The 72089-nt window shown below is 34.1% G+C and overlaps 1 long non-coding RNA gene across 1 annotated transcript; it reads right to left on the bottom strand.

Moving 5' to 3' along the window:
• Positions 1 to 44801: 44801 nt before the first annotated feature.
• On the bottom strand, positions 44802 to 47006 carry LOC128133009 (uncharacterized). The gene is made up of 3 exons (XR_008231203.1): positions 46692 to 47006; positions 45403 to 45473; positions 44802 to 44984 (listed from the first exon to the last, which is right to left on the bottom strand). It is a non-coding gene; the product is annotated as an uncharacterized LOC128133009 (long non-coding RNA).
• Between the last annotated feature and the right edge of the window lie 25083 nt (positions 47007 to 72089).

Genomic DNA, 72089 nt, shown 5'->3' with positions numbered 1-72089 from the left:
GTAGACTCGACGAGTAGGGTTGACCTGGAAGGTTGACCTTGACCAGGACTTTGACTTTGACCAGAGTTGACTTGGTTGACTGTCGGGGGTCAGTTAGACTTAGTGTTGCATTGATTTTGGTAGCTCGGGGAGCTAGTGGAGCAGGAGTTCAGAGAGTTGCCAGTCAGCAGCTAGTGGGATCATCAGCGAGTTCAGCCAGTGGAAGTGACTTTCCCTTTGTGTGAATGGGTCTACGGCCACAATGCCGGCCCATGTAGTTATGAGTAGAAGACCCGGGGGTTAGCCCTGGGCACAGTATGCTAGTATGATATTCGGGACAAGGTCCAATGATAGCGGGTGGGTGCTCAAGGAATGGTTTATGTGATAGTTTATACTTGTTGTCTGTGTGATACTTGTATGTGCCTGGTAGGGAGGTGAGTGTGGGCGAGGACCCGTATCTCACCAATAACAGAGTGTGGATGGTGTTCCACATCTCATTAGCAGCAGGTCAGGGGCGAGGCCCGAGTAAGGAAAAGAGTGAGTGTGGGCTGGGCCCATATCTCACTAACAGTAGGAGCATGGACGGGGTTCCATGACTCATCAGTAGCAGGATAAGGGCGAGGCCCAAGATAGGCGAGGCCTTTGAACATGATCCGTTAGTATGTGTTTAGCTTATGTGTTGTGATATGTTTATGTGTTATTATATGTTAGTGGGTGAGGCCATGTGATAGGCGAGGCCTAGGTGAAACAGATATGTATCCGAGCGGGGCTCGAAGCCAGGTGGGCCCTAGAACAGCGGGGCCGTTGTAGCGGGCGAGGCCCGAGGTAGGGTCGTGGCCCAGTATGTGCAGTGTGTGGTTATGCATGGTATGTGGTAGGGTGGGGAACTCACTAAGCTTCGTGATTACGGTTTTCAGTTTTGGTTTCAGGTGCTTCCGGTAGCAGAGGGAAGAGCTCGGGGTGATCGCATGGCACACACCATAGATTAGACAGCCTGGGAATGTTTACTCTGATAACGAACATGTATTTTGGAAATTAATACTCTGTTTATGTTTTGAAATGATGAATTTGCTTAAAGTAATGTTTTATTAAAAGAAATTTTTAGTCTTGAATTTTGGGATGTTACACCCGTGTAGAGGCGAAAGTGGCCGAGTAGATGCGAAACTTCCCGGCTAGAAACGAACATTGGCTAAGAAGCGAACATGGCTTAAGTAGTTGCGAGGGTTCGCAAATGAATAGTAACCTGCGAACCTTTAGGACTATTTTTGAATTCCTTTTTCCATTTTAAGTTTTTTTCAACCAAGGAAAGGTTTGGGATGGTATGGATGTTCATATAAACATTGGAAAATGTGATTTTATTACCAAGCGGTTTGAGAGAGATTGGGAAAGATTTTGAGAGAGATTTGGGAGAGATAGAGATAAAGTGGGAAAGATTGAGAGAGACTTTGTGTGTAGCCTTTGTTAGTTTTTGGCTCCGTAATGCAAAGCTGGTAAACCTCACTATACCTCGTTATGAGAGTTTTACACCCCCGAGGGGTACATAATAGTGTTTTATAGATTCGTTACATCACTCACCCTGGTTAGGATTTGGAATTTTTGAACATATGAAACTTCCAATTGGTACCTTGTATTAAGATAGAGAGTCGTACATTAGTAAACATAGAGTAAGCCCTACCATACAAGCACTAGTTGAGTTTACCGGTTTGACTCGTTGACTTTGTTTGACTTGGACTTGACCAGAAATTGACGGTTGTCACATTCTGCCTCCTAACTGTCTGACCTGGTTGATCCTTATTTGATAGAACTCTCAATATTCATTGGGATTAATAATAGGTCTAGCCTACGTTACCAGATCCCCTTAGGATCTAATAAGTTATAGTATTATAGGTTAATACTCGTTAGACTCGTTTCTCGTTAGCGGGATCGTTCAGATAGTTATTAGTCTTTGGAGTAAGTGTCCAGGTGAGTTCATATCACTATGTTGTATATTCTAGTAGATATCCATGTATGATAAGATATAGGAACCAGTAGAGTAAAGCCCATAGAGTAGGTTCCATGTGCCTGTATTGGTAGAGCTTAAAGGAGTAGCCACTATATGTTTAATATGTTTATGTATGTTGGGGTAGGGCTCATCATGTAAATTGGGTGGGCCCATTAGGTAGTTTGGACAAGGCCCTTTATGTAGTTCGGGTAGGGTCCATTATGTTTATCGAGCGGAGCCTGTTTGTATGCATGTTTATTTATTGTGGTATATGGTATATTGGGGGAAATCACCAAGCCTAGCATTTACCCGGTTGTTGATAAATATTTTTCAAGCACTTCATTGGTTTATGAGAATGACGAGGTTCGACTATACACACGTGCATTCGCAATCACGTTTCCACATAATGTAAATTATACTCTGATGTAATTGAATGTTTTTAATAAATAAAAAATGAAATTTTTTTGGTTGAAGACGGCATCTTCAAGAAACCCCCTTGACGATAAAAAGAATTAGTAAATGAAGGCGGCACCTTAAAAAAAAATATTAACTAAAAAAGATATTACAATAAGAGGGTGGAGACTCTCCACCTACATAATGGAAAAATCCTCATAGATAGACATGGCCGTCGAGGAATCAATGAGAAAAAAAAAAAGTAAATGAAACAAAAAGACATAGCTGCGAACTTGTGATGTCGAATCGTTTTCCATCAACAAGGATAAAGATTTATGAATCATTTTCCTGGCTCCAATAACAATGAGTTAAAAACTTGTGATGTCGAGCTTTATCTATAAAAGATTAGAAAGAAAGCACATAAATGAACTTTTTATTAAAGAAATAACATCAAATAAGTGATAAATAATAGCGTGTTCCTAAAATTTACACGAATCATATTAACACGAATCAAAAATCAGATTAACACAAATCATAAATCATAATCGGTAAGGCTGCCTGAAATCATATTAACACGAATACAATATCAAGTTTCTTGATGGTTGCGTGAAAAAAAAATCGAAAAAGAGAATTTGAAAATGGAAATTAAAAGGCTACGTGGAAAAATTCGAATCAATTTATTATAATGGATTTTTTTACTACCTTGGAAAAATTATAATTGATTCATACAGTTCTTCGATCGATGGTGGAGAGGCCCAATGCCACGATTATTAAAAAAAATGTTATGTTCCTTAGTTTTCTCCACTAATTTTGTTTTGGCTGAATTTCTTTTCCTTTTTTCCACTCATTTGTTGCAAATCATATATTTGTTTTTTTTTTTTATAATAACTTAAAAGGGAAATGACTTATTAGAGTAATTAACTATTGCCTTTGTACTTAATTGGTTACTATCCTTTTTTTGTATCTCATTTACCATTGAACTTGTTGTAGGTGTTCACAGAAACCATTAAAACCGGCTATTTAAGGTTTCCGGCAATTTCTTATTTCCGGCGACTCTCCGGTCGTCTTCTCCGGGGAGCCTCCGACAAAAACGAGTTTTTCCGGCGGACATTTCTAGACTGCCGTCCAAGCAACATCCACCGCCGGTGTTGCTGCTTAGCTTTCTCCACCCTCCCCTCTTTCCCTCCTGTCGATTTGCTGCCAGAAAAAGGAAGAAGGGACCCAGGCAGCAAGCCACCTGCCACCTCCCTTTTGCAGCTGGTAAACCACCATTACCACCTCCTGTTGCTTGCTGCTGCTATAAGTCATCAAACCGAGACCCAAGCATTCGTCGAAAATCTCATTTTTGCCGGAGGCTCGCCGGAGAAGACGACCGGAGAGTCGCCGGAGATAAGAAATTGCCGGAAACCTTCAATAGTCGGTTTCAATAGTTTCTATGAACACCCACAACAAGTTAAATGGTAAATGAGATAAAAAAAAATAAAAAAAATAAAAAAATAAAAGAAAAGTGACCAATTGAGTACAAGAGCAATAGTTAATTACCCTAATAAATCATTTTCCTGACTGTAAATAAAAATTGGGCCTTGGAAATTTAAAGACCATAGTTCATCATCCAAGTTGTCTCACCTATTAGCATGGCCTGCTTAGCTATTAGTTGTCTCAACTAGTAGCATGGTCTGCTTAGCTATTACGTAGTAAATTATTAAGGATATATCAATATTCGAATACCATTTTCTAGTGTGATGATAGGAAAATTTTTAAGGATATACCAACGTACTTTAAAAATTTTCATTTTTTTGCTACAAAAATGAGAAGCTATAATTAACCAGCTAAATCCTAAATACAATATTTGTACAGTTTAAATTTTGATTGTTTATTTTACGAAGCATTAATCTTAAACTAGCAACAATGACTTAATATATTTTATAATAAAGTGTTCTGACGGTACCAAAAGTGTTGGACCAAATAAGTTATAATGAGTTAACATTAACTTGGGACTAATTTACATCAATTTGATCAAACAAATACTTGTCTTTTGGCCAGCAGAACTGGTGGAACCGGAACAACTAGAACCAAGTACCGAATAACCCTAGAAGCTAGAACCGGAAAACACCCCATGTAGTGAAATCCTGGTCCGGTTCGGAGCCCGTCCAGTCCGAATGTTCATTCCTACTTGTCATCATCTTCATCATCTTTGGAGTTTTGGTGTTCATAGGATGCCATTAGTATGAATTCGTCTTTATGCGTTTGTTGCATGTTGTTATTGTTCTGGGTACTGCGATTATGCTGGAGGCAACTTCTTGAGTTTATGTTTGATTTTATAGGTTTAAGTTTGATTTTGTTGTAGGCGTTCATCATTGAATGTCAGCGGAAGAACTTCATTAACATCGTGCATGTTTTGAAATTGTGGTTGAAGTTGAGATGAAGATGAAAAAACGTATATTAATTGTTTGTGATGGTTTGTGTTAGTGTTCTTCTTTTTTCTCGAAAATTTGTGGTAGTGTTCTTCAATAGTTGTGTTGTTTTTCTACGTTTCTTGAAAGGTGGTATTCTTCAACCTCATTTATAATTGTTGAACAATTTCAGGATTAAAAAAATTGAGTAATTATAAATTTATAAATAATAAAATATTTAAATTTGAAGAAACTAATATTTAAATTTGAAAAATGAAACTTAACAAAAATAGTCACATGGATGTAATATCGACCCCATATAGACAATTAGACAATGGAACAAATTGGTTAAGATGAATATCGTCATCGATCTATGTCATGTAGGCTACCATTAAAAGTACTGGTGTCATATGCTATAGCAGATCAGAAAAATCAACCCCACCAACCAGTGCAATTCTAGAAAACCTTGACTACGTAAAATTCTACAACGTCACGAGGAAAAAATGTAATTGATATAATATTTTAATCTTTCGAGACGCCACACATAATTATTAATATATCTCTTAAACCGTGAATATCAATTGTATCAATAAATAGATATTATATTAATATATAAAATAAATAAAAATTTATAAATTTTTATCCTTTATAAATAAATATTTATATCCATATATAATAAAGATATATTTTTTAGTTTGTACTCGTTCATTTTCAAATTGTAAAACTGAACTATTAGTTTTTTTAATTTTCGGCTCGTTTTAATTCGCATGGTAATCTAAATTATATCTATTTTATGAAGAAAAAAAATAAGTTTATGCTAATGGTTATGGATAACACCTCCACACCATTTTGTTTTTTTATCACACCATTTTGTTTAAGCTAATGGTTGGTGGGTTGATTTTTGCATTAAAAATTATACATCCATCATCACATTACTCATCCACTAGGTGTTGCTTTATGTAGCCATCTACACATAATGTCACATTATGTGGCACAGGGGTGGTGTTCCAGCAGCAACGAAGGTGGCCATCTCAACCTCCTCCATGTCATTATGTATCCATACTCATTAGCTTAGCTCTATGTGATTCCCAACGTAAATGTATATGAAAATAAACATTGTATCCATTTATTCAACAACTTCTGATAATTTACATGTGAATTTGATCGGTGACGTAGTCAGGATTTTTTTTTAGGGTAGGCCAAATAAATTATAAAATATACACAAGTAGTAAAATACTTCAAATGATAACAAAATGTAACAATATATGCATTTTAAAAGAAATTTTTTTGCAATTTTCGTCTCCTAGTAAAACATTACCAGTGAAAAATGAACCTAATCTTTTTTGGTTTGTTCCCATTGGTAACGAAATTCACTAATCACAGAAAAATTCAATTACAAACATAATTTGATATTTTTATACAAAACAAACTTATATGTAATACAATAAAAAAAACATAATACAATCATTCAAATACTTAATTCATAGCAACAATTAACCACATAATTTATAAAATACATACGAATATATGATAAAAAAAATGTAAAATCAACATAAATCTCAATTTGATAAGAACTATGTCAATTAAAAACTATATAAAAAACACATAAAATAGATAACTCTTTAATTAACTAACAAAAAAAAAAATACGAACCTGAAGAAATTAAAGTGCCAAAGGAACGATGTTGGTATCTTCTCCAAAATAAAATTATAGTATCAATCGATGATATTACCGGCAAAAGAATTCGTGCTTTGAGTATTTTTGAGGAGGTGGGCATGCACTAAATTTTGCTTCTATTTCACTGAAATATATATATTATATTCATCTTTAATATTTATATATATAATATGTATACATGTAATCTTTATAGGGTGGGCCACGGCCCACTCATGCCTCTACATGCCTACGCCCCTGAATTTAACTCAATTTAATTGTGAATCTTAATAATTTCATTTGTGTAAGATCACAAGGTTCAAAATAGCAAAAAAGACTCAAGTGAATTTACATGTATTTACTTGTGATTTTACTCAGCTTCGCATGTGAATTTTAGTATTTATTTAAACTAGATTATGACCTGAGTAAAACGTGGGGAACGCATAAATAAAATATAAATGTATATAAATATTGCAGAATAATTATAAAAAAATCAAAGTTATTAATATTATTGAAATGTGTATAAAATACACCAAGACTGGTAAATATATATATATTCGTTGAAGGGCCTCTTTATAGACAATATTTTTTCTTTTATTAGTTGAACGACCTTCATCGCCACAAAATACATTCAAACCTTTTTTACTTGTGACACCAGAAACAGCTGCATATAGTTAATCATGCGCAAAAACGGATCTACGCAAGTATAGTCAAACGTTTGACAATGTACTTTCAAAATGCATTGTTATTTCATGATTATATTGCAAAATAGAATTGTTTATTTTAAAAAATAACAACTTATTTATGTTTATTTGAAATGAACCACATAACCCCCCATCCCCCCCCCCCCCCCCCAATTAAATATAAAAAAAACTCTAACAAAGAAATATAAAAATATTTATGTTTGCTCGATTTAGATATTGCGCATGACTTATTGAAAATGTCAAAATACATAATAGGCACACAACTTACTTGTTATTATGAGACGAATTAAACAATTTAAACACATGATGATTTTTTATTTTTATTTTATGACAATGATAAAATAATGGAAAAATGAATGCTTACTTCAAGACATATGCGGATGTTTGAGTAAGGTCTATGGTCTTAATTGCCGAGTATTCATATCTTTCACATATACATATTAAATGGTTATTCAAGATGAATTAAAAGTTCATTGCTATTTCTTGTTAATTTAGAAGTATGTTTCGACCATTTTTGCATCAGATAAAAAACATATAGGTTCTTTTAGTATTACTGCAATCCTACTTTCATATAAAATTACTTTTTTCGCATTAGATAAAACTCGGTGTTTTTAAGCATTATTATCATCCTATATTATATATTCTTGATAGTTTTTAAAAGTTCGTTGCAATATCTTATTTCTTTTTGAAAGTTCGTTGTTATTTCTTGTTGCTTTTATAAATATGTTTTAGACTATTTTTTTGTATGAAACCAAATTTGAAGGTTATTTTTGCATTATTACCATCGTATATGTTACATTTCATTTTTATTATTTGAATATAGCTTTTGTAGTTCAAAACCGATACGAATATAAAAATAATGACCACATATTAACCGACTCTCTATAATATATAATTAAAAATCAAGACACTATAATCATAATTTATTGATGTTAGTTAATATGTAATTTATTTGGGGATGAGGTTAGTTTTTGGTAATTTATTTGGAAAATATAATATGTATTCTGCATTACAAGTGTTTATGTTTTAAATTGTTAGTCATAGAAAACAATCTTTGAAATTTGTATTTACTGTACATAAACATATACAAATTAGAATAATTATAGTTTAACCATTTCTAGGTTAAACTGTTTATAAAATCCATCTCCTTAATAGTGAATAAAAAAATAAATTAAAAGGCATTTACAACACAAAAAAATCACGACAAGTTACTATTAAAAATGTTATCGTAATGTACTTTACACGTACATTCCTAAAAATGGTATAATGTGAAGTTATTATATTCGACAATAAGGTCAGAAACAGTAACTAAATTGAGATAATCAAACAAACATAAATAGTAGCAACAACCGATTCGATCCATTTTAAAATTAAATTACCAATTTACCCTTCTGATGAACATAGTCCATACTAAATTAATGATTTAGCCTTCAGATAAAAAATGGAAATATCATGCTAAAAGAATCATTTTAGTATACGTGTCATCTCAGTATCTAGTGTTGAATTTCTTTTCCAACCCAATGCTTTTCTAGTTCCCTAAGTTGAATTACCCTTTTGCCCTTATGTTTCCTTACTTATAGGTTTTCTGCATCTAATTTGCAATTAAATTAAAATAAATCACATAATTTTAGGAGTTTATTGATACCTTCAAAAATGTAAATTCGAATATTCCTTCTATATTCTATCACAAATAAAAATACCTTTCTACCCCCAAACCTTAAAATCATACTTAACATTTTAAAAAAATTCATCCAACAATATCAATAACCTTTAGTTATGATTTCTATTTAAAGTTAGAAATGTTGTAATTCAACCATCATATTAGGATATTAATTTACATTCAAACACTAAATAATATCTCTTTATTCCTATTATACCCTTATCCTCCATTTTCCATTCGGTATTACCATATATTTATCTTAATAGATTATATTAGTTCTATATCAAGATTGCAATCCTTGTAATTCAGCCAACAATTTAAGATATTATATACAATAAAAAACAGTAACCAGATTGAGATTATTAAACAAACAGAAATAGTAGCAGCTCACAATTTGATCAATGTTTAAATTAAATTACTGATTTACCCTTCTGATGAACATTATACATACTAAATTAATGATTTACCCTTCGGATAAAAAATGGAAGTATCATGCTAAACAAATACACAAGAAAATTGATTACCATGAACAGGAAAATGGGTAGGGTGCATTTGCCATTCTATCAAAGTACTTTGCTATATTGTGTTTTAACTGGTTTCCATCAAAGTACATTATTATTTTTTTATAGATTAAAGGTACGTAATATATTTTCCTATTTCTTTGAAAAGTTTCAGAAAAGTAGTTAATCGATTTCATGTAAGTTGTGACAAAGAATATCAAAATATATATGAATACATATATTTGATACATGAACAAAAAATAATCGAAAAAAATATAAAAAAGCGAAAGAAGGTACTGACCTTCTAGTGCACAACAATAAAGGTTTGAAGTAGAGAATGATAATGGAAGTGATAAACAATAAGAATGATGTTGTAGGAGAAGGTTTGAAGAAAAGCAACGATCAAAATAACTGTGAGCCGCAAATTCAGTGATGAATCGTATATGTATGTGATAATTTGAATTTGATTTTTTGGTATTAATGGTTTCCTAATAAAATGGATTTTATATTAATGGTTTGCTAATATAAACGGATTTATATTAATGGTTGATATTTAATGCCTTAATTGAAATGGTTTTCAGTAATATGTTTTTAAAGTTGACTATTTTAAAACCTTTATAACCGGAAATTCAAGATTTAAAATATGGAAAAATTTAATTAATATTAAATACATTCTATTTCAATGGATTTAAGTTAATTTTGTTTGATAATTGGAAAGCTTTTATTGGAATTAAATACATTCCATTTGGGGAAAATGATGTCACCAATTTGATCTAAGGGTGGAAAACATAAGATTGAAATACAATCAATGACCCAAATTGTTTCAGATGATATCATAAGATTTTTGTTTTAATATATATTAAAGATAACATAATTATTGATATGCTTATTTAATGAGTTATTTTTTTAAAAAAAAAAAAGAAAAACCTAATCATGTTTGAATTTTGAAGCCAAAAACTATAAATAATGAAATTAAATTATGAACAATATTAATTAGGGTTAATGATGGCATAGATCGTAAAAAGATGTCTTAAATGAGATGCTTGCTTCAGTTTGTAGGGATTTGTGTGAAGCCAAAACAGAGGTGTGATAATTGGAGATGCAAGGAAGAGGCAATACGCAAATTCTAAGAATACATGAGCAAAAAGGAACCATCATATGGTGCTACATTCTGTTATAAATACACAAAGCATCAATTGAAGCACAACCATTTGTTGAGAGAAAAACTTGGAGACACACTTGAACAAACGTTAGAACAAGTAAGTTGTGGAATAGTTAATCTCTAAGGATCTAAAAGCTCAACAATAATAAAGTTAGATAGTTAGATAGTTAGATGCGGAAAGTAAAGAAAGATAAATGATAAAAGTTATATCAAGAATACACTTAAACTGATTCATAACAAGGAATGCAATCACTCCAAGTTAGTAAGCGAGATCAAGTTTAGTGATTAAGTCTAGAAGACTTGCTCCGAAGAGAGGTTATGTTCCAGTAGCAGTTTGAGTGTGATGAAGATAAGAAAGATAACCGATGAAGATAAGAAAGATGATTGAATGAGAAACCTTGTGTATTGAGAAGTTAAGAGTTTTCACACTCAGATATATCACCAGTACATAATACATAAGAAAGAGTCTCTATTTATAGAGTTTAGAAAAGAACAACTCTATGAGCAGCCGTGCAAGGCATGCTGGACAATAGAGTGAATTACATAGTAAAAGAAATAACTAAGACTACGGATAGGAAAGACTTGAATACTCCGAATGCTGATATGGTTGCTGATGGAGAATGGTTGCGGTCACAGTTGTAGAGATTGACTCCGGTGCTGAATTGGCTGCAGGTACTGAACCATTGCGGTAGATAAGTTCAAAAGGGTAACTTTTATGTTTCAACAATTTCCCCCTAAGTGACATCTTTAACTTTGGTTCAGTTATCAAGTTTGGGAAACTTGATCAAAATCCACCAAAATTTTCTAACATTTTCCAGCCACATGATTCTTCTGGAGATCTCAAACTTAACTTCAGCAGTAGTGTGCTTTGATCTTTCTACTGCGGTCTTGCATATGTCAAGTTGCTTCTTGGGCAGGCGATGCATGGCATTCATCGGAATAAATATTTGACATTGTCTGTCTTCCGTTTGAATATGATGCTAAGTTCTGGGAAGTTGGTTGCACCTAGAGATCTTTCTTCAAAACCTTCTGTAAGCATTAACACTGGTTCAAGTGGTGGAAGGTCAAATTTCTTGAGGATGGTGGGGTGGATGTCCGCATCAATCTTCGCAAAGTCACATACAGTTTCCTTGAGGAAGGATTTGGCTTTGTCGAGAGCTATCTGCATCTTAGGATGTTTCTCTGCCTTTTTCTGAAAAACTCTGGCAATGAGAAATATTTCTTCAGGGTTCATGCAGGGGAAGTCTGCTTGGGTGTGGATGTAATCATTCTCTCTTCTGGTCAGAGTGAATTGAGCAAAGTCTGCTTTCATAAACTTCCGCATCTTGTAGTTCTTCATTGCGGATGGTCTATCGTTAGACCAAATATTTTCAACTGAAGAGCCATGCTTCGCATAGAAGCGATTCAGTCTTTCGAATTCCATTGGCAGACGCTTGTGATCAGGAAGACTACGGTCGAAGGAGTCAAAGACAGCAAAGTACTTGGCATTGGGAGAAATTGGAATATCCCAATAACCATCTGATGGTGGTTCAGCATATGTGAGGTGGGGAGTGTAGTCTTCATCAAGTAGCCTGCGGAGAGGATTGACCCATGAGTTGATCAGTGAGTCATCAATCATAGTGTCAAAACCGCATTCTCTCCATATAATTTCGGCTAACTTGGCTGCTTTCCAGTCATGTTTCCTTTGGGCAGTCGCAGGAGAATCTGTAGAGCTTTCTAAGGACATATGTTCCTCAAGATTCTTTAGGTGAGGAGGCGTCAGAGGATGGTTTAGGTTTTTTTTTGGGTGATGAGTGGGGAGATGAAATATTTTGAGATGGTGGAGGAGAAGGCTGCGGAGTGGGAATTTTATTTGTGGTGATTGGAGGGCTCTGACGGATGGATGTATTTGATTGATCACCTTCTTTATCACTTCCCCCTCTTGAGGAATGCAACCCTGGTGCTTCCTCAAGCCATTGTTTCAGTCCATCAACTTTGGCACAAACCTCAGCAAAGTGTGCTTTCATTGATTCGGCCAGTTGGGAGTTGTTTGGAACGACAGAGTTGAAGAGCAGCTTGTGAATATCCTTTGTGAGCTGATGTATCTCTGGGCCATGAAAGTTTGATGTGAGGGATTTCTGCATGCGGGCGATTGTTGCATGAAGGACAGAAATCGTGGACTCATAGGCAGTATGAGTTTCCTCTATTGCCTTTTGGGACTGGGTAGCTTGATCCGCAATGGTTGTTTGTAAGCCTTGTTTGATTGTGGTTACCTCAGTGATGAGGCGTTCCCCAAAATCTCGGCCAGAAAAGATCGATTTTTCATTTATGCTTTTAAAATAGTTTCAGAGTAAATCCTTTTGATTTGAAAGAGTTACGGAATTTGTTCCCAAAAACAAAACGTGATACAACAATGTTTACCAAAGCATTTCATAAAAGAAATGTATTTTCATTATATAATCAAAACTCGGGATGTCATGTTCCGATACAGACCATAAAGCATAAACGATAACATTACAAGTCATTCAACAAATATAAACATATACAGACTTGTAAACAAAACAACTTGATTGTTCATCCATCCTATGCCCTTGCGCCACTTCCTGTAATACAAATAAAACTGAGTGGGTCAGGCTTGGGAGCCTAGTGAGCATATAGGGTTTTCAACCCACAATAAATAATCATATTTAATTCCACCAACCAACTATAACCCAATTACCCATTCCCGTTATTCTCACTTTACATCCCTAAGACAACTGACATAAGGGACCTAGTCTAAGAATATTTCATCGGGGCGACAACACATGCTTCGGGGGTTCCTCAGCAATATAAGTCAAATAAGGCAACCATGAGGGGGATGGAGTACATTGAATGAACACCCAAGTTCATTAACACCTACAGGTGGCGAACCTGCTATTGTTCCACATGATTGTCTAGAATAGTTTGTGGTCGTCATCTAAACTCCGCTAGATGACTAAATCAAAACAACAACGAGGCCTCTCATCTGTTTATTACACACCAACTATCTACCCATGTTCTACCCAACATATTAGTAGATAAAAATATACATTTTTATACATAGTTTAAAACTTGTATAGCATGCTTTAATCAATACATATTCCACATAACAGATGAGGCACACACACATAACATGTATTTCATAGAGAATTAATCATATCTATGAGAAAGAAGAAAGTGAATACACATTCACACATAACCACAATATTATACACATAACACGTATTTCGTATAAAATACTTCATAATTATGCGTTATAAGAAAGTAACTACACACTCACGCATATAAACAACAATATACTTAATACACTCAAACCATACTTGTATTATTATCGTGTTTATGAAAGGTAGTATACACTCACTTGATCAGAAGATGATCGGACAGCACTACGGCTTGCAAAAGTAGTAATCCTCAGCAGATCTGGAAGATCTCTACAAAAATCGAACTTCTCGCGGGCAGAGCTTCGGCTCGGGAATCGCACTTCTCGGGATCCCGGGAGCGTGAAACTTCCTTCTTAATTTGGATACAAGATCCGGGGTGTCGGGATGGCTTCGGGGGTTTACGCGCAGAGCTTTGGCACAAAAAGGAGAAGAAATGAGCAAAAATACCCGGAACCCTCGCATCCTATTTATAGGAGGCTGAGGCCACGCAATACGTTGGGCGTACTGCCTTACGCAGGGCGTAGGCCTTCGAATGCGTCACTGCATGCGTCATCCGAAGAACTCGAGTGCGAGGTGCGTCATGCTTCGCGGTACGTTGGGCGTAATTCGGATCAGATCAGTGACTCCTTCGGATATACATCCGAATTAAAGATTAAATTTAAATACAAATTATTTAATAAACTTCGAAAATTCATATCTTCTTCATACGAACTCCGTTTTCGACGTTCTTTATATCCATGCGTAGGTGAGACTACGCTCTACAACTTTCGTTTAGACTCTGTCGGCTAATTTTGACCTTATTTTTATTAATTATTTTTAGTAGGCCGGGACAGAAAAACTTCGTTATGAATTCATAACTTCTTCGTTTGACATCCGTTCTCGCCTAACTTTTCATCGTTTCAATACCAACAATGAGATCTTCGATTCTCATTTAGATCAATTCGACAAAAAACCGCTCGATCTCAAATCGAGTATTTCGGGCTGCATACCGCTAAGTCGAAACTTCAGAAAATCATAACTTCCTCATACGAAGTCAGATTTGGGCGTTCTTTATATATTCGGAAACCTCGTTTCAACTACTACAACATTATCCAAAGATATCAAGTTTATTTTACACTTAAATTTTGGACGCTTATTTTTATTCTTAATTAATCAAACCACATAATTAAGCAATTAAGCACAAAACACATAATACTCAAATAATATACTTCTATTATTTCAAAACGGGTTACAAAGGTTAACCTAGACTATTACATCAATGAAAATTTCTAGCTTGCAAACGTGGGCGTTACAGTCGGCCCTACGGTTGGTGTCGAGAGATCGAATCCTCATCTCAACTTTGAGAGAGATGCGTTCAGCGGCCATACGCTCTCTCGTTTCGAGTCGTTCGATGCGATCAATTAGGGATTGCGGAACTGGGATATCTTCTGGTGGAGGTTGGGTAGGCTTAACCGCAGCCAAAATTTGATCAACTTTGGCTTGAAGGTTGAGGAATTCTTTACGAGTGACCGCATCTTTCTTCTTTTTCTTCTTCTTTTCTTTGGGCTTTGAAATGGAGTGCTGAGAACCGCTGGATTCTTCTTCTTCCTCGAACATCATGAGGTCGTCATCTGAGGGATTTGGTTTATTGACCTCTTGGATGTCTTCATCGTCAAAACCGACGGTTGGGGCCGAGCTGAGTTCAATAGCTGATCTTCGTCTTAAGATGGGTTGACTGCAGTAGGTTGAACAGGAGTTGAAGTGGGAGGAACATTAGATGTACCTACGGCTGCGATTGAGGCTTGACATTTCAGCACAGTTTCAGCCATTTGGTCCATCCAGGTCTGAACCTTTAGGATTGTGGCAGCAGTGTGGGCGTTGCTGATGGCATTTGCCCAGTACCTGGCCACTGACAGAATTTCTTGTTCCTCATGCTGTTGTTGTTTGACCTGCTGCTCCTTGCGGGCTTGGAATGCCCTTTTGAAAGCATCATACTTCTTGATTTCTGCATCAGTGGTTGGTTGATACCGACTCCAAGAGTCATTTGAGTTTTCATCGTCAATTCCTTGTTGTCGCACCAAGGTGTCCCTTGGGTTCACGGATCCTTGCACATTAGTGCTCGTCGTGCCTAAACCACCTAATACAGATGTAAGCAGAGTAGGATTTCCTGGGCTTCCTTGGTCTCCTTGACCCGTGGTCAAGTTTGGCCTCGGCCCAGTTCTGGCATGGGCGAAAAAGATGCCTTGCAGATGGAGTGGTGTTTGTAGTGTTTGGGATACTTGCAAGAGGATGGAGTCTAACTCATCAGAAGAAAAGATGTGCATCCGGGAAGCCCTGGAGACCTTAGGGCGATTACCAATTCTATCATCTTGGGATACGACTAGGGGGCTGTCTCCACGTTCAGAAGAAGATGATGATGAAACAATCTCACAAGATGAGGTTGAGTGGTATTCGATAGTGGCATTGAATGGAGGTGCGGCCATCCCAAGGACTACCGGAGCCTGTTGAGAGGCTTCAGTATCAATCCGGTAATGCATATGGCTAGTGGTTTCGGTTGTCTTTCTTTTCTTGAGGATAGATATGGGTAGTCTATCTTCCTCAGAGTCACTGCTCGATACAATGGTGGTTTTGGTTTTGCGTTTCTTGGAGGGTGCGGTTTGTTTTGGGGCTTTCTTTTTGGGTGTTGTATCTTTCTTTTTAGAAGCTACGGTTCTTTCTCCGTTGAGAAAGGTTAGAAAGTGTAGTGGCAGAGGGGGCTGCGGTACCCTCAGGAAGAATAGTTGAAGAAGGAAGAGGTGGGGTAGAAGGGTATGGGATAATACCCTCCGTGGCCTCAATATGATCTGGGACATCCGCAGTCTCAAGACCAAGCAGTGAAAGAATGTGTGTTGGGAGCCTACGGATAGGTCCAAAAATAGTTTGATCAGAGGACGGAGTATACCTTTTGATATCCATAGTGATAAAGAAATTGATGTCACTTCCCATGTCGAGACCAGCATCCGCATGCAGATCAGAAATACACAGAGACCAAAAGCGAGCAAAAGTGAGCTCAGTTGGGTTTTCCTTTAGTTGTTCTTTGGGAATGTACTGGAGGAAATCATCCCAAAGAATTTGACCGTAGTTGACATCACAGCCGGTGAAGATGCTCCATACAAGTTCAAGGAGCTTGAGTCCCATGTTGTCGATGCCTCTGGTTCTGCCAGACAGACAGCGGATGACAAAGTGGCATACAAACTGCCAAACCGCAGGCAGCTGATTCTTCTTAAACTCACCAATACCTCGGATTGGTTTCTGGTAACCCATTTGGTAGAGTGCGGTAGTGATATCGGATAAGGATGGAGTGAAGATTTTGATGGAGGGATGGATTAACAGGTTAATGGAGGTTAAGAATTTTTCTTTGGTCAAGATGACCAGGGAATTGTTGATGAGGTTCAAATGCACTTCTTGGGGGTTTTCCAGTGGTCTGTATGCAGACAGAGCACACTTAAAAAGTGTAGAAACGGGAACAACATTGGTGAATGCGTCAAACGGGCCAAATAAGATGTGGTTCTTGAGATGCTTGATCATCAGTTTTGTTGGAGCATTGTAAGAAGGATGATCGTCAAACACAGCTTTGAAGTTGCTTGAAGCGATTGTTGGTGATATGGAGTCGGTTTGATTCATCGAGCTTGAAGCCTTGGATTGCTTCTTGGATGCACCAGATTTCGCCATTGAGAGTTGTGAGATTGAAGTTCTTGAGAGCTTTTGTGAGTTCCTTGAGAGTTGAGAGAGTAATCGATTAACAAAGAGCGTAAACGATTATAGAGAAGAAGGTGGGTTTATAAAGGGGGTAAAAGGATTTCAACCCTAGGTAAAAGATAAAAGGGGTAAGAAGTTGAATGGGGTTTTGGGGGGAATCAACGATTCTGGGATTGAATCTCAACCACACGAATATGAAACGGATTTTGAAGAGATTTTGAAGAGGTTTTGCATTTAATGGTGGAGTGGATGCATGGTAATACGTCAGGTAATCGTGGGTTGATGAGAGAGAATGTTGGAACTGATTGGACGTGTTTGGGAGAGGAAAGGACAAGTTGAAAAAGGATTGATTTGGGAATCATTCTTTTTGGCATCATCCCTAAAATAGGTCTGATACGGGGTTTATTAAGAAAGGTAAAGTGACAGTTTCTAAAGGGAATGTTTGTATTTTATTTAACGAAGGATCATTAAATAGCACACAAGGATTCAAGAGTTAATGAATCGGTTGGAATTTATTTGAGGTGGCTGCGGATAAATTCATCAATGCCGTTGAGAAACTCCGTCGAGGATGAGAAAGAAAAATTTCAAAGAATCTGTGAGACAAACACTTGTACGAAAATTAGAAATAAAAGAACATTAAGACCCATGAGAGGTACGTATGACATATGGTTGCGGTACCTAGATTGCGGTATCAAAACCATCTATCATATGTAATTCTCAGTTAGAACCGCAATGGAGACCAAGGAAGGTCTGCAGTAGCTAACACTTCAAAAAGAACTGCGGGTCCGGATTCATCAGTCCCAACATTTGTAAGAATGTATTGAGTTTTGAAGAGTCAAGAGCTTTTGTAAAAACATCAGCAATCTCTTCATGAGTAGGAACAAATATGAGTTCAATATTACCTTTCAGAATATGATCTTTGATGAAATGGTACCGTAACTCAATGTGTTTCGTCTTGGAGTGCTAAATAGGATTATGAGAGATAGCTATAGCACTTTCCGAGTCACTAGTAAATTGGTATCCGTAGCATTCTGTACACGTAGTCTAGTAATTGTTTCTTCATCCAGAGAACTTGGGAACAGCAACTGGCTACAGCCACATATTCTACTTCTGCGGTAGATAGAGATACACACGTTTGTTTTCTTGAAGACCAACTTACAAGTATTCTTCCTAGAAATTGACATCCACCTGAAGTACTTTTTCTATCGAGCTTACAACCTGCATGATCCGCATCGGTGAAGGCTTGAAGACTGAAGTCGTTGCCTACAGGATACCATAAGCCCATAGATTTGCTTCCTTTATGATACCGAAGAATTTGTTTGGCTGCGGTCATGTGAGACACTTTTGGATCAGCCTGGTATCTTGCACATAGACCAGTTGCAAAGACAATGTTAGGTCTGCTTGCGGTGAGGTACATTAGTGAACCAATGATGCCTCTATAAGTCTTGTGATCCACAGGTTCACCAGAGGGATCAACAGAGATCTTATAATCGAAGGCCATAGGGACTTTGGCAGAAGAGCAGTTATCCATTGAGTATTTCTTCAGAAGTTCTGTGGTGTATTTCTCTTGGTGAATGAAAATTCCTTGCTGAATTTGTTTGACTTGAAGACCTAGAAAGAAGTTGATCTCTCTATTCATGCTCATTTTGAATTTGTTGTTCATGAGCTTTGCAAATTCATCTACCTTATCTTGATTAGTAGACCCAAAAATGATATCATCCATATATATTTGTACCATCATAAGGTGGTCACCATTTGCTTTTCTGAATAATGTGGGATCAATCACTCCTCTTTTGTAACCGGATGAGACAAGAAATTCAGAGAGTGTCTCATACCAAGCTCTTGGAGCTTGTTTCAGGCCATAGACTGCTTTTTCGAGCTTATAGTAGTAGTCTGGAAATTCATCATTTTCAAATCCTGGAGGTTGTTGAAGGTAAACTTCTTATTTTAGTTCACCATTGAGGAAGGCACTCTTAACATCCATTTGGTGTACCCTGACATTTTTGTGGGCTACGTATGCTATAAAGATTCGGATGGCTTCCATTCGTGCTACCTGAGCATACGTTTCATCGTAGTCAATTCCTTCTAGTTGACTATAGCCCCTGGCAACAAGTCTTGCCATGTTTCGGATGACTGAGCGGGATTCGTCTAGCTTGTTCTTGAAAACCCATCTTGTACCAACAATAGTATGACCTTGCGGAAGAGGAAAAAGTTGCCATACTTTGTTTCTTTCAAATTCTTCTAATTCTTCTTGCATTGCAGTTATCTAGTCTGGTTCAAGCAAAGCTTCTTTGATCGTTCGAGGTTCAACCGAAGAAATAAATGCTGCATAATGGCAGTGGTCAGATAAATATTTGGAAGATCGAGTCTGGATACCTGCTGATGGATTGCCGATAATTTGACATGGTGGATGGTCTTTTGTCCATACATGAAGTCGTGGCATTAGATGATCAGCAGCTGCGGTAGAAGGAATGTCTTGGATATCAGAGGAATCTGTGATTGGGGAAGGCAGTTCCCCCTGGACTTGAGAACATCATGCTGAATCATCTTGATCTATTAAAGAAGGGTTTACTTGAGGAGTTGGCAGAGATTGAGGTTCCCCCTGGATTGCGGATGGGAGTTCCTCTAGAACTTGAGAAGGTTCCCCATGGAATGCAGATGAAAGAGTGACAATTCTAGGATCGGATCTAGTGTCAATATTCTCTATGAGTTCGTCATCTAAGTCGTCTGAAGGTTTGTTTGATAGTGAGACTTCACTTCGGGCAGGAATGTAAGCAGCATCAGGTACTGGAACCTCAACGGTTGTAGCAATATCCGGAGTAGAGCTTTCCCCCTCAACCGGAGAGGTGGAAGTATTGAGTGATACTACTTCAGATAGAGAAGGTCCAGATACGTCGGCATGTTGTTGTTGAGCTTCGGATGACATTAGGACTTCGGATAGTTTCGCCATTTCAATGGGATCAAACAGATCATCATAGTTGATTTCAACTAGATTTAGAGGTCTAGAATTGGCTGGAATGTCACTTTCCATGATTGTAGTTGTTTCGGTGGACGGAGGTGCGCTGCGGATGTGAGAGTCATCAAATTTCACATCAAATCTTTCAATGATCAACCTTATTCTTTTGATGAGCACTCGATATGCAACCTTGTTAGTGGAATAACCAAGGAAGATACCTTTGTCAGACTTTGGTGCAAACTTATTGAGTTGATCTCTATTGTTCATCACGAAGCATCTACATCCAAAGATATGAAAGAAACGAACATTGGGTTTACGATTGTTGAGCCCTTTATATGGCGTTTTATTGAGATGCTTGCACACAATACTTCGGTTTTGAACAAAGCATGCGGTTGCGACTGCTTCGGCCCAGAAATAGAGAGGAAGTTGGGCGAAGTTAAGCATGGATCTGGCTGCTTCAACGAGTGTGCGATTTCTTCTCTCTACTACACCATTTTGTTGCGGTGTATAGGGTGCTGAAAAATTATGAGAGATGCCTTTGGAAACTAGGAAACTGGTCAGAAGATGATTAGTGAACTTAGTTCCATTATCACTGCGGATGCGTCTGACTGGAAGCTTGATTTGAAGTTCGATTTCTTTGATGAATTAATGAAGACTTGTAATGTCTCTGATTTGAGTCTGAGAAAGAATACCCATGTGAAGCGTGTATAGTCATCAACAATAACCAGTAAATACTTTTTGTGGTGAAGACTGGCTACGGTTGAGGGACCGCAGAGATCGATGTGTAGTAGCTCTAGTAGTTCAGAGATAGAAGAATCCATTATTAGAGGGTGACTTGCTTTGGATTGCTTACCGCATTCGCACGCGGGGCAAAGAGTTTCGTTGCTGAATTTGAGAATGGGGAGACCACGGACTAGTTCTCCTGTGACGAGGTTGTTGATGTAGCGAAAATTGAGATGAGCAAGCTTGCGGTGCCATAGCCAGCAGACTTCAGATATAGCTTTGGACAGAAAACACAGCTGCGGTTTGCTAATGATGAGAGAAACATCAAGAGGGTACATCGTGCCTTCGCAGCGTGACTTGATTAAGCAGGTGCTGCGATCACTCGTCATTATGTAACAGAATTGATTCTTAAATTCAATTCGATGTCCTGCTTTACATAGTTGGCCAACACTGATAAGATTGTGTTTAAGACCTTCTACATAAGCAACTTTCTGAATAGAAAAGTTCCCCGTAGTGAGAACACCGTAACCTTGGATGACACCATTTGCATTGTTGCCAAACGTGACATTTCCACCATTGCATATAGGCCTGAAATCCCGAAGGTACTCTAACCTTCCGGTCATGTGCAAGGAGCAAGCACTGTCAATTAACCATTCTTCTTCTTGTTCCTCCTTGCACAAAGCCTGAGATTTAAACGGTTAGTTTAGGCATCCAAACAAGTTTGGAGCCAGGGACGATTGATGTATTATTAAATGATGCATGGTCCGAGGTTGCATAGACAGGTCTTTTTTCATCTTTCAGACCGAGTCCTAGGTGTTTGTTCAGATTTGGATTGTTACGAGTTTTCTGAAAAGTATGAGATTTCTGACTTTGATTTGACTTGACATGAGATAAAAACCTTTGACAGCTGTACTTACATTTGCAAAAAGAGGGTTTGTCATTGAATCTGACATTGTGCTTGGTTAGCGGTTTATGGGGTGTGTTGGACTTGAAATTAGTCCGAGGTGGGTAACTTTTGAAAGATTTGACGTTTGAGTTCTGAAAAGTTTGTTTTGAACGAGGTTTTCGCACGTGTAGATCTTTGATTTGCTCTAGGTGGATTTGATAAAATTCCTTTCCATTTGTTTTGATTTGATCTTAAAAGTGTTGGAGTGGGTAAAACTCCTTTCCATTTCGGGTCAGTTGAAGAGTAGATCTGAAAAACATAGTTTCTAACAAGTTTGACACCTTTTTGGGTTGTGTCAGAAGTAGCAGGAGTGACTTTTGAAACTGAACTTTTCTTTTTGTTTGTTTTCATGAAAGAAGAATTTTTTTAAAATGTAATTTGTGAGAAAAAAAATTTCTGGACTCCTGGATTTAGGAATTCTTACATGTTTTCTATTTTTTGAAAAACTTTGTCTTCTTTTGTTTTGAAATCCGATTTCCTCTTTGAAAGCTCTTTTTGCCAAAAAATTTGGTGAACCGTAGTCATTGTTATTCAACTACGGTTTCTTGGAACCTTTTGGATTATTTTGAAAATGTGGGCTAGGATCATCAGAACTTGAAGATTCTGGAATTTGAGAGCATTGGCCTACCTCAAAATTTTCTATAGGCAATTCGTGAAAAATCGGTTGAAGAGTTGTAGTTTCTTAAACTAAAGAGTTGCAGTCAATGTTTTTTAACTGCGGTGAAGATGACTTGACTATTGCAGAGTAGGTTTTAGATGAGACTGCAGTGGGACATATCTGGGACAGTTGATTATAGTCTGAGGACAAGGATGGAAAGTCCTCTGAGACTTCGGGGCCTTCAACAACAATTTCTTCATCAACTTCGGATGAAGTTTGAGAATTTGAGTGAGTTGTGCCACTGATGGGAATTTGATCACGTATGTGACTAGAATCCTCAGGAACAATTTCCTCAATGACATAATTATTGCTCAAATTGTGTAATCTACCGAAGTGAGTTTTGATATCTTCGGGAAAAGTCTTGTCATTGACAGGGAAATGAAATTCTCTATCAGGAGGGACATATACTCTGTCTTTGTTGAACCGGGGTGAGGAATCCATCGCGGTAGGATATCCATTTGACCAACCCCAATTATATGTATTGTCTACGGTTCCATTGTTTACCAAATTTTTAATAGCCTTACTTTCATTAAATAGTTTTTCAATTAAAAGATTCAAGCGTACAATTTCTTTCTGAGCTAAATGTTTTTGATTCAAGGCTATTTCTAATTGAGTTTCACTTAACATTCTAGCATCTTTCTCTAACTCTAGATCTCTTTCTAGCATTGCCATATAAAGTCTCTTATTATCCAGTCTTCCTCTCACGTGGAACATCTCTTGGGACGCTATGTTCTTCTCATCTAAGGCTTTGTTATAGTCTGAAAGGACGGCAGCACAAGTGTCATTAATATCATCTATGTAGGGTTGACAATCATGCATGCTATAATTTAAAGTTTGGATCATGAGTTTTACCTGTTCAATGATGCTTAGAGTCCCATCTTTCGCCATGTAGCAGTAGTTTTTGTTCAACATTGCTGACCCATCATCATCCGCAGTGGCCAGCATGCAAATTTTCCCTTTTCTTGTAACACTGCTGATGGTATCTTCTTCATCTCCTGATGACTAAACTTGATGGTCTCGTTTAACTTGAGCTACATATGCCCTTTCCTTTTCTTTTTCTTCTAACTCTTGAGCCATTCTGAGATAGAATGCTTTGTCCTTGACTACGTTGGCCTTACAGTCTTTTGCAAAGTGATTTTCTTTGTTACACTTGTGACAAATTACAATATCAGTCTTGTCTTCTGATTGAGTACCAGAGTCTTTGTTCTGAGGAGACTGCGGTACCTCCTTGGGTTGATTGTTCTGAGAGACTTTAGGATACCGAGAGTTGTTGTTCTGAGGACCGAAGTTACGGTTGAATGGTGGTTTGTTGAATTGTTGATTCTTCCGAAAAGAGGAAGGTGGTATGTGGTTGAACTGTTGGCTAACTAGAGCAATAGCCTTCTAAAAATCTTCTTCATCATCATACTCAGAATCTGCTTCGTATGACTGCGGTGGGGTGTCATACGATGAATAGTAAGGTGACTGCGGTGGAGCTTGTGCTATGAGAGCAAGCGGTCCTCCGAATTCAGCACAATCTTTTAGTACAGTGGATTCTTGTGCTTGAAGTTCTCCATAGAGTTTGTAGAGTGATAAAGAGTGAATCTTTCTGTCACCTTGGACTATCATTTTGGCCGTAGTCCAATGTCTTCCTAGACCATTAAGGAACTGGAGATTGGTTTCATGGTTGCTGCGGATGGTACCAGCATTTGATAACTTTGTGACTATTAGGTTGAATCTTTTGAAGGAGTCTTCCAAACTTTCACCAGCATGAGCTTTGAAGTTGTTGAAGTCGTTGAGTGCGGTTGTGAGCTTCTTATCTTATGCTTGTTCTGAGCCTTCGTACAAGTTTTTGAGTACATCCCAGATCGCTTTTGCTGACTTGCAGTTTATGATCATATCAAAGTTGTCAGGAGCAACACCACATGAAATTTCATAAAAAGCAACAACATCATTTTCCATTTTATCGAGATCATCTTTGGTAGGACGGCTCATAGTTGGTTGACCTCCTCCTAGTCTGGTTGCAGCACCGTTAGTTTGGATTGGTGTGAGGATTGGAACATGTGGTCCTTCTTCCACGGATCTCCATATATCTCTACCTAATCTTCTTAAGTACCTCTCCATTCTTTGTAACCAGTGATGATATTCATTTGCTACTAGTATTGGGGCTCGGTTAGAACCACCAACACTATTGGAGACATTCAGAGATAACGATCGTGCCATTTTTGTTTGTTTTTTTTTTTGAGAAATGAGCTTTAGTGGTGTAGAAAGCTTAATGAGAAAATCAGAGTTCCGATATCCAAAAAGCAACCAGTTTGGCTCTGATACCAATTGTTGAGAGAAAAAGTTGGAGACACACTAGAACAAACGTTAGAACATGTAAGTTGCGAAATAGTTAATCTCTAAGGATCTAAAAGCTCAACAATAATAAAGTTAGATAGTTAGATAGTTAGTTACGGAAAGTAAAGAAAGATAAATGATAAAAGTTATATCAAGAATACACTTAAACTGATTCATAACAAGGAATGCAATCACTCCAAGTTAGTAAGCGAGATCAAGTTTAGTGATTAAGTCTAGAAGACTTGCTCTGAAGAGAGGTTAAGTTCCAGTAGCAGTTTGAGTGTGATGAAGATAAGAAAGATAACTGATGAAGATAAGAAAGATGATTGAATGAGAAACCTTGTGTATTGAGAAGTTAAGAGTTTTCACAATCAGATATATCACCAGTACATAATACATAAGAAAGAGTCTCTATTTATAGAGTTTAGAAAAGAACAAGTCTATGAGCAGCCGTGCAAGGCATGCTGGACAATAGAGTGAATCACATAGTAAAAGAAATAACTAAGACTGCGGATAGGAAAGTCTTGAATACTTCGGATGCTGATATGGTTGCTGATGGAGAATGGTTGCGGTCATAGTTGTAGAGATTGACTCTGGTGCTGAATTGGTTGCAGGTACTGAACCGTTGCGGTAGATAAGTTCAAAAGGGCCACTTTTATGTTTCAACACCATTGACATGAGGAAGAATAGGATTAGGGAATTCTGGTTAAAGAAAAAAAATAGAGGAGAAAGATGGGGGCGGCTATTCATGTTTTTGGCTAGATTTATGGAGAAACTGATGCCTCATATATAAATAGAATTACGCATGTCAAAAAAACCCGAAACCCGTTCTACCCACCCGACCCATTCCGAATTCGGGTAGAATGGGTAACGGGTATGAACATTCGGGTAATAGGTTAACCGGATAATAATATAGGTCGGGTTTTAGGTATGAATATTTATTTTCGGGTATACCCGAATTCGTTTTTTAAATAATACCAAATATACAATGTAGTCACATATGCACACTTCAAATAAAACAAAACCCTTCGTTTCCTTCTTACGAACGACAGCCCGACAGTCGACGCAAACTTTCAAAAGGAATATGAAGCTGAAGCTGAAGTCCTGAACCGTCATCAAAATTTTCAGTTTCTCACTATCGCACGGAATGGAATTAAAAAAGATACATAACATATTATAATGATTTGTATTGTTATTATATATATACTTGTTAATTGTATGGAGTATTTTCCTACCCGATTCTTTATTAAACCAACCAACATGTAAAAATAAAAAAATAAAGAAAAAAAACTATCAATAAGTGTCATTTAAGAAATTTTCGGGTATACCCGATAATTACCCGAATCGACCACAAACCCGAATACCCGAAACCTGAAAACCCGAATTACAATATAGGTCGGGTATCGGATATTATTTTCTTAAGTAAATACCCGTTCTACCCGACCCGTTCTACCCAAAACCCTAAAATTTTACCCGTTCGACACCCCTAAATAGAATGATATGCTTCAATTGATAATATAATTACTAATTTTAAAGATTCTATAACTAAATGTAATTGTGATCGAATTGTGAAATATATTTTAGAAAGTATGAATAGATTCTATAATTAAATATGAATAGATTCTATAATTTAATGGAATTGTGTTTGAAATGTACTTGGTAAATTTATATATTCTATAATTAAACGTTTGAATTCTATTTTGAGAAGATGATGTCATCAATTTGATCTAAAGGTGGAAATCATATGATTGAAATACAATCAAGGGCCTTGATTGCTTCATTGGTGAATTAAGGGTTCTCTTTTAATAATATTTAGAGATTTACACATAAATTTGATATATCTAGATTAGTGATCATTATATAGATATTTATCATTAACACATGAATAACAATCATGGTGACAAACAAATCGATAGATATTGTAACATCCCAAAAATCATGACAAAATTTTTATTTTTAAACCATTCCAAAATCTATAAATTACACAAAAACATAGTTTCCAAAAACCCCAATCGTGAATCATAGCATCCCAAAAATCATAAGCCAAATAAACATTTAGGATGATGTGCACAATCACGTATTCACCTTGCCCCTGTCCTCTGATGTACTTTAAACCATAAGTCAAACTGTTAAGCCAAAGCTTAGTGAGTTCCCTCAAAGTAACACACACACATTAACATAATACAATGCACGCAACCAAGCCTGCCATAGTAGGTTAGACCGCCATCGAGCCTCCAGCTACTAGCTGGACCGCTCTCGAGCCTACAACATAAGTTAGACCGTTCCCTTGGGCTTACAGTAACAACTGGACTGCCCAAGTATCTTGGTCATCAACACAAAGCAGGACTGCCTCAACCTTACAATAAAATAACGTGTCAACATATATAATTATAACCAAAAGCCAGCAAGTACAGGTAATCATATAGATCTACCAGTCTAACATATAACCAACATAGCATCATCCTAAATCTCTGGACATAACCTTGTGGGCCGACATTGGTGCCTTCGACCCATAAGTACAAAGAGAAAAACTCACCTCACAATCTAAACAATAGCTGAACTGATCACTACTCTAAACATCGGCTCTACGGGTTAACTATACAACACACATGGACCAAGTCTCAACCTACTACTCAAAATACCACAAATGACCTAAATTCAAACTGGGTCAAAGCTAACGGTCAACCTCCTGGTCGCCACATCGTGGCCATCCATGGCTACGTCATGGCTGCTAAATGACAAAATAGATGGGCTTGTACCCAGTCGTCACGTCGTGGCAACCTAAGTCCATATCGTGGGGAGTGGTCTAGACAACTTAATCCATTAAGCCATTTTCCTAAACTCCAAGAGTTTCAAAGCTCGGATTTGGTCCTTCCCGCGGTCTTGATGGATAAAGTTTCCAACTTTATCCATTAAGTCACCTCAATAAGCCAAGATCATAAACCCTAATTCCTTAAAGGTGACTAAATGTATAAAGACACTCATTAAGAACCCAATCTTTAGAGTTTCTCACCTAAAGTTTCCAAAATGGTGTCTTACATCTAATAAGCCATAAAAATCGAAGGTTTATGGCCATGCATGTCTAATGCATGTCCCTTCCATTTTAGGTAAAAAACATGGCAATATGGAACTCACGCTTGAGCATGGGACCAAAAACTCCATAGATCCTCAGATCTGGAACATATGACACTAAAATGACCACATAGATTCATCAAGTTGCTAACTTTATGAGACCCAACCTTTCAATATCTCACACCATGAAGTTTAAGGGGTGAAAGGGCTAGATCTAAAGACAAGTAACATAAAGAGTAGATCTTGAGAACTTAAAAAAGTCTAGAAACGTACACAAGAGGGATAGGGAGAGTTGTTTGTTGAAACAAATCCCAAGGATGCATTCTCCTTCTTTAAAACACCATCAAACACACAAAAACTCAAAGGTTAGCAATGAAGGCTAGGGTTTCCTCTTGGAGGCTAAAGGAGAGTGATTGAGGTTGAAGACGGGCAACCCTAGCCATCACATTCCCTTAAACATGGATTAAAACCCTGCATTAGTGTTTACCATCAAACAATGACCATGTCGTGGCTAATAAATGCCACGTCATGGCGCTAGCTTAGTGCCCACGAAACTTTTAGCCTCGGCCATGCCATGGGACTCCATGACCACGCTGTGTCCATCAGAAACCAACATCCAAAATATTAAATTACATAAAAGAAGCATACCCGAAACTTGGCATTACAGATATTATATAAATTTGATACACAATGATCTCACATTAAATATTAATCATCAAAAAACTTTCTATGTAAACAAGTAATTGATGAATGATCAATAAATGTTAAATAGAAAAATACAATGACCATGAACACATTAATTATCTTATGTATAAATTCACAAGAGTTTAGAAACAATAAAATTTCATGTGAATTTGACCTAGAAAACAAAGTTTATCTTTTATATGAAGTATATTTTTATAATCTAATACATATGTCCACCGTAAATACGATAAATATGCCGATAAGATTGGTTATTTGGTTTATTGTTTTTTTCGGCTAATCTCTTTCTCTCTCTCTCTCTATGAATGTGTGTGTGTGTGTGTGTATATATATATATATATATATATATATATGTATAATGATATTTTGTGAGACACAGCGACAAAATCTCAACCATTCATCTACTATGATCTATGGATGGGATTAAATCAAATTAAAGCATATAGAGGTGGGGGCATTTTTGAAATTCTATCAAACAAATTCATTCATTCCTCACGCACCAGAAAACTCTCTCCCTCTTACAAACCCTAAAAATCATCCTTCTTCCTGATCTGCAATCCTAATTGAAGAACTTACCCGAATTTGATTCCCTTTCATTTTGATTCTACTTCACATTGGTCTTCCTAAAATAATTGGATTGATTCGATTTTGATTATGAAATGTTTCTTCAAAAACCCTAAGAATAGATTATGATTCATTCTCCTTTTGATTTTCAGTGTTCCGATTTAGATTTTAAATCATGATTACATTTTTTTTCATCAATTCAAAGTTCGTTCGCAGTAAAATTTTGTTTCAAATCTTTCAAGGAAAACCCGAAGAAACTGATTATGATTCTCATTCTCATTTTGAAAACCACAATTTCATTCTACCAAAAATCAAACCAAGGATACATCTGATTTTGAATATCTTGATTCTGATTTTGATCATAAAAATGGATATTCCAACAATCAGGTAAGATGGCACTAATATCTCATTTAGTTTGTTTTTATGATTCTGATTTGGATTTTGATTCTAGATACTATATGATAATGATTTATGAAACACTTTTGTGAAATTATGAACTGTAGCAATTTACTTGTTTACTACATCTATGGTGATTCTTTGATCTAACTTACTGTAGCTAAGGTTAGCAATGAATTTCAGAATTTCAGAATCTTTGATACCAAATGTCTTATATAAATTTATTTTAGTCAATGTTATGAATAAACTTGTTTATTTTAGGTAAGTTTATATATTTTTTATATAAAATTTGTTTACTGCATCTAGGTTTATTTTGATTGTTAAGATGTTGTTCTAAGTGATTAATGTTTGTTGTTAACTTAAGATATTTTATAAAAGAATATTTACTTGTTAATGTTTTAGCTTGCTGTAATTGTGTGAACTTTACTGTTAACTTAAGATACTTTACAATATGTACATTAGTTTAAAAACAAAATATATTACTCTATAGTAAAATAAATTAGTTATAATGTTATGAGTGATTGATGTTTGTTGTTCTAAACTTGTTTAATGTGACAACCCGAAATTTTCTTTCGGTCAAACCCTAAAAGTCAATCACTTCATATTATAAGTCAATTTCATTTCTAATTGTTTTTAACAATTTCAAAGTTCGTTTGATTATTTTAATAATTAATCTTTAAACGAACGGGTGAAAGGATGTGCCGTTTCGAGTCTTGAAATTTCAAAACCGCGAACACCTCGTAGCTTAGAAGTTCACGGCCAAAATTTTATGTTTGGGCCGTAAACTCCCCTAAAAACCGTAAACTCATTCCTTAAGCATGAGTTTACTCCCCAAGACACTTCATTTTTCATTTGTAAACTCAAGAGTAAACTCCAAAAACTCTCTCAAGTATCATCCAAGTTTTGCTCAATATCTTCAATCTAGTAAGTGTTTCTAGCCCTTTCAAGTTAGTATAACACTTAATCTAGTGATTGTACATCTTTTCATCCATCCATTTATGTGTTTTGACTAGATTTCCAAAACACCAAGAACACCAAGAACACACACTAGTGTTCTTGGGCCCTTAGCACCTTTTCAAGCTTCCACAAAGTAAGTACTTCTATCCTAGAGTCATTTAAAGCTTGTTATACATGTTTACATCAAGAAAATGTCAATAGAACACAAAGAGTAAGGTGTTCACGGTCTAAGAATGTTCTTGGGTCGTAAACACCAAATAAGGGCACCAAAGTGTGCCTAAGTCTCTCTCTAGCCCTAGATTGATGTTTAAATCCTTCCTTGATGTGTTTAGGCCTTGAAAAACACCAAAGTCCATCATTTATAGGTGTTTACGGTTTGGGGATCTCCCAAAACCGTAAACACACCGTTGTGGGTATAAATGGACCATATTCCTTCCTTAGGCCAAAAATCTAACCTAGATAATTACCTTGATGAGCTAAGGACTTGAAAACATCAAAATACCTAAGTCCATGAGAGTTTACAGTAGTAAACTCATGGAGAAATAGTCCTTAGACCGTAAACTCCATTTAGGAGTGTTTTGATGCCATACAACACTTCCTAAGGCTTAAACATGAAGTAGGAATGCTTGGAATAGCTTAGAAGACTTCAAAACAACAAATGGTCAAAAGTTTAGGAGCTTATGGACGTAAACTCAAGAGTCTATGATCGTAAACTCAAGGGGTGTTGGCCTTTAGGGAGTAAACTCATTTTAGGGGTTGCCTTGAACCCTAAAACCCAATAGCCTTTCCCTACAACACTTAGATGCAATCCTTGAGACTTATAACACTTGTATAAAGTGTTTAGCATGTCCTAGGGTTTCTTGACTTGTTTATTAGTTGTTTAAAGACTAATTTGATACATATATGTGATATTATATGTTAACTAGGATCATAGAGTGTGCTCAAGACTTCACTTGACACCTAGCAATCCTACCTCTTCAGTTCATCCGTACCACCCACAACAGGTGAGTTCATACCCCTTAATCAATGTTTTAAATGTTTTTAAATGTTTTATGTGGGGATACAAGTAGAATCATGCTAGTTATTATATCAATCACATGTGATTAATAAGCAGCATTCAAATGATTTACTACACATTAGCTGTTTTACCAAACAGTTTTTATTCAAATGATTCTCATATACATTTTATATGTTTAAAACTCCTTATTAAATTGTTCATTATACACTGTATGTTTCATTTCAAACTCATTTACAATTGTGTTTAAACAAATGTTTCTTTATACTTAAACTGTTTTATCAAACAAATGCTTTCAAACCGTTTTATAGGCTGACATCATGTCGACCTTTTCTTAGATAATAATCATGTTCAAAGGTGTTACAAATCTTATTTTATGCTTTTATATTGTCAATTGCATGCCTATATATGTATAGTTATATAAGAAATGCTTAAAGGACTTAGGAAAGCTATCCCACCTATTTCCTTTTCGCCGTTGAGATGTGGTGTGGTGGAGTATCGGGTATCCGTCTGAAGGTCGTTTAAATATTAGTTATATATCATGTGTACATATATATTCATAAAGGTTCTTCCAGAAAGTTCAATACCCTTGGGTAGCAAGGGTATACTTCCATCTTCATACGTACCAGTTATATTACTAGTAAGCTACCATATGGGTAGTTTAGGAAGATACTAATACGTTTACTAGAACAATGAATCACACAAAGAGTCAGTTCATTCATGAGTCTATACTTGCTAGTTAGAGAGAACACACAATACAACTAGTACACACAATACATTACAATACTATACAGAGAGAACATACAGGCTAGACAGAGGGAGAACATACAATACAGCTAGCATACATTACATATACATTACTTTCAGTTATGTGAGCTATTAAACGGGTCATGGCTCTACCTGTCATGACCGTTTTTGTATCCAGAATCTCCTTAATTGGGGAACGTATGAGTTTGCGTATAGATCTATACTGGATTGACTATCCTACACCTTGCTACTTGCTACAGTGGAACTTGCAAGTCTACGGGTGTTAAATGTCATTTCTTGCGGCGTCTTACATCGTCGTTTTACTAGAGTCGGTAGCAGGATACAGGTCGATCACATGTTACTTTAAATTACAATAGATTTAAGGTAGTTAGTACGGTTGTAGTTCGATATTACACCATAGTACTATTTCATTTTCCCATTACATTCACTTCGTGAACATTCACACGATCCACGGTAATGTAGAAGCTATATTTTTGGTTAATGATAGTCAGATTTAGGAAAATACACACTCTTACAGGAGACACACGCAGATACTAGATGCCTTGGTAGAAGGCTACTCTCAGTAGGAAGCATAGGGCTTTCTAGGATTTTTCAAAACATTTTCATACTTACAGTTCATATACATACAAATACTTACAGATCATATACATACAAATACTTACATACAAATTAAGACACTAAAATACTTATGATCTCACCAGCTTTAAAGTTGATACTCGCTTTCAAAATAACTTGTATCCTCAGGTCAACAGTAGACAGGTACCGATGCAAGGTTTAGAGAAGATGGAGCTCGTGCAAGACTCATCTTTCATTTTGATTTATACTTTAGTGTTTATCATAATTTGACAGAACACACTGGTATTAAAATTATAGTATTAATGCAATGGATGATGTTGTTGCTTGTTTATTACTTTTCATTGTTGTGATACTGTACATGATGTCCTCCGCCCCAGAACGTTTCCGCCGTTCATGGTTTTGGGGTGTGACATTTAAGATAATTTGTAACATAATCGATTTATGGAGTTGATATTCATATCGGTAAGAACGCGTAAGCAATAACATTTGTGTAAATCCCAGTTCCACAAAATCGATTAATAATTAACTAGTGCAAATGTTGTGAAATGGGTTATCATATATGTGTATTCTAAGTATTCTGATTAGTATAATTTCATTTCTATATATTATTTTATTTGGTTAGTTACATGATGTAGCAAACATTAAGTACATTTGTGTTTCATAACTTGATATTCTACATATTCTATTTTTGATAAGTCAGATGTTGTTTTTAGATGTTTTTGTTTGATTAATTAGATGGTCTATTAAAAATTTAGTAAAATAATGTTTGATAACTTGATATTCTAGATATTCTGATTTATAAGTCAGATGTTACTTCCTAATTTGATTTCAATTGTTATTTTGGTTGATTAATTAGATGATTTGGTAAACCATTTAGTAAAATAGTTTTTGATAACTTGATATTTTAGGTATTCTGATTTTATAAGTCAAATGTTAATTTATAATTTAGTTTCAGATGTTATTTTGTTTGAATAAATATATGATCTTCTAAAATAGAATTTGGTAAAATAGTGTTTGGTTTCTTGATATTCTAGGTATTCTAATTTGATAAATCAGATGTTGCATCGTAATTTGATTTAATATGTTATTTTATTAATTAATCAGAATTTTACTTCCTAATTTGATAAGTCAAATCAAATTCATATACTAGTATTATTTTATGAGATATTTATTCTATGTTATAAATCAGCACCAATTTATGAAGTTTTTTTGCTAAATGCTCTTGATTTATTTTAGATTTTGTTTATAATATTCTATGATTATGATTTATGACACACTCTTGTGAAATTGTGTATTGTAGCAATTTACTTGTTTACTACACACATGGTTAGTCTTTGATACAACTTTATTGTAGCTAGAGTTAGCAATGAATTCCAAAATTTTAGAAAGTTTAGTACTAAAATTTTAATATAGCTTTATTATAGCCATAATTATCAATTAACTTGTTTAGTTTGGCTAGGTTTATTTTTTTAATAGAACTTATTTACTACAATTAGGTTTATTTAGATTGTTAAGTTGTTGTTCTAAATGACTGATATGTGTTGTTAATTTAAGATATTTTATAAGAGAATATGTTTCTTTTTAATGTTTTAGCCCATTGAAATCATTTGAACTTTATTGTTAACTTAAGATTCTCCATAATGGAGTATATTTGTTTAAATAGAAAATATATTATTCTACAATAGAATAAATTAGTTGATAATGTTATGAATGATTGATGTTTGTCTGTCTGAACTTGTTTAAATAGTTTTTAACAGAATTTATTGGTTATATATTACTTGATGATAGTCTGGTTATTATGTTTGTAATTATACATAGAATAATATTTAAAGATATGAATTTGTTGATTAACGACATAATCTAGTAGTAAATTACTAAAATATAGTTTGATCAACTATAAATTTAATTTCCGATGCTAACATGTAGATTAATGAATGATCAAGTATTAAGTTGGTAAAAATAGTGTTAATTTGATAGCTTAATATTCTAGGTATTTTGTTTTGCTAAATTTATGTTTATGTTTTGTATAGGTGTTTAGTTATAGTTCTGTTTAATTTGATCACATGTTTCATCTATGTAGTTAATTATTCTTCGAATGTTACAAACTTTTAATGTTTGTTGTTAATTGAATTTAGGTTGTATATTATGTTATTATATTCTATAAATATTTGTGTACATTGATTTTACTTTTCATGATACAGCCAGTTTGAATGGTAACCAACATATAAGTTAATTGAAGAAGCTAAGGAGTTTGGAAAATATGATCAAATAAAGCATCTTAACCTATTGCAGGAAGGGATGTAATGGAATGAGGAATGTTGATTGAATTGATAAATTAATTGCAAGATTTTAATGGTTAACAAATTTAGAGTCTTATTCACTTTTAGTATTGACTATATTTTTTATATTTTGAAGAATAGGTAAGATTAAGTGTTTGGTAAATAGTAGTTATGGTTTGAAGGTTTGAAGATTGGCAAATGTTTAATAAAACAATATTATGGTTGAACAATAGTTATGCTTTGAAGAATAATACATGTACTGGTATATTTTATGTCATGTAATTGTAGTAATATCTTATTTTCAATGACTTATTTTCAGGTACTATGTTTTCAACTACTAATAAGCCAGAAAATGAAAAAGTGTGGGTTTGAGTTAAAGAAACTCAGAAACAAGGAACATCAGAAAGGGTTGAAAGCCGAAGATGGCAACCAAGTGAATAATCTTGGATTTGTAGATGTCGGTTGATGAAATAAAGAATTGTCACAAGAGATGTACTAGAAACGAGTGAAAAGTAGAATTGTTGCAAGTTTGAAAGTTTGGAAATATGGTTACATGAAAACATTTTCTTTTGTTATGTTTTTTTAATAAATTAGATATTAATGATTGTTTAATGTTTTGTAAATCAGTTGGTATGGTTGATTATATGATGACAGCTTAATTATATGTTTGGTAATATGATGACTGCTTAATGGAATGGTTAGAAATACGATTAGTCCTAATGTACGTCTATATTGTTCTAAAACAAATAATTTACATGTTGTATATACATATCGATTGTTCTTACATAATAATATAAGCTAACTGCAAACATGTATAAAATTAGAATATTCTAAAAGAATAAATTATGTTGTATGTACATATAAAATATTTTTACAAAATAGTGTTATAGTTTGATCGATAACATGTATAGAACTATAATATTACAATTACAATATTCTAATTTATAAAAGCTATATTTTAAGTTGATTATTATGAATATTATGTTCGGGTAATATTATATGTTTTATGTTATAATACACAGATGTATAATATTCTAGTATTCTAATATTATATGTTGTTTGTTCTTATAAGTGTATAACTAGAATATTCTAATTGAATAATGTTCTATGTTTTCAATTGAATAAGTTGATATATTAAGTGAAAATAATGTGTATATGTAGAATATTCTTGTAGAATAATGTTACATGTAATCTGTTTTCAAAACTTATATTTAGAATATTCTAACAAAATAATGTTGTAGGTTATTATAAGTTACATGTAGAGTATTTTGATAGAATAATACCTAATTAAATTTTGGGTTTTTTAATACTCATTGATATGTTATTATTCTAGTTATTCTAAATGTTCCATATTTAATATTAGTTTGTTAAGATGTAATATTTCGAAATTGTGTGTAATATTCTGATATTAAAGACTATTATTATAATATTTTGTAATACGTAATATGAAATTATACTATGTAAGGATTCTAATATTATAAATTTCTACTTGATAACTTGATATTATACACATATGATTTGACAAATCAGTTGTTGCTTTTTTATATTAGATGTTATAAAGTTCTTGCTTTAATCCTTTCACTAAAGTAATGTGTAATATTGTGATCATATTTGACATACTGTAAGGTAATGTGAAATATTATGAAATTATGTGTCATATTATCATTTTAGACGTTCTGGTTTTATTGGAAACAACTTGTTTCTAACGCTTTAGTTATATGATATGTAATATATGATTTTAGATAGTCTGTTTTTTTGTTGAAAACAACTTGTTTTGAATATCTTTCGTGAAGTATTGTGATAGTACTTGATTAACAATTAAGTAATGTGAAATATTCTGAAATTATTTTTCATATTCTTAAATTATGTGTCAGATTTTTAAATTACGTTCATATTCTGATTTTAGAATATGTAATATTATAAAATTAAAAATTAATGTTACAGGAATATTGTTAGTTTAATGATTAATGTGTTGTTTATTAAGGTATAATTTTGATATTATAGTTGAATTCTAAATATCTTAGATTAATTTTTTTTATTTGAATGAATCGAATAAAATAACAATATCAAAAGCCAACAGAGTGGACAAAACTAAAACAAAGAATCCCAATAATTAGAAAAACACCGATAATTTGAAAACCATAAAACTCGACCACTGGGTGGTCTTGTTAGATAAAGGGATGAAGATGAATCTCAAAAGGGTCTTACAAAGTTATAGTCAGATAACACTACACCAAAAATCATAAAAAAATATATATTACATGTTTGTGACATATAAAATCTATTACATATTCATTAATCTCGACACTTGTAGTTGAAAACTTATAGCTTGAAATATTCAAGCTCCTTTCAAATTGAGCTTCATTAGCTACAACTATCTGTAACCATAAATGAAATAATTGTTAGAATCGAGTATTGATATAATCAAAGATTTGAAAATGAAGTCTATAAGCGATCATACATCAGAATAATATATTATGTAATGTAATTAATCATACAAGACACAATGTAAACATTGACACAAAAATACTCTGATTCTAATAATCTTTCTTAGTACATCCTCTTACCGCACAATAATAAGAATAATGAACATTGCTAACAGAGACATCCAACCTTTTGTGTTTGATGGAAAAAAGATTAAAAAAAACTATAATAATGATCATATTCTAAAAACATATGATGTATACCATACACCTGAATTTACATATGGTAAATTTAAGAGCATCTAGTCTTTTCTTTAGCACAATCATTTTCTGCAACTTAACAAGAGCATATTCAAACAAAACTATGATAAAAAAGACATATCCAGTATTTTAATGTTCGACAAAATAACATGTTTTAACAAAACTATGGTAAATATAATAAGAGTAGTAGTTAACATTACATTGTTTTTCACCAATTGTGACTCATATTTTAAGACACTACTAGAAAAACAACTTTTTACGACGCGTAATGCGTGTCGTAAAACGCTCAGACAACGCACAAATGTGTGTCAAGGAAGGCCCTGTCATAACGAGAGACGACATGCTTTTGCGCGTCGTCTATTTACGATGCACATTTACGACGCGCATTTATGACACGCATTTACAACACACAGTTATGACACGCAATGCGTCTCAAGGAAGGCCATGTCATAAAGGAAGACGACACGCATTTGCGTGTTGCAACCTTACGATGCGCGTGTTTATGACACGCAATGCGTATCAAGAAAGCCCATGTCATAAATGTAGATGACACGCATTTGCGTGTCATAAACTTCAGTAACCATTTACGATATGCATTTACGACGCGTCTTTATGATACTAATCTACGCATAATAGAAAAATATTTAAACAACTATATTCCAAAACAATCAATTTCATCCAGTAACATCATGTCAAAAAATTGTAATATATTGATATTATGGGGATCTAATTGTACATTGTTATTAAGAGGTTTTCCCTAACTATATAACCTAATACTACATTGCGTATCAAGGGACACCTTCTGCAAAGTAATGCTATAAAAAGTAAAAAGATATACACAAAGGTGATGAACATCAAATTCGAACTAAGTAGAGTTACATCTTGCCTTTCATAATTCTTTTAGACTAATGAACCCCTGCTCTGATAATTCTTGTGACCTGATCAAATAAAAGTCAAAAAAATTAATATGCTAATATAATTAATAAAAGAATCAAACAAGGAATGTTAGTTGCAAATACTTGTGCCAAATGTGAGTGGTCAAATGAGGGAAAAGTGAACATCTGCAAGCTATTTGACACCAGCCTATACACAAAAACATATACATATCAACATAAGTTCAAAAATAAATAATAAAAACATTTCAGTTCATTACAATCGAATACTTGATAAATACATAAAGAATTAGATTAAAAAATGTCCAAAAACACCCTTGCAAATATTGAACTTCTTATGTTTGTTGATGGAGCTTCCTAGTACCTCTCTGTCAAGTACAAATATATACATATATAGTTAACAAGTGGAGTTGGAATTGTAGTAATGCAAAGATATCATTGTAAAAAAGAATAACGAGTTTCACCTTTAGTTCATTGGAAATCTCATCCGTATATGGCTTTCTGTTGTTCTTGGTCAACACCATGTTGACTAGAGAAAGAAATTTGTTTACTCAATCTAATTTCTTCTTTTGACAACACACATCCTACCTCATTCCATTACCTCGAGTACAAAGTACTCTACAAAATCATGAAAGTCATTTGGCCTAAGCATGAAAAGAAAATTAACCTTTAGGAAAGGGTATTTCAGTCAATGACCAATATCAAGAAAATCTAGTAATAACCTCAGAAAGGATATTTCAGCCATTTATACAAATGAGCATAATACCTTGGATGCTGTGCTAGCTAAAGCAAAAATCGCCTCAATCCGAACACGCTAAAAGGCCTTAACAAGGTAGAAAAGGTCATAGTTACACTTTAATAATTTTCTTACACAAAATTAAAGCATTGTACGTTAAAAGAATTTCTTACTTTGAAAATTCTGTAACTGGGTAGATTTTTCAATGGACAGGTAGAAGAAGTAAACAACTTCATTAGCCAGGTGGCGAAACTGCATCTTAAAATTTGAAAATTACCATCAATTTATAATAATATTTTTTTTTATGTCAAATCAAAGCAATCACCTCTTTTGTGCTGAGAGTTCTCAAAGGACAAGCTGTATCTTTAGGCGGTGCAACCAGATTCTTCAAAACCTGCCATTGCAAATAAGAATAAGAATAATACAGTGGAATGAAGATGCCTTACTAGTTTAGTAGTATAATACTAAGGAATGAAGGTAAAGCTAACCATCTTACTTTATAAAATGACTCAGGGCCCATCTGTTTTTTCAACATTTTGAGAACTGCAACCTGTAAGAAAGAAGCAGTTGCCAAAGGTAAGACTTTTCAATTCTAACGTGGGGAGTTGGAAGGATAAAAGAAGATGGAAAAAAAGGTAAATGGTTAGTGGTTTGATACATTAGGCCAACTATATTTAAAGAAACATAGATGCCCATGTTTAGTGCTTAACTCATCAAATCCATTAAGTAAAAAAGCAACAACCTCATAATTTCATAAGATCAACTTACAGATTTCCAAGCGTGAATTTTTCCATAAAAACTAATGCATTGTGTTCCATACAAAGATTTGGAAGCATCAGAGGAGCTTAAAGTAGTTGCAGCACTATCATCTGCTTTGCAGATCGCACAATTTGCCTGCAATCATTCAAATGAAACATTAAACACTCTAATCAAGAAATTCAAGACGAATATTACACAATGATCAAAAGAACATTCCTTATATCGCCTATAATGTGCTTCATTGTTTCCAAGAAATTTCTTAATATATGAGTCTGTTAAGAACCCTGCAAGTCCATCTAATAACCATTTTGACAACAAAAAATGGAAAAGTAAATCAGTATTATATTTACATTGCTTTATTTTAATTATGGAAAGCCATAAGTATAGCATGTTACCATCATTTGGTGCTTCTGCAATGATATACACTCCTAACCATTTCCTTTCAAGCCCATATGTAAGTTTTATTCTTGTATATATTGTCTATTGTTCCATTACAATTACAGATTAAAGTAAGCAAAATTAAATTGCATTGAATTATAAGTTCAACCATTAAAAGCATTACATACTTGATCAACTTAACTTCCACCGCATTAAATGGCCGTCTATATCCCTGAGAGGGTGAAAGAAATAAGCTTAACTTCCACCACATTCTTTTAGCTTGAGACCAAATACACCCAGAATAGAAAAGTGAGAGAGAAAGAGAGGGTAACTCTAGCACAGGAAACACACAAGCAAACTATATTATAAATTTAGATTTAGATATATATTTGCAATATCCTACACACCATTTAACGAGTTACAACGTCCCTTCCTCTTACTTGAATGGCACAAGTCCTATAACAAATTACCGATTTCTAATTGGTTATGAAAATAGGATGCAAGCTATTAATCTTCTATTAAAGGTGGGGTTCCTGATTTTATTCGTACGTTCATGAACTGCAACCAAATTAAAGGAACACCTGAATCGACATGATTCTAGTAACTTATGTCATCACAACCAACTGTTATATTCAAAATTATAACCAAAACATTTGATGCTTAAACATGCATACTCATAACGAATCACTTGTTGTGAAACAATCTTTGTACATATCAGGTATTGACCACTCAAGTGACGTGGATGGAAATCAGTACTATAAACCGAATAAGTAAAGTAAATATATGTTATGTGTTTGTTTGGGTTGTTGAGTGGTTTCATTATTGATATTTTCTATGAACAACTATTTGATCGAAGAACAAACTTCTTTCTAAATGCTCAATTTCTCATCACTTGCGTGGTGGTTGGGCACTTTTCACCTTCTTCATTACATAGAATCTGACAATAAGAAAGGTAGGGTGTCTACCCAATTTAAAAAGAATCTTTTACGCCTCACCAGATGCTCTAGGATAGAAATAAGAAAAGAAAAATATGAAATATTCATGCCCATAAACATAATTACGATACTGCCCTTCCATAGCAAAGAAGTTAAAGGGTGCATCAAGGGTAAGGCTGTCTTTCAAGATGTAAGGTTGTCATTCTTGTACAGGTACTCAGGGACACAGAAGGCAACAATTGCTGGCAAGGCTGGTGGAGAAGCTTGATGTCTACCTGCTTGCCTGCTCTTTTTTATTTTTCAATGAGACCCTTATTGGCTTTCTATTGACTTGAATTTAACTTTTTTTTCTTGTGCCTTTAAGTTAACTCTTTTTTTTCTTGTGTCCCCCCCCCCCCTTCTTAACTGATAGCAATCTCCTCAGTCAGGGTCTACTTTATAAACCTAAAGTAGAAAGTATTATAGATATGAAATAGTGAGTGAGCCAGGTTAGATTTTAGGAGAGTATAATCTAAAGGAAGTAACTAGTACCTAAGCTGCATTTGATTCTCTAATAGTAGTCGTCAATCAATTCTATGCTTTAGGGAAAACTTCATCAGTTTGAGTACCCCACCACATAGCTAACATGGGGAGGAGGTATGTGCATCATTTGGATTTCCTCACAACTGAAAAGATAATCAAAATTGTTAATATAAAGTGTTCAAAACCATAAAACAAGGGCCTACTTTATAAACCTAAAGGAAATAATTGTCTTATACAAGTTTATACTATTGATGGAGCTACAATTATCAGATGACGGGTGGAAACTTCAAGGTTGATGATGGTGGTGTGCAAGATGACTGGTAGTGTTCAGAGACTATTTGATCCAAATCAAGATTATGAAAGTGTTACCTTGTCAACATGTTGACTTTGTGAATTAAATAAGAAAGTGTTACCTTGTCCACGTGTAAAATCTTATATATCAGTTGACCAAACAGTTATAAAATATAAAGACATAAGATTAACCTATGAAAGCATGTATAATCAATAACTTATCAACATGTGAAAGATTAACCTTTCTAATTTCTCACATTCAATCAGAAATTGGATTATAGGAGGGACACTTACAGCTCTTTCATCTTTGAATCAAATTGAGCCTCATCAAAATAAGATCCTTCATGAACCATAGTCACCATGACTGCAAAAACAACAACAATAATCACTCTTAAGCAAAAGAAACCATGTGAAACATATGTGAGTCTGATTATCATAAGAAAGATATAGTGAGAATACATGGTACTTGATTCCCAGATTCACCAAGTTTCTATGACTCCCAAACAAAACCGTCGACCACATTTCAACTCTGCTCCCTTCCGTCGTGGCCCTTCCCCAATCCGCCTCACCAACCTCAAATCCTGGTGCGAACCAAGTTCGATTAATCCATTAGAACTCGAAGTGTTGGACCCATAGCTACGCCGGTGTCTATCCACCACCACCACAAACCCATCATCCTCATCGTCCTCGTCCGTAAAATCGTTATTGGAAGTAGATGAGATTAGCCCCAAAATAGCAAAGTTCTTTCGTAGAGCGTGGACGGAGTTACCGACAATGGAGACTTGGCGACATCATGGATAGGGAAGAGTAGTGTCTGATGGCACTGATGAAAACATACGAGACAAACAATATTTACATAATCCATGGCCGCTTAGAGCTGATGGGGTTTGATGCTGGTTATGGCGGCTTAGGGCTTGCAAAGAGAAAGGAGAGAGAGTACAGATCAAGGTACAGGAAGACGAGCTGCTTCAAAAGGATTGACAGCCTCACAATATAATTAGGGTTCTTTGTTAGATGATTGTAGAAGGAGAAGAAGCATGAGGCGGGATTTCATTTCCCACCATCGCTTATTAAAAAAAGCGAGAACGCGCCTTCCTAAAAAAAATATAAAGCGACATCTTTACACGACACGATTTTTATGGTAGGTGCCCTCCGTGTTTTTTTTGGACACTAATTTCAGGGCATGCAAACATGCGTGTTCTCTATCCTTCAAATTTTGCAAAGCTGACATTATTTTTTAGGGCACACACAAATGCACGTCTTCTATCAGCGCGTGTCATTGTTTGCGCGTCATTAAAGGGCTGTTTTCTTGTAGTGAGAAGTATACTTCTATTCTTAAAGAAGACTTTAGTCGTGGGAAAGAGGAATGACACATTAGACTCTTTGTTTATTTAGGATTTTCATCAAACATATTGAATGCATGTATAATTTAAGAGAATTTGCTCGAGAACAATAACTACTTTGTACATACATTAGCAGTTTTACAGAAAAATCGCTAAATGATGTCAATTGATGACCGATTGTTGAAGTTTATGAAAAATATCATTGATTGTAATTGCTGAAATCAATGTCAAATGAAAAAAACACCAAACCTTGAAACTCTGTAGAAAACGATATCAAATTGTTGATGAAGACAAGAATTTCTGAATATAAAGTGAAGTAATGATGAATTGTTTAAATCTTTGTCAAATCCATGTTGATTCGTGAAGCTTAAAGTTGTAGAAGAAGATATGAAATTATCATCGATTCAGAAATCTTCATCCGTGATTGCTAAAATCTTCATGTAAAAGAGCTGAATTTATGATCAATTTGTTAAAATCTTCATGTAAAAGAGTTGAATTTATGATTGATTTGCTGAAATTTTCATCTTGATTGATTCCAAACTTATCATCAGATAAAATTGAGATTCTGTTACATCAGATTGTTACAAATTGATGATCGATTGTTGAAATCAAAATCTATTATATAATATGAAATGTGAATGGATCTAAATCTTGTTCGGTGAATGACATAATTTTCAATCTAGGGTTTCTATGAAATAAACAAGAATCTTATACACTTATACATATGTTAGCATAATAAAAAAATTGAATAGTGACTAAACAACCACTGATACTCTAATTAAGCCCCTTAATCAAAAATAATCAGCACTAATCACGTTTTATTGAGAACCATTAGATAAATTTTAATCAAAAGCTAAAAATTGGTCCCCTTGTCTCACAAAATAATCATCATCTCAAATGAACATCTACCAATATATATATATATATATATATATATATATATATATATATATATATATATATATATATATATATATATATATATATTGTGACACCCAATTTTTTTTTGCAAAAATTTTAAACTTTTAAAACCCATCTTAAATTAAATTAAAACAACTGAAATAGTCATAACGTAATCCATCAACTTAATAATCATATAAAATAAGTGCGGAAGTAATAATAATAATAATAAGGTCCCAACAGAATAACTAGTAGCGATGTCCCGATGCTCCATGTCAAGCCTTAGCCTCTTTAATCTTAACACCTGAAAAGCTATAAGGGAAAAACGTAAGCACGAAGCTTAGTGAATTCAAACACAGACATTGTACTAACATTCATATTTACTAGCCCTAATCCATTTTCCAATTATAATGATAAAGGCAAAGAACGAATCAATGTCTATATTACGAGAAGGACTTGTAGGTTTGAACTGCACCGGGAAAATCCCGTATCATTTGGCCCTAATCACCGCACCTCATGAAGAGTATTACATTGGTGATCTTACCTACCCACCGCACCGGTAAATCCGTATCCTTTGGTGGTGTCCTCATATCCATAATTAGTTACATACAGTGCACATGTACGAATTAAAACAATACTTATATAGCATGCTTTTATAATAAATTCAAATAATCACACACGAGCTAACTAGCAAACACAATCATCAATACAACGGTGTGAGAGAACTCACCTTGAGTGAGTATTAAGGATGGCTAACAATCAAATAATGCTACCAAGCTTGAGCAAACTTCAAAACCTCACCTAAGAAGGACTAAAGGTTAGAAAGGAGATGTAATGAAGCTATGAGTTGAGAAAAGAGTAATCACAGCAAGGCCTCTGAAACAGACCTGCTGTTCAAAACGGATTTACTCCAAAATCTAAAACAGAAACATAGCTTTAACTAAATTTTATAGGAAACTATGATTGCTCTGGATTCCATAACTATAAAGAACTCATTCTAACTCCAAAAGATTAATTAAATATGAATTTTACAAAATGGTGTATCACTTCTGTCTCCAACAATAAAGTCAAGTGATGTTGGCCAATTCTACCCAACTTGTGAGTAGAATTAGTCCAAAAGAAAATTAATATAAGTAAAGGACATAAAAGTGAAAGTCTCAGAGTTGGAATTGAATGAAAAGCATCTCTCAAACTCCAGATATAAAATTCACATTGTGGACAATCACAGCACTAGCAAAAGATGGTGACTGCCCACTGTCCTGGAGTGTGGATCCATTCTAACCAGTTTGAAATTGGAAATAACACCCCATATTCTCCAGATCTTAAATTAATAATATAAGGAACATATAGAAACTTGGAATCACTCTGGATCCTTTTCCAAGCCTTAGAAATGATGAAAACAAAATGACATATCAGAACAGACCCGGATCAGACCTAACAGCAAAGATGCCATTCTTTCACATAGATAAAGCCCTTATCAGTGAGGTTGGCCTTCTTAAGAAAGTTATCCAACTCAATTTGTGAACTTTTGGAACTGGTTTGGGGTCCGTTTGAGTTCTAGAGCTCCAGATATGATTTTTACAAAATGACTACAGATCTGATGGAAAACAGAATCGTAGCCACCCGTGATTCCTTTTTGGCTTATCCATCCTTCTCCTTTTGAAACACATTTTAAGATGTGTTCATCATCCCAATTCAGTCCCCATGATAATGGGGGTACTAAAAACGGTTAGGGATCATTAGGATTTCATTTAGCCACAAGGATGTAATAATAATCAACATGAAAATAAACATAAGCACATAAAATCATCATTCTCCCTTTTAGGGTTTCCATGATCTTTTGCCACATGTAATCCCCTAGATCCATCGTCCACCATATATGGGATGAAGATAGGATCTTGAGATGATGTATAACATACAATTACAAATAAAATAAGAAGGAGAAGAGGTGAAGATGAAATCATAAAACTTGAACAAGGTTATGAATCAAGTTGTAAGAAAGGATAAGGAGGTTCATACCAATACGAATCAAGGCTGGAAATGAACAAGAATTAAGCTCCAAATAGCCCCTTGACTGCTCTTGATCCCAAAGAGAGAGAGAGGGACGATTTTTGAAAGAGAGGGAGGGTTTAGAGTGTTTTCCTTGTGTGTGTTCCAAATGATTCAATTTACACATTAAGTACTATTAACTAGATGGACTTTGCAAATAGGCCCATAGCCTATGGACTTCAATAAAAGGAGTTTACAAGATGATCAAAAGAGTCCAATAACATAAGAAATCAGACATTGGTTAAATAAATTAACCCAAGGTTACAAGGATAATTAAATTAAAATAACCAAACGTACCGAGAAAACCCGGGGCGTTATATATATATATATATATATATATATATATATATATATATATATATATATATATATATATATATATATATAAAATCTGATGAGACCATGAGATTTTGTAAGATATAAGTAGTGATCCTAATCATTCATTTTGAATATAAAAACAAAAAAACAGTCAAAATAACGACACAAAAAAAGCATCACTTTTCTTTCCCAAAAAACAAATAATAAAATAAAATCAACATTACAAACAAATATTTAAACCAAAATTTTTTTCATGATATTTCTTTTTGAAATAATTGCAAGTATAATATTTTGAAAGACTCCAAAAACATTATATAAAAAATTCTAGTAAAATAATACACATACATATACATGTGTGAAGCTAACCGCAAGACAATTCTCAAATCTCAACCACTCTTTTTGTTCTGGTTAAGAACATCAAGAATTGTCCTTAGACGTGATGGATTTGCGTGCGTCGTACTTCCGTGGAATATAATACAGACTTGAGAATATAATTATGTGCGAAGAACGTCATTTAAGCGGGTTTTACACACACATACACACACACACACACACACACACATATATATATATATATATATATATATATATATATATATATATATAGAGAGAGAGAGAGAGAGAGAGGGAGAGAGAAAGGTAGGTTCATGCGAAAACATAAACATCTTGTGAAAACGCGAAAACATATTTTATCTTATAAAAATTAAACACATGTACTATAAAAAATAAATTTATTAGAAATAAATTAAAGATAATAAGTTTACATTGGATTGTGTTATAATAATATAGATTTAAAAACGTTTTTAATAATTACTTTTTTTCACATCCTTAACCATTTTTAAATTCACGTTTTCATAATAAAAATGTCAAAAATCATACTTTGCTAATATGACACAGTTTCTCATCTATTATTGATTATCATCAGGTATTTCAAAGTTTGGATGAATTATTGTCCAAAAAGATAATGTTGAGGTGGCACAATCTCATATGTTTTTCTTGTTTTCGCGTTTTCGCAAATTATTTGCATTTTCGCATGAACCCTCCCTTATATATATATATATATATATATATATATATATATATATATATATATATATATATATATATATATATATATATATATATATATATATCGTCCCCTCATGTAGGTGCCAAAAGGCACGTTCAGTCCCTATTTTCAATAATTAACTCGGACCGTCCCTCTTTTGGTTAAAAGTTGCACGGTTCATCCCTCATTAATTTAAATTTACACGTTCATCCCTTACGAGACATAAAATGACAATTATGCCCTTTTGGTATTTCTTTTCCAATTAAACTAATATATATTATTATTAATTAAAAAATAAAAGAAAAAAAAATAAGCCTTAAAACATCCTTAATCCCAACCTCCCCACTCCACCCCACCCATTGTTTTTTATAGATCTCTCTTCTTCTCTAACAAACCCTAACTCAAACAAAATCATCTGATACTCAAAGCTCTTCAAGTAAAGACGCTCTTAGACATATATGGTTCCAAAAAAAATATATTAGAGCTGAAATCCAACACTTTTAGCTTCTGGTTTAACGAAATGGAGATGGCGGAATGAAATGGCGACTATAAGATTATTGGAAGATAGATCAAGAACGTGAACCATATTAGGATTCAACATAAGGGTTTCTTGAATTTGACCAGAATTTTATCAGGAACGGAGCCTATCACTCAAGAATTTGAGAGTATAATAACCCAAATGAGAGTTGAAATATGCAAGTTGAGTTGATGAATAGGTGTTTATTATATGACAGCTTCAAGAGAGTTAACATATCTAAGGATTAAAGTTGCTTTGAACCAACTTCATAACTGAACCCAGTCTCCGTCCTCATCAAAAACTTCCCCGTTTCTTGGATTTGTCATGTGGGTCATGGTTGTTTTCACCGTTCTTTGAATCGCATCGTATAGGAGGACCTTAGAAGGAGACGATTTGGGCTTGATCTGAATCTCCCTCTTCTCCGATCTTGCGTGATGGTCGCTAAGATTTAGGTTGCATAAAGCGTCTGCGTGATGGACTTGTGACCTGGTCGAATGATCTTGTTTCTAAAGAGGCAAAAGGAAAAAGAGGAAAGGGATGAGGAGGGTTTCGACGGTTTGATAGTGTCGTTGGATGTGTTTTGGATTCGTCGGAGTACTGGAGTCGACAGTGATACAAGTGGAGAGGAAACGCACTGAAGAAGAAATGCAGGGGAGTAGAAGACATGCTTAGGTTTAAGGCCTATTTATTTTATTAAAAGTAGAAAATAATTAATTTTTTTATAAAACAATTAAATAAATAATTAATAAATAACAAATAAATAGAAAATAAATAAAAAAAGAAACAAATAAAGGAAAAATTGTCCTTTTACGCCTGGAGGGATGAATCATACAACTTTTAACCAAATGAACGACGGTCATGGACCATTTTTGAATGTAGGGACTGAATGTGCCTTTTGGAACTTGCGTGAGAGTCAATTGGTGTAATATATATATATATATATATATATATATATATATATATATATATATATATATCACATTAGAAATATATATGAAAATATTACAACCAATAACTTCATAAAAGAACTCACATATAAAAACAATAAACCACACATAAACAAAAAACAAGTACTCAATCAAAATAAAATTTAAACACAACCTGACATCATATTCACTGCAAGTCTCATCTCAAATCTGAACCGTTTTGTTTTGCTTATGAACAATAATATGAGACATCCTAACACGGTTAGGAGAATTTTTCAAATGTTTGTAAGGAAAGTTCTCATCAAATTGGTCATTTACGACATATGGAATATCAAAACCATAATCCAACATTGACGGTGAAACCGAACAAGATTATTTTCTTTCATTAATAACCTCAATATCCTGTAAATACAAATAAGTCAATATAAAATTAATATATAAACATATACTTTATATATAACTTCGAATGCATACATCTTCTTTCATATCGACTTGATATAAGTTTGATTGTTCAATCATATGTTTCATTTTCCACTATGAATTGATGTGTCCATGATATAGCAGACTGATAATACTACATTCACAGCAAACAAAAAAAACAATGTAAAAAACAAACATACAATAGGTTCAACATCTTCCTCAGTCTTATCATTTATAACCTACATCTTCCTCAGTCTATTTACATTAAATGTGTGTTCGACAAAAACTAGATGGTAGCATTTTAGTACGCTACGTGAGATAACTTTTAGATTTTGATATTTTGTTTAAACTAAACGCTAAAAGCTTGTAGTGTCAAACGAGACTCTTTGTTCCAAATGAAGCATTTTGTCAAATGTTAAAAGTCCGAAGCTCTAAAACGCTATGTGCCAAACATGACCTAAACATTCCTCATTGTATCGAATAACCAATGTTTATTCAATCATATGGCTAAGATTTGTCATAATAGTTACTAACATTTTGAGGTTTTAGACGATCCACACTAGGGATGAGCATAGGTGGGTACTCGCCTTATTTTGTTGGACGGGAACTGACGGTTCCTATGAAGTTAGAACCGGAACCATAATCAGTCTTGTGGTTCTAAATTTTGGAACCAGTCCCGAAACTGACTGTTTCGGTCCCAAGACGTGGTAACCCAGTTATGTATTTTTATTAGTTTCGTTAATAAAAAATAATTTTTAGCCATTAATACAAAAAATAAACATTATAACTAGTTCATTATGAGACAAGTCACAAATGGCAAAAAAAAGAAGGCATTTTAAAAGAAAATCCAAGTTGTTATATATAAGTGATAAACCAAAGTTCATGTCCATACCATCAACATGTTAATTCTATTTAATATCATATTTTTTCAATAGATATTATCGTCATGTATGTTTAAATTATTTTACTGTCATGCATTAATATTCACATTAAAACATCTATTTTGAAAAAAAAAAGTTTCAAATATGACTTATTAGCATGTTAACCTAGTTAATTATTTTTAACTTTTAATATTTTGGAACCAATTCTAGTGGTTACCTGGCGGGTACCGGTTCCTCAAAAATGGAAACCGAAACCAAAACCAGTCTTTGGCGGTTCCCACTTTTAGGAACCAGAACCGGAACCAGTGACATCAGTTGGTTCCAAGGCAGTTCCGGTTCAAAAAACGAATACCCACTATCCATGCTCACCCCTAATCCACACACATTCCCTCTCTCTCTCTCTCTCTCTCTATATATATATATATATATATATATATATATATATATATATATATATATATATATATATACACACACACACACACTCATGTACCACACGGAAATGATTGATAAAGTAAAATACACTGAAACTTTAAAAAGTAATAGTAAGTTATACTTCAAATTATTATTATATTCATTTTATAGTATTATGCTCAATGATTTCATTTTATAATTGTGTATATATAAATACTCTTGTTTTTTGAAGTCCGGTATCTCCTACATCATGAACTATAGAACTTCATGTTGATTGTCATGTCTACCCCACTTCTTTCTAGTCCATCACCTGGAACAAATGAAGATCACCCTTTCACATATGTAGCAATGAGTGAGGTAATCACCAACAATGTCTATATATATATATATATATATATATATATATATATATATGGTAGGGCATTTTGGTATATAAATAAAAAAAAGCATCGAATTGAAATCCTTCCACCCTCCCCTATAAATTAGGGGTGTTGTTTAGACAGGTTAATAAGATTTCAGATCATTCGGGTACGGGTAAATCGGTTTTTTGGTTATGGCTAAACCAATCAAAACTGAACCGTTCAAGGTTCGGGTTATTCGGTTTCTGGTTATTCAGGTTCAGGTAATTCGAGTATGGTTTATCTGAGTATCAGGAATTTTGGTCCAGGTTACTCAAAAACAGTCACATATTGTTCCAGATTTAATATTGTTAACAATTTGCTAGAAATTTGAAGAAATTATAATTATAGCATTGTACTTGCAAAGTACATTGCTATAATGGGGATCAGTTATATTTCTTTCAACATAAATGGTTCATGTTTAAAATATTACATAAATGAAAAATGTTTAACAAAGTTAATAGAAATAATTCTTGTGGTCAGGAAAATAAATGTACAAATGCTCCTTATTTTCTAAAAAAATGTATAAATGGTCCCTGTTTTAAAAAAGAATGAACAAATGGGCAATGTTTTTAAAACAAAATACAACAAAATGGTCCCTGTTTAAAAATTTGCAAGAACGGTCTGTCAAAAAAAAAGTAACGGGTTTAGTTCCCTGTTTAATAAAGCATTATAATAAAAACAAAGTTTTTTTTAAAAAATTTTGTGGCAAAATCATAATGTGCATTGCTATTTTTGTTTATTCTACACAAGTAAACACAACATACATGGAAAAAAATAGGTAATCAAAAGATCCAAATCATGGCTGATTTAGAATAACACTAACTGAACCAAATCTAAAAAAATTATTTTGTGAAATATTTAAAACCTTAAGGTCACAATAAAAAACCAATGATGCTCACAAGCCTTTATTCTTCATGTACAAATTACATTTCGCATCCCTAAAGCTTTCAACTTTAAACCACACATCCAAACAGTGCTGAAAAACATGTATCAGAACAAAGCTAAGTGAAACACTCACCTGGATATTAATAAGCCATGGAGGAGGAGTGTTGTTTGTCATTCCTAACGCTTCTATTGGTTCGTGTGATGAAGTAATTGGATTTATCTCTCTAAGCTTAACCTGTGTAACCCAAAGTAGATCCAATTTACAAATCTTCATGAGCATAATATACAAATATTATGGCATCATTCTCTAAGAACTTTCGTAAATGTTGAAGATAAAAGGGTATATTACCTGAAGCTATTCTCCTTCATGATAAATGAATTTTGGTATAGTTTGATATTTGAAAAACAAATCATGGAGTATTACCTTTTAAAAAAAACCAACAGAAAATGAAAGAAGAAAGTAAAAGGTCTTAAGTTCAAAGAATGTCAGAGACTATAATTGTTTACAAACTAAAGTACCCAATTTCTATACTTTAGCAAGCAAAGACGTAGAAATCTCTTTATCTTTCAAGTTTGTTCCCATCTAGAGAGCAGAAAGAAAAATAAAAGGAGTGTCAATTATTAGTTCCACGTCATGGAATCTGAAAACCACCCAAAGCAATGAAAACCCCTATATAAAAAATGTAAAATTGGAACATACCTAGGGTTTGAAAGCGAGAAAGGTGGAGTGGGTCAAAGATTAATGCAGAAAACAAACAGAAGAGAATCATCAGAATCGCAATCAAGCATTTCGTGTAAGGCATGAAAGATCTAATACACCATGGAAAGTAACGAAAATAAAAACATTCAAAACCAAAACAACCATAAATGATTTGCTTCCAGATTAATCAATTGATGATTGATTGATGCTTTGTTACTTGCGTTAAGAGTCAGTGTTTGCTAGAACTTCAAGAAGATTAAACAAAACTTACAATAGAAGGAACCGAGCACTGGAATATTGTCGTATCAGCCAAAGTGGTAGTAATTGATGCCCAAATCAAGGGTTTATCTTCTTCCTCGGTGCAAGGGTTTTAGAGAGCTGTAAAAGTAAAAGATAAGAATTCAAAATGGTTGTGTATGTGATCTCAAAGAGGTAAATTACCTAGTTTTTTGCGATTGTAGCTATGGAACAGATAGATTTTGAAATTGCTACCAGGGGAATGAGTTAAAGATAACCGAATTGCTTATTAGTAGTAGATGACGTCGATTCTTCAATGAAGAAATGAGCGGGAAAACACTTGATAAGATAGCTGCAAAAGATTGACACGTGGAATGTAAGTGTTTATAAGAAGGACATATGGCATCTTAGAGAAGTTTTCATTAAGAATATATATATATATATATATATATATATATATATATATATATATATATATATATATATGCGTAGAGAGAGAGGGGGGAATGATCATTTGAGAACTTAAAATTTCTCGAGAACCCGAGAACCAAACGAAGGCTGTTAGATCAAGATAATTGAATGGTAGGATACTTTGTGGCATTTTTGTAAATAACTAGCAAAGAAAAGAGGCAGGGGGTATCTTATTAAAAATGATCTAGGGGTATTTTAGAGATAACTTAATATACCCTTATCTGACTGAGGGTCTATTTGGCAAAAGTAGCTGTTAGCTGGAAGCGGCTAGTGGTTAGCTGATAGCGGGTAGCTGGTAGCAGGAAACTGTAGCTTTTATTTTTTATATGAGTGTTTGGCAAAAGTAGCTGGTAGCTTTTAAAATATATAAAATTACATAAAAGGACAATTGACTATAAATAAATAAATATATAAATATACTTTTAAGGGTAATTATGGAAATTGATTTCAAAAGCTCAGTAGCGTTTTGTTAAACGCTACATGCAGTAGCTTTTAGATTTAGAGCGTTTTGTTTAAACTAAAAGCTAAACGCTCATATTGCCAAACAAAATTTTTTTGTTTAAATTAGAGTGTTTTGTCAAAAGCTAAAAGTTAGAAGCTCCCAAACGCTTCCAAAAGCTTCGTGCCAAACACGCCCTGAATCATGTTGATCCCTTTCCCCCTCTCTCTTTGTCCCGCCTCTCTCATCCCTTCATATTGCCTCTCTCCTCCAACTATTCACACTCCTTAATATCCAACTCGTTGAAGTTTAATCCAAGTAACAAGAGACTGGCGATGTGATTTGGATTGACAGATCGATTACATTCCCCTCACACCGTCTCAGTCGTCTCCAACATCCCTTCAACTAATGATCTGTAATCTCACGTGAAATATCCAGTCAACGATCATTGTGTTCACTTACGTTCTTCCTCAAAATCTTCTTTCTGCTTCTAGATCTTAGAGCATCTCATTTATTCTCTAGAATCTTTGTATCCTTAATATGTTACCCCGCCTCTGCCTTTCCAAATCTAGTACATCGACAATGAGTCGATCTCTCGCCCTAAGATCAAATATCTAGATGCATCTCATTGATTTAGTTTTTTTGTGTTTATCCAAACTCCAATTGATTCATCTTAGGTACATTTCGATCCATACACTGCTTCTATCCATTTAATTTTGTTTTTTGATAATCAGATTTGTATCTAGTAGGCTATGTTGGTAGCATAAACCTGCAATGATATTCAAATGGTAGTTTTTTAGAAGTTGATTAATTATGTTGAATTCATGTTGTTGAAAAGCAGACAACCATATAATCTTCCCTTACTATAGGTAGTTTCATCCTCCTATCAAGCTCAAACCAACACAGATTCAAGAATAAATCCTTATGTTGATTGTTTTTGCCTAATCGTTAAGTTGAACATGTTTAGGCAATATGTTTTTAAAAAGAGTTAAATCCTTATGTTGATTGTAGGTATAAAAATAGACACCTGTGTTATAGAAAAATATAGATATTTGTTTGCACTCAACATGTTCGATGAAATGCCTCAATGAAATATTACATGTTAACTTTACTTTGAATTCATGAATGATGAACCAATTCCAATTTAGGATTCTAAACAAATTTTTTTGGTTATATTTTGAGAAATGTAGGAGGAGAGAGTCATATTTGTGCACCACAATATGATTTTAAACAACATCCAATAAAAACCTGCATGTATTCAATTGATTGTTATGCAGAGTATAAAGAAACTCAAATACTATGTTGTTCACCAAAATCTGATCTTGCTTTGGTTTTTTGATGTAATAGATTTAAGCAATTATTAAAATGTTGATCATGGATATTTAGCAAGTTCTTATCATTCTGGAATAATATCTGGATTTATGCTTATCTCTTCATACCATGAAAGAATGATATCATCTGGAACAACAGTAAGAACTTTTGCAATCTTTTTTATTTTCTTTTCTTTTTAAATTTGGAATTGGAATAAAAAATACATACTTTTCCAATTTAGGGTAGCTATAATTGGTCTTGGTGTTGGGCTACTTTCTATGTTTCTTCATGGATGCACTGTGAATATTTGTATTTTTTTTATCATATTTTATTTTGTATCGAATTTGTAGTATTATGTTTATAGATTGATTAATCAAAATGAGATTTTTTATGACTTTCTTATGAATATTATAGTATAAAAAATATGTATATATGCATTTGAAAAAATATGCATACATGCACCTAAAACGTTGAATTTTTTAGTTAAAAAATTAGAGTTTTTTTTGTTTTTGTTTTTTTTGTTAAATATTCTAGCTTTTTCTATAAAAAAAGTTTATTCATTTTTAAAATTTACTTTTTAAAAAAATGCATTTTTTTTAAAAAGTCATAGCTTTTTTTTAAATACAGTTTTTTGAAAAAGATTGATTTTTTTTTTGAAAAAAATTTAGTTTTTTGAAACAATTACAGTTTTTTTTTTAAAAAAAAAATACATTTTTTTTAAATAATCATAGTTTTTTTTTAAAAAAATAGCAGTTTTTTTTTAAACTGCAGTTTTTGAAAAAAAATTACATTTTTTTTTCGAAAAAAATACATTTTTAATAAAACATTGCAGCTTTTTGAAAAAATTGAAGTTTTTTGGATAAAAATGCAATTTTTTTTAAATAAGTTTTTTTTTTTCATTTTTATTTAAAAATTCATATTTTCTGGAAAAAAATCTCCAAAAAAAAATAGAAATTTATTTGTTTTTTTAAAATCCAAAATTTTATTTATTATATATTATTTTTTAAAACCTTTTATTCTTATTTCCAATAACAAAAGAAAAATTAAACATTAAATGAGACAGGTAAGAAGATTGTCATGTTTTTAATAAATTAATTTTGATCTAACGCTCCGCCTTTAGTTCTCAGGTTCTCGAAAAACTATGAGTTGTCAACGAATATCGCCCTATATATATATATATATATATATATATATATATATATATATATATATATATATATATATATATATATATATATATATATATATATATATATTGTGTGCATGTAAATTTATTCTGGACCAATCATTTTAGGTATTTTAAGATAGTAATTAATGTATATTACTTGTTAAAGATATAATGAACATTAATTAAACTTCAACATTTAATATGCATTAATTATTTTTTTAAAATAACTTAAATAATTAGTCTACAAGTCAATGCTACAAGCACATAATATATATATATATATATATATATATATATATATATATATATATATATATATATATATATATATATATATATATATATATATATATATATATATATATATATATATATGGGAAAAGTGAATATATCTAACAACCTTATATAAGCTTAGGTACCTAACTTCATAATACCACATCGGTTTGTATGATATTTATATTGTAATTGCCTAAGGTTCTTAAACTTCAACCCCATAACTTGATTGCTTCCAAAATCTTTGGACTTTCACTAATATCTTTCTTTTACATCACGTCTTTCTATCGAATACCACCTGATGGGCTTTATATCCTATCGCTACAAACGAAAGGATGCAGGAGAAATATAATGATGAATTTCCAAATTTGTTTGAAGTAAATCAAGTTTAGGGATGAAGTTTAAGAACCTTGGATGATTGCAATGAAAATTTAATGCAAAATGACGTAGTTTGATGGGGTTAGATACCTAAGTTTATATAAGGTTGTTAGGTATATTCACTTTACCATATATATATATATATATATATATATATATATATATATATATATATATATATATATATATATATATATATATATATATATATATATATATATATATATATAATATTTTCTTCAAAATCAACCATTTGAAGCATTTTAGATTAATTTATTGGTCATTATATTCAATTAGTTTCATTGTGGCGCGAGCATTTGAATAATTACATCGTGGGATTGGAGTAATGATTTATAATTAATTAATTAAATCTGGCTTATTATTCAACTTCCTCGAGAATTTTCTTTTCGACTTTTTGAAGTCATTCAACAGTTGAAAAATCCATATGGATATAGACTAATATTGTATTTTGTCTTTCCTTTTTTGAGGGGTACCTTGGAAAATTGGAATCATTATATTCGGTTTTAAATTTTAATGAAAATTTAATTGTGCCCTTTTATTTTTCTGATATTTAAATTTGAGATCCAAAAGGAAAAGAAATTCTATAATAATTTTACATTAATCTACCGATGAGTAATTCCTAATATTTTTTTAACAAAGATTAACCCATGTGCAATGTTGTAAAACTCGTCGAGCTCACCAATTACTCGGCCGAGTACTCTCTATTGGGCTCCTGACTGAAGCTATAACATCCATAAAATTTGAAAACTTTTTTAATATCCAGAATACCATTAATTATTACAAAGTGTTTTCAAAATAGCTTCATATAAGAGTTCCCAGAAATCATGACCATAAATCGAGGAAGTGTACGGTCACGCCTTCCCCTTCCCGCGGTCATCTGTTGTACCTGAAACAATAATCGATAAATGTAAGCTCGAAGGCTTAGTGAGTTACCCCCAAAATACTCATACAAACAACAATAAACATACAATAACAAACAACATACTATGAGTCTAATCATCCATCGGGATGGAATACCCCAGGCCCCTCAACCATCGGGTTGGAATGCCAACATACTATGAGTCCAATCATCCTCGGGATGGAATACTCTTGGCCCATAACCATCGGGTTGGAATGCCCACACACAATACATATATATAACAGATACTATAGGTCCAATCATCCATCGGGATGGAATACCCCAGGCTCTCAACCATCGGGATGGAATGCCAACATACTATGGGTACAATCAACCATCGTGATGGAATACCTCAGGTCCTCAACCATCGGGTTGGAATGCCCACCTACTACGAGTCCAATCATCCTCGGTATGAAATACTCTCGGCCCACAACCATCGGGTTGGAATGCCCATAACCAGTCAAACATGTGCACCTGTATCGGATAATCATATAACAGTTTATAGAGACAACTTACTATGGTCCTATCATCCTCGGGATGGGATACCCTCAACTACCAATCAATCATTTGCACATATAACATGTAATCTCTTACCAACATACAGACAGTTAGACCAAACTATAGGTCACTAAGCATATATGCCCCACAGTGTAAACAATCTTAGGCTAAAGGAATCGATTCCACAATGGTTAGACTCAGACAAGAGCTGCAAAGCAGAACCCAACCCTTCAGCCTAAGATCCTTTAAACTAGGGGTGGCAATTTATGACACGACACGATAAAAATACACGACACGAAACGAAATTGGGACGAAACTAAAATTTGAATTCGTGTTCGTGTCGTGTTCGTGTTAGCTGTAAAAAACACGATGTCGTGTCGTGTCGTGTTCGTGTTTAAAATTCGACACGAAATTGACACAATTTAGCAGTTCTTTATCGTGTTTGTCGTGTTTATCGTGTTATATTTCATAAAGTATACATTAAATAAACTAGTTTTTAGTATATGTTAAATTTTTCATGTCGTGTCGTGTTTGTCGTTTTTTAATTCGTTCGTTTTCGTGTTAGTTAAAAAAAACACGACATCGTGTCGTGTCGTGTTCGTGCTACCAAAAACCTTGTCGTGTCGTGTCGTGTCAGACAGAAACACGAAACGATAGCACGATTTGCCACCCCTACTTTAAACCATGTAAACTAGCACGTACAAATAGTCATACAGACCTAACAGATCACTTATCATAACATCATCCTAAACCAAAATACAACTCAATCATAGCATCACAGCACATAATCACAAGATAATTAGGATTACAATACAAAGGGCCGACCTTGGTGCCTTAGACCCTTGAGTACAGTGAGGATAACTCACCTCGCAATGTCGATTTGAACTGAAGAATCTAACTCCCGAATCGTTGTCTAACCAAGCATCCCGAACTATCCAAATAATGAATATTAAGTCAATAAATGGGAATATCAATCTTGACCAAGAGTCTTAAAACTATTCATAGTCCAATTTACCTTTCCTCTAACTTAGGCCAAGGCCTAATACCAAATCCATGATCCATAAGCCCACATATACAAGGCCCATTATTGGCCTAATTTTCCAAATTGGTCCCAACTTCCTAATTGGGCCTCATTCAAAGATCCAAATTCAAAACTTGCCCAAACACCATTATTCAGAAAGCCCAGCAAGGCCCAAGTCCAATTAGTCCAAAAGCGGCCCAATCTTGAAGCCCAACTTGTGAAAAGCCCAACAGAGGACGTATGCGGGGCGTACTCCTCTGGTATGTTGGGCGTACTGTTCCTGACTTTGACCACCATCGGGGTGGTTGACCCAGTACGCTGGGCGTACGCGGGGTTTTTCTAAAACCCTAATAAGTGCTTAATGGCTTAAGCACTTAAGTCCAAACTCCAGATCCATCGACCAAAAGTTCCTTAGAAACATAAAGTATCGAACTTTAACACTTTGGATGTCCAGAAAATTCTTAACACATGGTCTTAATCCATTATGACCTTCCTACTCCATGCATGAGACACATTTAGTTGTTGGGACATCATTTTTATCACTTGGGACCTCTTCAAGGGCCTGAAAGGACAACTCATCTCTTCCAAATCATACCATGCACCAACTTAGGACTTTTGGGACAAGAAATGCTTCCATAAAGCTAGAATGGCAAGATCTATATCATACAAGCATAAAGTTTGAAGCTTTTTTTCCTTCTGGGGCTTCTATAGCACAAGGAAACTTTAGATTTACAAGCTTGCCTTCCTCCTCCAACTATTTGATGCAATGCCCTCACCTTCAAGAGCTTAAAACAGACACTAACTCACACTCACACATAAAAATAGGGTTTGGGACGTTTCTGGAATATGGAGGCTAGGAATGAGGAGAGAAAATGAGCCATAAGGATGTTTATATAGGCCCCAACCCTAAATATTAGGGTTTCCTTCTTATATGAGTACGCCCAGCGTACACAAGTGTATGCCCAAAGTACTAGGATGCGCCTAGTATGCTCATCATGCCCTTATGTACGCGCAACGTACTCCTCCTGGTCCCTAAATGGCAACTCAGCCCTTAGGCTTTTTATGGCTTTACCTTTCCATCCCCAAGGACCATAAATGACAAAACTTGGGATGTTACAGAGGCGAGTTACAGAATCAGAGTACTTCCCGATCGGCCCATTATTGAGAGAGCAATGTTGTAAAACTTGACCAACTCGATCATTAATATGTATAATATATTTATTGATTTATTATTTAACACACACACATGTGATTATTAGTACACATGTATCTTAATTTTTTAGTAATTATTTACGAAGTGAGACCATTATGTGTTTTTCAGTTTTTGTGTATTCACATATATCTAATTTTGTTATATATTTCAATAAACAAATGATTTTAACTTATGGGTTTGACATATATAATTTCCTTAAAAACATTTCTATATGAATTACCAAATCTGAGTACTCCCGAGTACTCGTTACTCGACAGTCGTCCGAACAGGTAATGATTAGAGAGTTCTACAACCATGCCTATGTGTGGTTGGAAGTTTACACGAGTGGATAAGGTTGGTAGTAAACTTACTCATCTTGATAGATTCTGAGAATCTGTTTGATGATGTCCCATATATTTCTTGTACTGTGTTGCACAGGAGATCAAATCATTTTCCTTCACTGTTGAAGGAAGATCTTGGATGGTTATGGAAGGGTTTCTGAGGTTGTCTCTGTCACACCCCCAAACCAGAACGGCGGAATCGTTCGAGGGTGGATGACTTCATGTAGTATCGAAACAGTTGAATATATATTAAAGAAAGTAACACAACCATCATATATATAATTTGAAAGTTTACATTGTAGAAAAGTACTTGTTTCAAAAGAAATTACAATATAATGTCAAAATGAAATTAAACTAACACCGCAGCGTCCCTTATTCAAAAGCAGTAGTTTACCTGTATTACTGAATCCCTGAGAAATACAAGTAGTTTTGAAAGAGTAGGTCAACATTTAAGCTGGTGAGTTCATAAGTATTTAGTGACAATGTTTGTATGAAATAGAATGAAAATGGTTGGTACATGTTTAAATGTTCCTAGAAAATCCCATATTTTCTACTATAGTAGATGGTAGTTTAATTGTTCCAAAACTGTAATGCAATAGTGCTTTCCAAGCTTTAAAATAGTAGGTTTATGTATAAATCGCTAAGGCATTTGAAAAACCCCGTAAATCAATGTGTTTTTAATACTCCATGTGAGTCTTATAACCATACTATTTTGACCAGGATGCCTATAACAACGTTCTTCAGGCGTTGGAAAGTTATGACGTTTGTCACCCCAGGCCTGCCGGTCTAGCTGTAACTAACAGCTTAGATGCGGAATTTTCAATCACGTATGGATCTATACACAAGTATCACGCTCCCCTTACAAGGGATTATGGTATATAATACAGGACTTAAAATGCATACTCGAAAGTACGTGAAATGTCTCACAAAACTTAGTATAAAACAGATTTACGTATGAAAATGTCCATTTGTTCTTGTATATGAAAGTATTTCCTTGATATAGTATTTGTTAGTATGTAAATGTTCATGATTTCCTCATAAACTATACCTATTATAGTTTCTCAAAATGTGTGTTTCGTTTGTATAGTAAACCCTAGTGTAATGCTCACTTGTTATGAAAAGTATAACTTCTGTAGTGCCATAAATGAACACATATACTTAAGGTATAAACATAGTGTTTGATTTGTATATATATAAACATGTTTTGTTTCCAAAAGACAAGACATTAACGAGAATATATATTGCATACGAAAGTTCTCATGTAGTAGTTATGAATCACATATGATTACTAGATAAAAAGTTTATATAGTGAAACTTTAGGTTACACACGATAATAACCGTGTGTTTACTTGAATTCCCCCCCCCCCCCCCCCCCTTAAAAGTCTATAAAAAGAATTTATCAAACATTTAAAAACGTAGTTTATACGGGTATGAACTCTCTTGGTTGATTGAAGAAAGTGAGATGAAAATTGAGCAGAACCTCGGCTTGTGAAAGTCGATTTTTTCGGGATTCTCGGGAATCTCAGGATTGCAAAACCTTCCTTCGGGACTTATACACGAAAACCGGGCTTCAGGAGGGTCTCGGGGGCTTAGAAGCAGAGTTTCAGCACAAGAGAAGAGAGAATTGAGCACTAGAACTCAAAACCATCAGTTTCTATTTATAGGCTGAGTTTTGGGGTCTCACGTCGTGAGTTTTGGTTGTCTCACGTCGTGAGGCTTAGCTTGATCCTCTTTGACGATTGGACGTGGCTGACACACTGGAATACATCAGTCAGAAACTCACCTCGTGAGGCACCTGACAGCTTCGTTTTTCGTGCCTTAAACTTGTAAAATCCATACCTTCCGCGTACGAGCTCCGATTTCGACGTTCTATATATGCACACGTAGGTGTGAAAAGGCTCTACAACTCTCGTTCAGACTCCGTCGGCTAGTTTTGAATTTATTTTTATTATATTATTTTTAACGGGCCGGGACACAAAAAGTCCGTTAAAAATCCATAACTTCTTCATCCGATGTTCATTTTCGTCATACTTTTCACCGTTGCTCTACTATTGCTGAGACCTTCGATTCTCATTTAGGTTGTTTCGGCCAAAAGTCTCTCGATCTCTATTTCAAGTTTTTTTAGCTTTCTACTGCTATATCCGGATATTGGAAAATCATAACTTCCTCATACGAAGTCAGATTTGGACGTTCTTTTTACGTACTTTCACGGTTTAATGATATCTACAACATTCATTTAGATACTTAAGGCTAAAAACTATTGTATTGAAGCTTTGCGTTTTTCGTTTTATCGGTGTTGCCGGTTTTGTCGGAAATCTTAGAATGGTCATAACTTCTTCGTTATAACTCGGATTTTAGTGTTCTTAGTATTTATGTAAACCTTGACACAATATCTAACATAGAAGGTAACCCAATAGAGACTTTTTCACATTTTATTTTCAAAGTTAATTTCATTACTTCAAAAGTGGTTACAATACTTGACTTTTTAGGTCATTACATAGAGTCGAAATATTCGGTTGCCACATCCTTCCAAGTTAATAATTTTGTCCCAGATAATTCTCTAAATAATGCCTCAATTTGAAGAATAATCTCAAGGTTGTTAAAAAAAGAATAAAAATTTGGCAACCAAGCATGCGTAGTTTGAAAGAGATCGGAGAAAAGGGTGTATTAACCATCTTTCTGAAATTGTCAAGATGATTGATGATGGGGCTGTTTCATATGATTTTTTAGCTGAAAGACAAAACATTTTTCTAAAGGTGTCTGATATTAATAAGTCTTGTTAGATATTAAAATGTTCGACAGATGAATTTTTATTTTTGACCAATTAGTTTTAAGTGTTTCAGATTTTAAACCCTATGACTATAAATAGTTTAGGTTTTTTAGTGAGAGCCTCTTTTTCACTTAGATTTTTTGTTTTTCTCATTGATAGAGAAAGTGAGAGTTCATCTGTTTCATGTGATATTTCTCCATTGTAATAAGATCTGATGATCATATGAATGAAGAAATATTTCATTGATTCTTTATTTGACTGAGATTCGTCTACTGTTTTTAATATCCACATTGTTATCTCATATTCTGCGAATCTGGGTTCCTACAATTGGTATCAGAGCTTGATCTTGAAGAATCATTGTTCTTTCAAGTTTTAAAGATCAGAGGTGACATATTTTCATATTTGAATCTTTCTCATGAATTTGGTGTAAGTTTTCTGTTTAATCATTGATTTATACTCAAGAATTGGTGGAACAAACCTCATATCTGAAGAACAAAACCTGAGATCTTGTTTATCTTTCATCAGATATGTATTATCCATCTTTGAATCCGAATTTATTGAAGATAAAACCCTAGATCCGAGTTTTATCAACAAACTAGCATCATGGCTGGAGAAAAATATTCTAGATCTCCAATAATTATCCAAAAAGTACGGCATATGACCACATAACTTGGTTGTGCAAAACAAAACTTTGTTCCACAAATGGAGAAACTTGATGATTTTCTAAGTAAATTAATGAAAGTATACCATAAGACTCTTGTAAATCTCGACATTCTCAAAGCAGATCTACAATCTACTCAGCTTAAATTTGAGAATGGATACAGTAGAATATGCATTCTTAAGGAAGATTTACAGAAGAAAAGTGAAGAACATTGTGATCTCTTAGACCAATACACCATCATTTTAAAACAAAAGGATATTGCTACTTAGAGAATTCAATACATGCAAGAAATTGGTCAATCTAGAAAAGAAAACGAAACAAGATAAAGGAAAGAATGGTTTTGAAGATTCCCACCCATTGACAGTTTCCGCGGATGTTCCTCAAAGAAAGGAATATTTTTTTTAAGGTTCTTCATGTTGTTGATAACTCAAATACAAAATAAACTGACATTTCATCCAGATCAACCAATTCTATGGATGGAATGAAGCCTTGTAGGAAGCCACATATTCAAGAAGAAAGAGTATACGAAAATCACAACAAAGGGGTATCTAAGAGCCATATAAATCATAACAGAGTTTCCAATGTATATTCTTAGTTTGGAAGTTCATACTACAAACCAAGTTATGCTAATTTTAAGAGGAATAAGAAGAAGGTCAATCTTAAGCAAGTTTAGGTTGCAAAGCAAATATCTCCACAACCTGAAACAAAATCAAGCCAAGAAGTTCGAAAGATGAAATAGTTTCATAATCCTAATGGATAATTTGTTGAAAGAAGTTATCTGAAGAAGAGAGTACAACCATCTTCCTTTGGATGAATGAAATGATGAGTGCTCTTAGTTCACCTAACAAATGGTCAAAGACTCTAGTTGTTCAAATTATTTTCCAGGATGATGTTCTTTGGAGAAATCACAAATATGGTGATAGAGAAAGTGATAGTTCATCTTTTTCATGTGAGATTTCCCCATTGTAATCAGACCTGATGATCATATGAATGAAGAAATATTTCACTGATTCTTTGTTTTTTTGATATTGACTTGACTATTGTTCTTAATTTCTGCATTGTCGTCTCATATTGTGTGAATATGGGTTCCTACAAGTCTAATATTTTAGATTGCGCTTAAAAATCAAAGATCTAATGGGTGATAGAAAGTGACGAAAACTCTAGCTTGTTCCATGGTATGTTAAAAAGAAGACGAAAAAAATTGAAATTAAGGGGAGTTCGAAGGATGGTGTTTGGGTGCTTAATCCAACTTTGGTGAAGAGGGAGTTTTTGGTGTTTTATCAAAAGAAATTTCAGCATTATCAGGTGGTCGATTTGTGTAACACCCGTTGCCGGGTATATTCATTTCAACCCTTAGTATTTTAAATTACTGTAATTTAGCCACTTATGTTGGGCATAACAGGCTTGTACGTTGGGCGTAAGTTAGTATGAGAGTCGTGGCAGAAAAGGAGTATGTCGGGCGTACATGTAAGTACGCTTGGTGTACTCGTGTAGTCCTTTAAACCAAAAATTTTAGGGTTGTGTCCCATATTTAAAAATGTTAATTCCCCTTGGACCTCCTTATGACCAACCTCTATTCCTCTAAAACGTAAAATCGAAACCCAAGCCTTTGTGAGTGAGATTTGAAGCTTGAGAGTGATCCCTGCTTGTTATTGGTAGTGAAGGAAGATCATTCAAAAAGTGGTGGTGCATTCAAGCCTTTGGATCCAGAATCTACATCTATTTGTTCATCTTTTTAAGGGTATAAAGTTCATACCTTGGAGCTTGTTTTGCTAGATCTTGTTTAGGATTGGATTTATGTTCTTTTTATCCCAAAACCTTGATCTTTGTGAGTATGGAATCATCCAGAGCATATAAGTTGTCCTTTCAGATGTTTTAGGGTGCTTATAGTCATAAAAATGTTCGCTTGGTCCTCACTTTTCTTCCATGCGTGTGTTATGGAGTTTTTTTGTGATGTTTAAATTTAGCTTTTTGGGATTTATCTCGCTTTAGCCATGAAAAGGCATAAAATTATAGACTTTATGGATTAGGACATCCTTTAAGAGTTAGATCTAAGGTTGGAGTAAATGTCTTAATGATTAATACATTAAAAGTTTTGTTTTGAGACAAAGTTGAGTACAATGAGCGTAATCCTGGGTACGCCAAGAGTAGCCAGTTACGAGCCCAATGCCTTCATACCTTGCACTCTATGCCCAACATAGAGCTTTGTACGCCGCACATAATGGTCAAAGTGTTGACCTATGACTTTCATTGACTTTTTGACCATTTATGCCTTAGGTGGATTTGTTAGGGATTTTGAGGGGGCAAAACGTTCCTTTACCCTAAATGTAGATTAGAATTGTGTTGGGATTAGTGGAGTATGGAAAATTACCTTAATTATTAATTAGGGTTAATTAGTGTAATTATTAGGCGAAGTCCAGTTACGGTAGTTCGGGTGTGAGTTCTATCAGTCATCTGTGCAAGGTGCATCTCCTCACTATTCTTACATGTGTGGTAGTATATATTTATATATGTGATGATCGGCTGAGTCTATGTCATATTATTGTGATATGCATTACTGTGAGTGTTAAGACTCTGGGTAGTGTCCAAGATTGCTGATAACCTATAGGGCATGTTGTTTTCCCACTAAGACTTCGGGTAGTCTCCAGGGTTGCTAATAACCCATATCTGTGTATTTTGTTTTGTAATTTATGTGGTATTTTGGCTAACTCACTAAGTTTCACACTTACATTTTTTTATTAAATGTGTTTCAGGTACTTATGAGGATTCAGGGAAGGCGAAGGTTTGATTGTACATATTCTCCTGTAGTTTTTGATTTCGAGTATTTTGGGACACTTTGATATTTTGATGATGATTTGTACTTGACGTTTTTGATTTTCTTGAGATCTTTTTATGAACAATGTTTTATATATTATGAATTTAAAAATGAAAAAAAATTGGTTTGGAAATTTGGATGTTACAAATTGGTATTAAAGCCCTGGTTTGAGGGTTTGGATGAACACTTGTGGGATTCCAAACTCAAACTATGGATCTGAGGATTTTCATAAAAAAATTTCAAAAAGAAAAAAAGAGTTTCAAAGGAGAAAAACCGAATGAAGCAGTGTGTACAAGCAGCTAGAGCTCGAGCGGTGGTTTTAGAAAATATATTTGTTTATTCTGTGTCTAATATTAAGTTGTTATCTTATGAACTGATAGGACTTCATGTTAGGTGATAGACTAAGAATCCTTGAGGAAGAGGGTGTTAGGGTTGCCTGATTTGTAATGCATTTAGCCTAGGACGTTTGTTTTAAGAGATTGAACCTATCATTGCTATTTTCTTAGTGTATGTTGCATAATTATACATAGTTAGGATTTTATAGCCTTAGAATCCCTGATTTAGCCTTTCTTTCTGTTCCTTGTTTGGTTAGTACTTGAGGTAGAATTATTTATTTGAATGTATGTCTAGTCTTGTATTGTGAATGATTGGCATGCATGAAGAAAATGGCGAGAAGAGCAGATCTCTTTGTGAAGCGGAGCGGTGTTGGGGAGTAGTCTAGGATGAGTGTCTATATGCTTAGTAGTGGTGTTGAGGAACTTGCAGGGTGAGTGTATAGATACCTATGAGGAATAAATTTATTATGACTTAGGGTCTTGAGATGATAACTTGAGGAAAATACGGATTAGTGTGGAAGGTAGTATTAGGCCCGTACTACTGAAAGCATCAGATCCGTACGCGACTCAAGAAGAAATCTTAGGGTGATGAGGAACTTATAGGAGTGTGTAAGTGTTTGTGTATGTGATTTAGCCTGTTTTTGAAAGTTTTCTTGTGTATTTCGGTATGGTGGTTACCTGAGGTTTAGGCTACAATGACCCCGAGAGGCCAAGTGCAAATGATGATGAGATATGTAGGATCGTTGCCACCAAGGTGACCAAGAAGATCAGATAGGACTTACTAGAGAAGTTCAAGTCTATTAAGACCATGCTAATTGAGACTTTCGACGAGTGTTATGCCACTATCACTGAAGGTACTGTTGCCGTAGCCACCATAGTCATTGCTGCAATGTCGTCGCGATACTATAGGGGGTGATTCGTTATGATACCAGGAGTTCAACAACATGAGGCAACAAGAGTTTGATGGGACTCAGGACCTGATTGTTGTGATGAGATGGATTTATAGTGTTGAGGGTTGTTTCTAAACTTTCTCCTTTCCGAAGAATGTGAAGGTCTGCTTTGTGCTGAACCTGCTTCACTTGGGAGCGAAGGATTGGTGGAAGTTTGTGATGGATGACTATTCTATTGTAGAGCATTCTGCAATGACTTGGGAGAGATTTACTAAGATGTTCATAAATGATTTTGTTCCATCATTTGAGGGAGAATGATTGGCCCCAAAGTTCCTATCTATCAAGCAGAAGATAGAGACGGTGACTGAGATCACCAGGATGCTCCATGTGTTGGATTAGGTGTCTAAGCCCATAACTATAATTTGTATGTACTTGACCCGATAGTACATTGGTCCATTTCGGGTTGCCTTCACCATAACAATTTGATAGATGGATATTTGAGTAAGAGGTTATTTATTATTTATTAATATATTATAAGTATAATATATTAATTGAGGAATCATATTATTTAATTAGTATTGATCAAGAATTAATTAAAATTTAATTTGGTGATCAAAAGAGACTAATTAAATTGATACATATGAGTTGGGATAATGATCCATGGTTTGATTTGTGATGGGCTTATGGGTTAATCCATGAAGTATTTATCCAAATCAAATGGATGGATCATGGGCTAATGTGTATGGATTAGGGTTACACATGACCCTTGATATTCTACACACACACATATATATGTATATATATATATATATATATATATATATATATATATATGTATCTACAAGCCTAAATCCGGTTAGACTTACTACTACTTGTAATCCAAGAAGTGAAATCGGTTTTTAGTCTCCGTAGCCTCTCTCATATCCATCTAGTTGTTTATTTGGTAGTTGTGACTTGTTTGAGGCAAAGCACTTGGGGTGCTAAGTTCTCTCAAGGCCAAAGTCTTACCAGCTACATTAAGAGGTAACTTTGTAACTTATTTTATGATTCATATGTTAAGTTTTGTATGCTAGTTTAGGCTTCATGCTTTGGAAACCAATGTTGCTTGTATAGTTAGAGAAAACTTACATCCAAAGAATTAGGCTTCTATGTGCACCATAGGAATGTTAAAGTACGTAAAACCCAATAGTGGTATCAGAGCCATATGTAGTTTTCTATTATATTGATGCAATTGTGTTATTTTCAAAGTTAAAAAATAAGAAAAATTATGTCTGAGTACTGGACTAGACGAGTCCATGAATGAACTTGTCGAGTTGACTCACAAGTTCATGAACTCGACGAGTCCATTATTACACTTGACGAACTGGGCAGCATGTTGCATATTTTTTGAGTTTTTGGCCCGTTTTGGATTAGGATCATTACTACAAAATGTTTTGTTTCAATAAATTTGATTTTGTTGATATGGTAATGATTATCCCTATCCAATAACATGAGGATTGTCAAATTTTATGATAATTACTTGATTTTGTGAAAAACTAATTATTTTTAAAATTTGGATCATTTTGATATATGAGTTGAATTAGGTCAAATTAGTTAAAGATAAAATTACTTGATTATTTTATTAGTTTAAAAGTTTGATACAAAGAGTTTATGAAACCACCATAAGTTATGGATATGAAAAGTCTCACTTATAAAACAAATTAACCTTTTTAAGTTATGAAATTCAAGAGTCTTGATGGTTACAAGTCTTGCCATCAAGTTTTGGAGTCCAAAGGTCTTGAAGAGTTTCATAACTTGTCATCAAGTTATGGAACTTGTAAAGTCTCTTTGATATAACATAAATTATAAGTTATAAAACTCAAAGGTTTTTGTAGAGTTTCAAAACATGCCCTCAAGTTTTGGAATTTAAAATTTAATTAAAAAAGGTCTTAATTGTCAAATATTAAATACTAAACCTTTTGACTTCATAACTTAAGTTTAGAATTAAAAGTTTTAATTATGTTTTTGTTAATAATTAGTTAAAAGAGTATTATTAAATCCATAATTATATGGTTTGAGTTTAATTAAATTAAAAGTCTAGTTTAATTAATAGATTAAACCACCAAGTATTTTAAAAGTTTAAAAATACACCTTTATAATATATAAAATTAAAAGTTTAATATATTATATATGTATAATTAAAAGGACAGTCTTACCGTTAGTAGGGCTCATTCACGAAGCCAGTCTATAAGGGGGGGGGGGGGGGTATAAGGTTACTGCCTATAAAATGGTGGTTTAATTGGTGTCCACTCTCCCATCGCTTCCTTGACTAGTGGAGGGTCGTTAGACGAATGGGTAGGATAGGATACTAAAGTCTCATTAAAAGTATAATGAATTATAAAGTAACTAAACCCTTATAAATTCCCAATCTTAGTTACTTTAGGAAAAATGTGAATTTGACGCTAACCCATGAAATTGCACGTTGCACGTTGTTAAGTCGTTAGTGAAGCGTGTGTGGTTAACCGGCACAACAATTTGGGACTGACAATGTGTGGCAAAGGGTAGCTTGATGTTAATCATGGATCAATGGAGCGTGTGTGGTTAACCAACACATTGATTGGATGATTTGTAATATGAAGTGTACCAAGCTAATTTTCAGGGTTATTCACACCTTGTTTGTGATCCTCGGTATCCTAGTCACAAACTTGAGAGGGCATAATCGAGATTAAACATGCCATTGAAATGTTCAATGAATCTCAAAAGATCTAGGAATTTCAATTCATTTAAAACCTAATGTTAATTTTCGTTTTTCACGATGGAAATTGGTAAATCATCATTTACCTACCTTCAAATAATTTGCAATTGGATTACGGCATCCCTCTTCCAAATTGTAAATTATTGTGTTGGATCCTAGCCTTAATATTTCAATTTGGGTGCTATATTAAAGGTTTAAATCAATTAACTTGAATTTCTCACTTGTAGATGCCAAGTTCTGAAAACTATGGTCTTCCCAAATCTTATGGAAAAAGCTTTCCGCATGAAGAAGATGTTCCATGTTTTGATCAAGGATCTGGAAATCATACTTCACTTCCTCCACCTCCTCCAATTATTCTCCCCAGCCCACATGTTCATAGACTTGAAAAGTTCAAGGTCGCTCAAG

This window comes from Lactuca sativa, chromosome 3 (assembly GCF_002870075.4).
Source record: "Lactuca sativa cultivar Salinas chromosome 3, Lsat_Salinas_v11, whole genome shotgun sequence".
NCBI classification, from domain to species: Eukaryota; Viridiplantae; Streptophyta; class Magnoliopsida; order Asterales; family Asteraceae; genus Lactuca; species Lactuca sativa.
The sequence above is the reverse complement of the archived record's forward strand: the minus strand, read 5'-3'. Positions and strand labels throughout refer to the sequence as shown.